This window comes from Arachis hypogaea, chromosome 5, assembly GCF_003086295.3.
Source record: "Arachis hypogaea cultivar Tifrunner chromosome 5, arahy.Tifrunner.gnm2.J5K5, whole genome shotgun sequence".
In the NCBI taxonomy this organism is placed as follows: Eukaryota; Viridiplantae; Streptophyta; class Magnoliopsida; order Fabales; family Fabaceae; genus Arachis; species Arachis hypogaea.
Window position 1 is genome coordinate 953,066 of NC_092040.1, and position 72,089 is coordinate 1,025,154.

General features: G+C 35.0%; 5 protein-coding genes across 5 annotated transcripts in view; 2 read left to right on the plus strand and 3 right to left on the minus strand.

Moving 5' to 3' along the window:
- Positions 1 to 3,788, plus strand: part of LOC112800014 (uncharacterized) — a 4,244-nt gene extending 456 nt beyond the window's left edge. Inside the window, exons 1-8 of the mRNA XM_025842046.3 lie at positions 1 to 400; positions 494 to 614; positions 872 to 982; positions 1,198 to 1,364; positions 1,488 to 1,817; positions 1,928 to 2,050; positions 2,518 to 3,073; positions 3,184 to 3,788. The exon at positions 1 to 400 is cut by the window's left edge and continues 456 nt beyond it. Coding sequence (XP_025697831.2) covers positions 1 to 400; positions 494 to 614; positions 872 to 982; positions 1,198 to 1,364; positions 1,488 to 1,817; positions 1,928 to 2,050; positions 2,518 to 3,073; positions 3,184 to 3,476 — 2,101 coding nt within the window. The 3' untranslated portion in view covers positions 3,477 to 3,788. The remainder of the gene's footprint in view (positions 401 to 493; positions 615 to 871; positions 983 to 1,197; positions 1,365 to 1,487; positions 1,818 to 1,927; positions 2,051 to 2,517; positions 3,074 to 3,183) is intronic.
- A 2,738-nt stretch (positions 3,789 to 6,526) lies between these two features.
- Positions 6,527 to 7,740, minus strand: LOC112800015 (uncharacterized). Its single transcript, XM_025842047.3, has one exon. It carries the CDS (start codon positions 7,686 to 7,688, stop codon positions 6,699 to 6,701), a length of 990 nt encoding a protein of 329 aa, XP_025697832.1. The 5' UTR covers positions 7,689 to 7,740; the 3' UTR covers positions 6,527 to 6,698.
- A 26,543-nt stretch (positions 7,741 to 34,283) lies between these two features.
- On the plus strand, positions 34,284 to 35,464 carry LOC112800018 (uncharacterized). Its single transcript, XM_025842050.3, has 3 exons — positions 34,284 to 34,584; positions 34,966 to 35,121; positions 35,203 to 35,464. Exons 1-3 carry the CDS (start codon positions 34,550 to 34,552, stop codon positions 35,396 to 35,398), a joined length of 387 nt encoding a protein of 128 aa, XP_025697835.1. The 5' UTR covers positions 34,284 to 34,549; the 3' UTR covers positions 35,399 to 35,464.
- Positions 35,465 to 35,492: 28 nt separating this feature from the next.
- Positions 35,493 to 36,005, minus strand: LOC112800017 (putative gamma-glutamylcyclotransferase At3g02910). Its single transcript, XM_025842049.2, has one exon. It carries the CDS (start codon positions 36,003 to 36,005, stop codon positions 35,493 to 35,495), a length of 513 nt encoding a protein of 170 aa, XP_025697834.1.
- A 20,441-nt stretch (positions 36,006 to 56,446) lies between these two features.
- LOC112800019 (uncharacterized) lies at positions 56,447 to 57,709 on the minus strand. The gene has a single exon (XM_025842051.3). It carries the CDS (start codon positions 57,173 to 57,175, stop codon positions 56,510 to 56,512), a length of 666 nt encoding a protein of 221 aa, XP_025697836.1. The 5' UTR covers positions 57,176 to 57,709; the 3' UTR covers positions 56,447 to 56,509.
- Between the last annotated feature and the right edge of the window lie 14,380 nt (positions 57,710 to 72,089).

Here is a 72,089-nt window from a genome sequence, read left to right on the forward strand (position 1 = left end):
GCCCCGGCGGGACGAGATGGACGCTCTTTTGGAACCACCGAGTACTCTTTCCAGAACCCTAGATTCCGCACAATTGGTTCCTCCGTTCCCTAATCCGAACGACTCCTTCTCCGTAGAAACCCTAGCCTCCGACAACGCTCGTCCGTCGGCCGAGGCGGCGACACCTGCCACCGGCGATGATATCTATTCCGCCATTATAGGTAAGGAGGATCCGCTCGAGGATCTGGACCCGTCTTCCTCGTTTCGCATCTTTGACGACGATTTGTCTTCGTCGTTCACGGCGGCGCCGGCGCCGTTGTCGTCTTCGAAAGATTCCGATTCTTGGCTGTTCTCTGGAGACGCTGGTGATGAGCCTTCGATGAACGAGGACTCTGGTTCCGCAGTTGTACCTTCTAGAGTGGTACGTTCAAATTTTATTTTATTTCTTAAAATCCGTTAGATAATGTTTTTGTCACTTTTTCTTTACGTTTTTGTTGATTTGTTCGTTGAACAGGGAGCGGGGCTTTGGAATCTTGGTAACACATGCTTTCTAAATGCGATTGTGCAGTGCTTTACGCACACAGTGCCGCTAGTCCAGGGTCTTCGATCATGCATTCATTCTGCACCTTGCGACGGTTAGTTAATAATTGCCCTTATTTGGATTTGATAATGCTATTTATTCTTTGTACTTGTTTGGTGTCTTAGCCTATTCAGCAAAACAGGGTGTGGCAGTAGGAATTTTGGATATGGTTAGATGCAAATATGGTTTATTTATTACTTTATTTTGCTGTTAAATATTTTATAATTAGGCAGCAGTTTTAATGTGGTCTGATGTTTCTATCTTTTTCATATGCTAATTGAAGCTTTTGTTTATTGAAATTGGAAAATTCAGGTGATGGTGATAGGTTTTGCGTTATTTGTGCCCTCCGTGAGCAGATTGAAAGCTCCTTAGGAGCTTCAGGAGGAGTTCTTTCACCTTCAAAGCTTGTTGATAATTTGAACCGTATCCTTCTGTCTTATTACACTTGTTGGGACATAGTATACTAACTTGCATATCTACTGTGGGCCAGTCAGTTGTAGCAAGTTTTGAATGGAAAAGTTGAGAGCTGTTAGTAGTGGGTGTTATGTAATTGGTTCATTAGATTGAGCCTTAGATTATTGTAATTTTTATTGCCTTTTCCCTTTTCTTTTGGTATGTTATCCATAACCATGTTACAGATTTTTCATCCATGTTTAGAAGATACCAGCAGGAGGATGCCCATGAATTTATGCAGTGTGTCTTAGATAAGCTTGAAATGTGTTTTAAAGATTTGAAAAAGAATAGTACGAGTTTTGAAGATGATAATCTAGTAGAGAAAGTATTTGGAGGTCGATCCCTTAGTAAGGTATGTTGGAATATGCTCACATTGCATAACTGGTTTTTGGCTCCTTTAATGGTTTAGTCTTCTAGACTGGTGTAGATTGTTATGTTGCTCATTCTTATGATTTCTTGGTATTTTGTGTTTCAGCTGCGTTGCTGTAACTGTGGCCATTCTTCTGACACTTATGAACCACTGATTGACCTGAGTTTGGAGATAGATAATGTAGATACACTTTCAAGTGCTCTGGAGTCATTCACTAAGGTGGAGAACATTGATGCTAAGTTTAAATGTGATAGCTGCAAGGAAGAAGTGTCAATGGAGAAGCAAATTATGCTGGATCAGACTCCTTCAATTGCAACTTTTCATTTAAAGAGATTTAAGACAGATGGGACCTATGTTGAAAAGATTGATAAGCATGTAAATTTCCCACTGGAGTTGGACTTACAGCCTTACACCATTTCTCATCAAAACAATAATGTAAGTTTTGCTGTTTCCCCACTTACATTCTATTATATATTTTTCTGTGGTATTTTAGTATATTGTTTCCACTGTTGATTCCTTGTTCTGACTCCTTTTCATGGTAATAGGTGCCATTGAAATATGAACTGTATGCAGTTGTTGTGCATATTGGGTTTTCGTCTACTTCAGGACATTACTTTTCCTTTGTTCGCTCTGCACCAGATACATGGCATAAGTTGGATGATTCAAAGGTAGCAGCATTTTAAGAACTTATTCCCTCTAGATGAACTTTTTTATATTATAAATATATGATTGATGACAATTACTAGCAATCTCTTCCCAAAGTTTATTGTGATTTGAAATGATTAATTGGTTGCTATTAATGTTGTCCGAGTGGGTTAACAGTTAGTCTACACGATTATGGAGTCTTAAATATTGTGCATGACAGTGTATTATGTTCTCTGAAGCAAAGTCTATTACATAGTGCATATACAACAATTATTTTATAGCATTTCTTTTTCTGTGGTATTGGTTATATAGATATTTGGGCAAGTTATGATTGATTTTATTTCTTTGATGATATGTATGGTTCATATTGCATGAGAATATTCAATATACTTAATACTGATAATAATCCCGGTATCTTCCTCCACCCCCCCCCCCCCTTCTCCAAATTTCACCAATTGATTTTGCTAATTTAATAGAAATACTCCTTCAGGTCACTATGGTCTCAGAAGAATCTGTCTTGTCTGAAGAGGCATACATACTGTTTTATGCGAGACAGGGTACACCATGGCTTTCAAGTATTATGGAACTAATGCCGTGCACAGGTCCAAATACTTTGAATACATCTCCAAAGTCTGTTCTAGATATCATTGACAACAAATATACAGCAAATCCTGTTATAACTGCAAATACTGAAGGGAGCAAGGTTAGTGAACCTGGCAAATTTTTGGAGCAGCAATTTCATTATTCTTGTCAAAAAAGACACGAGTTGCACGAGATCAATGATGTTGGGGATACTTCTCATGACTGCAAGCAATCTCCTCCTAGGCCAAATTGTGTTGGTTTTAGTGGCTCTAATGTTTCCCTTAATACCCAAATGCCACTTCCAAATAATGCCATCCCGAATATTGGTGGTTCATCTTTCAATGGAAATTCACCTACTGATGGTAGTCCTGATAAAAACAAGCACAGCGGGGAAGCTGTTGACATTGCTGTGAATGACAGTTTTCATCCCTTAACACCACCCAGCTCACCTCTATATACTCCAGGTAATTTGTTTTATTTCTAATGATTCTTTTAGCATTATTATACATATACAATTCAGTGAATTTGATATTTTGGTTTGTTTGTATTAACATTATTTAGTTGAGCATTTCAGATCAGAGTTACTATATTCCACGTGATCATTTGAAGTCAGAGAATCGCATCAGATGTAAAAGATCATTAAATACACTAGTGTTGGATTCTGAGAGACAAGAAGCTCTGAAATGTGTTAAGAAGATGTCTGGTTCAAGGAAAGAAGCATTGCTGCAGTTTGTTAGTCCAATCAGTGAACCCTCCAACAAAAGGAAAAGGAAGATTGATTCTTCACTGTGTAAGAAACGCAGCCCTCATAGTGCTTCCTCAAAATCAAACCATTTGCGCCCCGTGGCTGCAGGAATTTCTCGGTGAATACTCTGGCTTTTGGCATTTTGAGGATGTACTTAATTTTTTTTCCTTCCTTTTTTTTGGTGTAAAACCCTGAGGGTTCTTGTTATGCTGAAACTAAGCCAATACATTCGATGGAAAATGTATAGATAAACATCCGGATGTAAGAAACATCGTTCATTCGTTTGTATTGGTTTTCTCTGTTTTGCAATTCAGCTCAGTGATCCAGTGCTAATTCAATAATGGGTGAATGAAACCACATTAAGGGAAGAGCACAACTAGTGAATGTTGGCATCTGTAATTTAAACGTGCTTATAAATCTTTGTATATTTTGAAGTCGACTCCAATTTTCAAGGAGGATTGTTTTTGGAAGAATATCTCTGGTTCTTTCCAAAAATAATGACCCTGTCTTGTTTGTTTCTCAATTCATAGTGGGTTGCTTGTTTGTTTTTATTTTTTAAATAAACTTGCATTTCTAGTGAATTATGTCATGCTTGTCTTCTAATTTAAAATTGAACAAGAACTGTTGATTGCATGGTTTAAAATGGTGCATAATTTCTTCCAAAATTCTTCTGTTGGTGATAATAAACCAAATCTTTAATATTTATTAAGCTACAATTACAAATTGTTATGATGATTATCAACTTGCTGACTGTATCCTTAAAACTAAGTTAAACTAATTCCCCATACTAAATACTGATACAAATTCTTAGAATTTTTTTTAAGGGATATTATTTATTGTTGATATATTAAAGATGAAATCATTTATTGTTTACTAGTTTGCTAACGCTATGATTTGGACTTTGATTATGTATTGAACTCCAGAATTCTGGTGATCTTGTTGCTGTGGCAGAAATTGCAACTTTGGACATCGGTTATCTTCGCTGGCTTTGGGACTCCCCCTTCTTGGACATCCAACTCCTCATGTTCTCTTCACTCGTTATTATTTAATATTAGGCAAATTCTCAAGTGACTTTGATTTTAACGCGGAAATGATTATATTTTAAGGTAAATATCAAATATTATATTTTTTTTAAATTAAATATTAACTTTTAATTTTTTTTAACAAATTAGACAGCAATTACCTTAGAATTATATTATCGTTTTTGGCATTTAACTAAAATTTGAATAGAGGCTGATACAAGGATTTAGCTGCATGTGTCTAAGTTCTAACATGCGTTTTCATTTTCTTTTTAAAAAAGAAATTGTCAAATTAGTATGTATTTTTGTTAATATTAGATGCGAGAATAAAACCAATAAGGTAAATTTTACTATACCTTTTCAATTTTAAAGAGTAGCTTACCCTTTCTTACATGTCATAATATTAGTGGTTGAATTAGATTAATTTATCATGTTTAAATTTAACCTTTTATTTAATTTAAATTTTGATAATTCAACTAATTAACTATGGTATTTTTTTATAATTTATAAAAATTATTAAAAAAATTTATTTTTTCTCAAACTACATATTTATTAATCATTTTTAACAAAAATCTCAAAAGATAAAAAAATATAAAAAAGTTCTAGAGACATTAAAAATTTTTAAAATATTATATCTTACAAAATAACCTCTTCATATATAATATTTTGTACTTACTAAAAAATCTTCGATTACAATAAAACGAAGATATTTGGGTGAAACACGAAAATATTTGGGTGTATTTAAAAAAATTTTAGATGTATTTTTATGCTAATAAATTCTGCATAATTCAGAACTCATCTTCTTTCTTCTCTTCATCTTCTGTTGCTTTTTCTTCATATTCTTATTTCATATTTTCATAATTCTTTTCGGAAAGAAAAAATCAAAGAAGAAAAAAATACATAATATTGCAAAATCAAAAGAAAAATGAGGAGAAACACGACGATGAAGATAAAATACGCGAAGAAAGATGAGGAGAAACACAAAGAAAGAGAAGAAGGAAGAAGAGGAGGAGGAGGAGAAACGCGAAGAAAAAATGACAGTTATGATTTTCATCGAGGAAGAAGAAGAGTCGTTCATAATGATAAATGAGTGCTAGGGATGTGCATGGCCCGGCCCGACCCGGTCCCGAACACTTTAGGGGCTAATTTGGTGTGATTTCACCGGGTTTAGGGTCGGGTAAGGGTCTCAAAAATAGACCCGGTCATTATTTCGGGTCGGGTCCGGACCATAACTCGGGTTGCCCGAAATCGGCCCGGTAGCCTAGTCATCATATATAATTAATATTTTGTGTTTTTAGTGATGGATGATGGCTATTCTTATGTGGAATTTAAGTATTGTAAACCTTAATATTTTGTGTTATTAGTTATTATAAGACTATAAGTTAACGTTTTATGTTTAAAATGTATAAGATTTTAGACTAATTAATGCATAATATTGTGTTATTTGTATTGATTTAAATATTTGGTGTTATTAGACAATATTAGTATTGATTATGGTTATGCTTTAATTTTAGAGAAGAGTTGGTTCTTGTTACATTTTTCTAAGTGAATTTTACCATGTCAAATAATGGTTGGAGTATTAAAAATTTGGATATTTTCACATGTTAGCTTCTTATCAAGGTAATATAATGTTAATGGCCTGATTTTCACCCGGTTTTTATCCGATATAATCGTGGTCCAAAAGTATATTGGTTTCATCGGGTTTAGGGTCGGGTTCGGGTCTAATAAATAGATTCGGTATATATTTTGGGTCGGGTCTGGGTCACATTAAACCCGATTTTACCCGACCCATGTACACCTCTAATGAGCGTTTTGAAAATGCGATGCGCATGTTAACACATTTTTGTAAATGAGCGTAATTTTTGTTGGGTTTGGCCCAACTTATAAAATTTGTAAATAAAAAAACTTGTTGGGTTTGGCCCAACTTATAAAACTTGTAAATAAAAAAATTTGTACGTACGTAACCGAAAAAATTATACCATAGTTAGTTATAGACTTATAGTTAATTTATCAAAATTTAAATTAAATAAAAAATTAAATTTAACTATGACAAATCAATCTAATTCAACCATTAATATTGTAACATGTAATAAAAAGTATGTTATCATTTAAAATTAGAAGAGTATGGTAGAATTTACCAATAAATAAATATATAAAAGGAACAAATATTTTTGCTTCATATAATTCAATAATTGATAATCTGGCAGTTATAATGGTTTAATATAATTATGATTGTGATTATTATGATACTCTTACTAATATTAAATACATCATGCTTAATGTATGTGGATAGATCAAAGGAGATACTTTCATCTTTAGAATTTCTTAGGGAATATAATAACCACCATGACCACCCCCACTTCCACCGCCTCCTCCATAACCACTACCATGTGCACCGCCTGCCCCATAACTACCACCTCCAGCTCCGCCACCATAAGCACCACCACCATATGCTCCACCGCCTCCACCAGCTCCGCCACCACTTCCATAGCCACCTCCATGTGCTCCTCCAGCACCACCGTACCCTACACCACCCCCACCACCACTTCCGCCACCTCCTCCATAGACAATGCCATGTTCTCCACCAGCACCACCATATCCTCCACCGGATCCACCACCTGAACCGCCTCCATAACCAATGCCATGCTCTCCACCAGCACCACCACCATAGCCTCCCCCTGATCCTCCTCCTTCACCACCCCCATAACCACCTGCACCATGGTCTCCACCAGCACCATAACCTCCTCCAGACCCTCCGCCGCCCCCGCTCCCATAACCACTATCGTGTTCCTCACCTGCACCACCATATCCTCCACCAGCTCCTCCTCCAGAACCATATCCTCCCCCATGAGCTCCACCTGCACCATACCCAGCTCCACCACCACCACCACTACCACCACCTCCTCCATATCCATGTTCTGCACCGCCACCATAACCACCACCGGCCCCACCTCCTTCTCCTCCTCCGTATCCACCACCTGGCTGTCCCTCATATTCACCACCACTGCCATATACAATACCATGATCACCCCCAGCACCATACCCAGCTCCGCCTCCTCCACCACCACCATGTCCACCACCAGCACCACCATATCCTACTCCTCCACCTTCTCCACCACCACTCCCACCTCCATAACCAACAACACCAGCATGATCCCCACCAAGTCCATAACCACCACCACCACCGGAGCCGCCACCACTCCCACCTCCAATGCCATCAAAAGTGAGCAAAACCCTACTTGTGGCAGAGCATATCCCAAGAGCCAAGAGTAGTAAGAAAACAAGAGTGTGAAGTGTTTTGTTTACAGTAGCCATAATGTAATAATATTCCGAAAAGCGTTGGTTGAATTGAAAATGGAGAAGGTGAAAAGGGTATTTATAGTGATTGGAAGAAGCTAAGGCGCGTTGAGAGCAAATCACTCTGCACATGCCTTCACAACATAGTGGATCCTTGTCCCCACTTTGTGCCAACATTCTCAACCCACATCCTATTCAATACATATTCATAATTTTCTCTTTATTAATTACTCACAATTAATGCCATGCCATTGTGTGCTTCTGCTGTACTCCACATTCAAGTCTCAAGTAGCTCTAAAAGCCAAAGCTTTCGCTAAAAATAAGACCTAAAAACCTAACGCAATATATATTCTTGTCCCTTAGCTTCTATGGCAAATTGCCAATACTATGATATATATGTTTCATCATTCACACCGCCAACTACGACTTTCCGCGCTACCCATTTGCTTCTTTCTTATATTTTATATTCTTTTTTTTTTTTGGACATAAATTTCCAGCCAAGCCATCATCATACATTTGGCAAAGTCTTCAAATTTGTTTCATTTCTGATGAGTAACCTGGCCTTTAGAGAAATGGTAATCCTTTTTACCCATTTAGACAATATTTCGAAGATATTATGATTTGCAACATTATCATTACTACATCTGTGTTCTTTGTTAGTATTTCTATGTCATTTTTATTAGACGCAAAATACACTAATTCATTCATTGTCTTTAGACAGAATGTCTCGCATCCTTACTGATCCTGAGATCCAATCCTTTCCTGATTTATCTATTTCTTTAAGTGCCTCTCATTTAGTTGTTTCACTTCATATTCCATTAATAATTCACTAATTTTTGAACAAAGACTTGTATATATTATGACTCATCTCTACTGTAAGAGATGCTACAAATATAGAATAGAAGAATGGTTCTATTTTTTTTTATAATTTATTTGATTTCATCATTTCATAATATAAAAATAAATTATTATTATTATTATTATTATTATTATTATTATTATTATTATTATTATTATAGGTTCATAACCTTTTTTTAACAAAAGAGTCGAATTAAACCCACTTTCCACGATATCATTGATAAGATGATGAATATAATATCCAAAATGTTATAAGGCACTTACTTAAATGAAGATGTTAAAAACATTTGTTTAGGAAGATTTTTGTGTTAAAAGTATATTTTATTTATTTAGTTACATTTTAAAAAAATAATAATACTTTTATAACACATCAAAATCAAATCATGCAATTCATAATTTAATGATTAAAAAAATTATCCTCATATAAAAACAATTATAAAATCTTTATAGTAGTATCTACCATGCTATATACAACATGTTATTGTTACGTTAAGATCAGAGTTGCACTGAAATTTGTTCATGCGTGTAAATTTATACGGATCAATTATACGACACATTGAAAATTTCAAGGAGAATCACATATTTGGGAATAAATATCTAATTTAGTATTATCTTGAAAAAAAAATATATTTACAAAAAGAAAACGACAAAAGCCATTTTTAATTGTCCGTGTTGTGATGTATGTATCTTGCCATTTTAATTTTTATTGAGAGAGATCGCATCATCATATAACAGAACAATAAGGATAAAAAATCATTTTATTTTTGGATTAGGAGTGTGCTTGGAAACATTGAAAAATTAGAATTATTTCAAAAATTCTTATTTGTATAATTGCTTTTTAAAATAATTGATTATGCGATAGTTGATCTATGTTTGAATATTTTAATAAATAAAAGGTGATTTTAATTAGAATAATATGTTTGAAATGCAATAAAATCTACTTTTAAGTAACATAATTATAAAAATATGTACGGAATGATTATTTATTTTATTTAATATTTGATATTTGAGGTGAAATTAGTAAGATTATTACAATCCAAAAATATTAAACTTTTGCTTATAATCATATGCTTCAAAAATATTATTTTTGCAGCATAAACGTATTAGTTTTGGTAAAAAATATATATATTTTTTATAGTTGCCAAACATGCTCAAAATAATAATGCAAAGTGCATGTAATGAATATTAAATGGAAGTAGTGAGTTTGTGAGTCGGACACCAATAAAAGAAATTGAGATAGATAAGATGTATTGGATAGGAGAAGATTGATTAATAATAAGATGGGATGAAGGAAGCACAAGATAATGAGAAAATGAAGAAGCTAAGGTGAATGTAATGGGTGACAGCAAAAGCACATTAGAAATAGTTGGTGTAATAGTTTGTTCCAGTTTGTACTTATTGATTTCAAACATTCTGCATGTGCCTTTGCATGGGCCACTACATTCCCCACAATCCCAAACGCGCTTTAGATGCTTCATAAATTTCTATATATTGCCATCTTCAATCCCTTAAACTCTCATTGTGGGATTTCAAACGGTTTCCAATATGAAAACTACTTCTTCTAAGGTTCTGAATACCGTTTTCTTAGTGTTAGTAGGTTTGGGAGTGTGTTGTGCTGCTAGAACACTCCTCACTCTGGATGCCGATGTAAGCATTGGTGGTGTTATCCATGCTGGGGGTGGTGGAGGAGGTGTAGCTGATGGTGGTTATGGAGGAGGGGCAGGCAAAGGAGGTGGTGAAGGTGGGGTAGATGGGGGTGGCTATGCTGGTGGTGGAGGAGGTGGAAGTGGAGGAGGAGGAGGTGGTGGTGCAGGAGGTGCAGCTGGTGGTTATGGAGAAGGTGCCGGTAAAGGTGGAGGTGAGGGCTATGGTGAAGGTGGAGCACATGGGGGTGGTGGTGGTGGTGGTAGTGGAGGAGGAGGTGGTGGTGGTGCAGGAGGTGCAGCTGGTGGATATGGAGGTGGTGCTGGTAAAGGAGGAGGTGAGGGATATGGTGAAGGTGGAGCACATGGGGGTGGTGGTGGTGGTGGTAATGGAGGAGGAGGTGGTGGCGGTGCAGGTGGAGCTGGAGGTGGTTATGGTGGTGGGGAAGGAGGAGGAGCTGGTGGTGGATATGGTGGAGCCGGTGGTGGGGGGCAAGTCGGAGGAGGTGGAGGTGGGGGTGGTGGAGGAGGTGGTGGTGGCGGAGCACACGGAGGTGGATATGGTGGTGGAGAGGGTGGTGGAGCTGGAGGAGGATATGGTGGTGGAGCAGCTGGTGGTGGTGGTGGAGGCGGCTCTGGTAGTGGCGGTGGTGGTGGCGGTGCTGGAAGTGCTCACGGGGGTGGATATGGAGGCGGTAGTGGCAGCGGCGAAGGTGGTGGACATGGTGGATACTACCCCTAAAAAGGATGAAATACATGTTCCTTGTAACCCCTAATGATATCAACAATAAGAATTCATGCACGACGAGCATGTTAAAAAACTATGTAATTTTAAGTTTGATTTGAATTCTCATCAATACATTTATCATTGAAGACTTCTATTGATCTTTTATGCTTTAAGTATTAGCGAGTTTAATATCATACTAACTAGATAATGATGCATACAATCCGGTTGATAATCTCAAATTGTCTCCTTCATTCTTAGAAAAGAAACATCTAAAACATATATATAGTGTGAATACATCTAAAATCTATTAGAAGGAACATTCATGATGTTTATAGTAATTTTTTTTATTTAAATAATAATTGATTGTTTTGATTCAAGAAATGCTCTAATTTCAATGGATCTGTGCAATGATACATAAAAATGTAGTGTGTATTGGTTTACAAAGAGTAAGTGGTATATATACATGCACGACGATTTTAAATTTAAAAAACAAATAGAACAAAACGGGAATTTTAAAATTAGTGTACATAAAAAAATATTGAGAATTTTAGTATAAAAAATATTAAAAATTTTAAATTTATAAAAAAAAAAGACAATAAACTGATAAAGAGATTAATTTGGTGTACGTTCTTTAATTTCAAGGATTAAAATGAATTATTTGATGCAAAATAAGGGGATTAACTTACTACATATGCAATGATAACATAGTGGATGACACATAGACAAATAACATTGTGACACGTGCCATAATTCGATACGTGACAAAATAGCATTGTGACATGTGGCATAACCATTCACATCAGTATGACATTTGTCACTGACCGACACATTATCAAGCCATGTCAATGTGTCGATAAGGAATAACAGATCAGAGACAAATATAGTGCAATTTTTCCAATCTCAGAAATGATTGCAATTTTCTCACTTTATTAACCACTCAATCCTTCTTGATCAATTTGGTCTCCATTAAATTCTCCAAATAACTTATGATGTTCGGACCCAATATTTATCCCAATCTATGCCCGTCCAAACTGCAGGTAAGTTGTCTCTTGAAAAATACTTTATCCGTGGAGCCTAACAATAGAAAACAACCTATTTGCTATCATCATCAAACAACCTATTCGGCCCACGCACATTTCGGCCTAATACAGACTCGAGCAGAACAGATTCCATCCGATTTCTCAATTGTGATTTGGTTTAAATCAGACTCCTAATACGTTTTTGTTGCTAAATGAGACTCTTACAATATTCTTTTTATAACTAAATCGAGACAGACTGACACATTATACAAAAGAAACAATAAATATATCAAAACAAATATAAATTTCTAACAGTAAATTTGTACAATAGAACGATCCTTAGTAATTTCAGTTCTAGGTTAGCAAGGCAACATTTGTATATATATATATATATATATATATATATATATATATATATATATTATGAATATTGTTTTTCTTTAGAAAAAAGCCTATGATCAGCAAGGTGGTTATCATCTTCAGACCCATCAAAAGCCTTTAATTTCATCTCAACTAACATATTATTTGAATAATAATTTTTGAAAAATAATAAAAAATTAGTCTAAATAATTTAAAATTATTTTATTTAATATTTATAAATTATTACTAAAATATGTGTAATTTTAAATATAGTAAATATATAATTACAGATTTTATATTTATAATATTATTAAATAGAGAAAATGCCACTCCCCTCTCCTGCGAGATGCTAAAATGTCACTCTCCTCCCCTCTATTTTATAAATGTACATTTTCCTCCCTTCTAACTTTTAAAAAACCTCCTCTTTAATCCATTTTAAATTTTTTGTGTTAATAATGTTAACTTTATCCATTTTTTATGAAAAAAATAAATTATTTTTTGAAAAAATATCCATTAACAAAAATTTTATTTTTTATCATTAAATTTTGCTTACCAAAATATCCTTTAATAAATTATTCTTTTATTAATTAAATTGTATTTTTAACGAAATATTTTCAAAAAAATTAATAATTAAATTATTTTTTTCTAAGATACCTATTGTTATGGCCCAGCCCAAGTGACTCGCGGGTCAACCCGACCCGAACGGTCGGGTGCAAACGGTTCACTTCGCGACCCGGACACGCGTCCCTGGCAGCTCCCCACCACAGCTGTGAGGAAGCTTCGAGGAAGGTGGGCCTGTCCTCGTAGGGCCCACCTCTGACACGATATAAATGGGGAAGGACATGCCCTTCTCCAGAGGTACGTCACCTTTTCACCTATCATTTCTCCGCCTGCGCACTAACTGACTAGATCGTCGGAGTGTCTTTGCAGGTGGCATCCCCTCTTTCCTCTTACAACAAGTGCTCGACTTCCCGGCAAGCCTGAACCCGACACAACCGCGATTGAGGAATTCTCGCTCCCATCAATTATCACCCGACCTGTCCGGAAACCGACTACCGAACATTGGCGCCGTCTGTGGGGAGAGCCTTAATGGACGTTGTGCCGGGTCCCGAGGACCAGGGCCGAGGAGCCGGAGCGGAAGGGGCAGCCTCTGTCGCCTCGTTGAGAGGTCGGCGAAGGTCTCCCCGACAACACACTGAACAACACACGAGGACGCGACCCTTCGGGGGAACGGGCGGCGACAGCGCCATAATAATGCAGGAGCTACGTCACAGGGTCCAAAATTTGGAGCGACAGTTAGCCGACCAAGAGCGCGACGGACGAAGCACCGACCCCAGCTACACCCTGTCCCCTGAGAGCCAGGAGAGAGACTCCCGCCGAAGCCGCCTGCGGCGCACCTCCGCATCCCAAACGGAAGCGAAGAGCACCCGTGAAGAGTCCCCGATCCCGAGAAGACGAAATGACACAATCATCTACTCCCGTGGCAGAGAGATGCGCCGCATGGCACGAGATCGTGAAGACGAGGAAGGGAGGTCCGCGAGGACACGACAACCTGTGATAATGGGCGTCACCCCGTTCTACCGATCCATCCTCGAAGTCCGGTTGCCGAAACACTTCGACAAACCAACGGACATGAGGTACGATGGAACTCAAGACCCTCTAGAACATCTCATGGCTTTCGAGGCGAGGATGAACCTAGAGGGAGTAGGGGACGAGGTAAGGTGCCGAGCTTTTCCGGTAACCCTAGCGGGACCCGCGATCAGGTGGTTTAACGGCCTCCCGCAGGGATCCATCTACAGTTTCTCGGACATCAGTCGTGCGTTCCTGGCCCAGTTTAAAACGCGAATAGCAAAGGCAAAGCACCCGATCAACCTCCTGGGGATAACCCAAAGACAAGGAGAGCCGACCAGGAAGTACCTAGATCGGTTCAACGACGAATGCTTGGAAATCGACGGCTTAACCGATTCGGTGGCCAGCCTTTGCCTGACGAACGACCTCCTCAACGAAAACTTTCGAAAACACCTTACCACAAAGCCAGTTTGGACGATGCACGAGATCCAGACGGTAGCCAAGGAGTACATAAACGACGAGGAAGTCAGCCGAGTCGTGGCTGCCAATAAGCGGCAGCCCGGCTACAGCCAAGCTCGGCAACAGGGTAACGGAGAAAGAGTAAAGGAACAAACCAGGGAGGAGGCACCAAGCAAGACACCCAGGTCGTTCCCCCGGGTCGGGAAATTCGCCAACTACACCCCGCTCACTCTCCCCATCATGGAAGTCTATCAATAAATAGCCGAGAAGGGAATCCTGCCGAAGCCCCGACCACTCAAGGATCGTACGAGAGGAAACAAGAACTTCTATTGTGACTACCACAAGGGTTACGGCCACCAAACGCAGGACTGTTTTGACCTGAAGGATGCACTCAAACAAGCGATAAGGGAAGGCAAACTAGCAGCATTCTCTCATCTTATCAGAGAACCGAGGAGGCGCTACCGCGACCAAGACGAAGAAGGCAAAACCCGCTCGGCGAAGCGGCGACAATAGCCAGAAGATAGAGACCACGGCCTCACTGTGATAAACGTGGTGATAGCCAAAAATGCCGCGCCAAAATCCAGATCGGCACACAAGAAAGATGCTAAGGTCTTGGCGGTCTCCTGCCCGTTGGTGCGAAACTCTAAGAAGCCTCCCTCCATTTCTTTCGGCCCGGAAGACCAATGGTTCGACGACACCCCGGAAAACCCCCCCATGGTCATTATGGCCAGAGTGGGAACCGGCCTCGTCAAACGCATCCTTGTCGACACAGGGGCTGATTCAAACATCATGTTCCGCAACGTATTTGACGCACTAGGGCTAAAAGACGCCAACCTGACGACTCACCAGCACGGGGTCATTGGATTGGGCGACCACTTCATCAAACCTGACGGAGTAATATCCCTACCGATCTCGGTAGGACAAGCCCAAGGTCGAAGGTCGGCGATGGCCGAGTTCGTAATCCTCCGAGATTCCACCGCCTATAATATCATCTTGGGAAGGAAGACGATAAATGATGTTGAAGCGATAATCAACACAAAGCTGCTAGTCATGAAGTTCGTTACCGACGACGGATCCATAGGGTCCATAAGAGGGGATCTCGAGATGGCAGTCGCCTGCGACAACGCCAGCCTATCCCTAAGAAAGAAATCCAAGGAGGCATCCGACGTGTTCCTAGCCGACCTGGACGCCAGAGTAGACGACAAACCTAGACCGGAACCAGAAGGGGATCTTGAAAAATTCACGATCGGCGACACGGAGGAGAAGTTCACGTTCATCAACAAGAACCTGCCACGTGAGTTAAAGGAGTCCTTGGTCGAAATGATAAGGGCCAATAAGGATTTGTTCGCCTGGACACCTGCCGACATGCCAGGCATAGACCCAAAAATCATGTCACACCATCTGGCTGTCAGGTCGGAAGCACGCCCGGTAGCGCAACGGAGGAGAAAGATGTCGACAGAGAGGGCGGAGGAGGTGGCCAGGCAGACGGCCAGCCTCCTGGAAGCAGGTTTCATACGAGAAGTGGACTACTCGACGTGGCTCTCGAATGTAGTCCTAGTGAAAAAATACAATGGCAAGTGGAGAATGTGTGTAGATTACTCTGACCTTAACAAGGCATGCCCTAAGGATTGTTTCCCCCTCCCTAACATAGACGCGCTCGTCGACGCTGCGGCGGGCTACCGTTACCTAAGCTTCATGGACGCTTACTCCGGTTATAACCAGATACCGATGCACCGTCCAGACGAAGACAAAACGGCGTTCATAACGCCAGGAGGAACCTTCTGCTACAAGGTGATGCCATTTGGCCTGAAAAACGTAGGGGCGACATACCAAAGGCTGATGAGCAAGATATTCCACGATCTAATAGGCAAGACAGTGGAAGTCTATGTCGACGACATCCTCGCGAAAACAACGCGACCTGACGACCTCATAAAGGATCTAGGAAATGTATTCACGTCTCTCCGGTAACACGGCATGAGGCTGAATCCCCTCAAATGTGCCTTCGCCATGGAAGCCGGCAAGTTCCTGGGATTCATGATAACTCAGAGAGGGGTAGAAGCCAACCCGGAGAAATGCCAGGCGATACTCCAGATGAAGAGCCCGGGTTGTATCAAGGACGTCCAAAGGTTGGCGGGGCGGCTAACTTCATTATCCCGGTTTCTCGGAGCATCGGCAACAAAGGCCCTGCCATTCTTTAACCTCATGAAGAAAGGGATGGCGTTCGAGTGGACACCCGCATGTGAGGAGGCCTTTCGGCACTTCAAAGAAATCCTCGCGGCGCCACCCGTTCTCGGGAAGCCAAAGGACGGAGAGCCACTATACCTGTACCTCGCCATAACAGGAGAAGCCCTGGCTGCAATACTGGTGCGGGAAGAAGGGAAGGCTCAACAACCAGTCTATTTCATAAGCAGAGCCTTGCAAGGGGCAGAATTAAGGTACAGCAAACTGGAAAAACTAGCCCTAGCACTCTTGACCTCCTCACGAAGGTTAAAGCAATACTTCCAAAGTCACCAGGTTGTCGTAAGAACGGACCAGGGGATCTGGCAAGTACTTCAAAAACCCGACTTGGCGGGAAGAATGATGACTTGGTCCATCGAACTCTCCCAGTACGACATACGATACGAACCCCGGCAAGCCATCAAGGCGCAGGCGATGGCAGATTTTCTAGTAGAAGTAACGGGGGATCCAACCGAAGAAGCGAATACACGGTGGAAGCTCCACGTGGACGGAGCCTCCAACCAGACGTCTGGAGGTGCCGGGATCATCTTGGAAAGCCCGGTTGGAGTTGTATACGAGCAGTCGGTCAGATTCGAATTTCTCATCTCGAACAACCAGGCAGAATACGAAGCCCTTATAGGGGGTTTAACCCTAGCAGCGGAAGTCGGAGCAACAAGACTGGAAATATGCAACGATTCTCAAGTCGTCACCTCCCAGGTAAACGGGAGCTACCAAGCCAAAGACTCGTTATTACAAAAGTACTTGGAAAAAGTTAAAAACTTAAGCCAAAAATTTGAAGAGGTCACGGTCCACCACGTACCTAGAGAAAGGAACACACGGGCAGACCTCCTATCAAAGTTGGCCAGCACGAAACCGGGAGAAGGCAACCGGTCTCTCATCCAAGGTATGACAAGAGAACCAGCGGTCACACTGCACGTGTCAAGGCTAGGTTCTTCATAGCTAGACCCCATCACCAGCTTCCTAGAACATGGCAAACTCCCTGACGACGAAAAGGACGCGGCAAAATTGAGAAGGGAAGCAGCCAAATACGCCGTCATCCAAGGACAACTATTCAGGAAAGGGCTCAACCAGCCCCTACTGAAGTGCCTACACCCCGACCAAACGGACTACGTCCTCAGGGAAGTCCATGAAGGCTGCTGCGGACACCACATAGGAGGCAAGGCCCTAGCAAGAAAATTAATCCGAGCCGGATACTATTGGCCGTCAATGATGGCGGACTCCAAGGAGTTTGTCAAAAAATGTGTGAAGTGTCAACAGAACGCCAATTTCGCCAGGGCGCCGGCCTCCGAGTTAAGCCTGCTAACGTCCTCCCGGCCATTCTCTCAATGGGGAGTCGACCTCTTGGGACCCTTCCCAGTCGGTCCTGGGCAAGTCAAGTACCTCATAGTCGCCATTGACTACTACACCAAATGGATAGAGGCCGAACCACTAGCTAGCATATCCTCATCCAATTGCAAGAAATTCATGTGGAGGCAGGTGATAACACGATTCGGGATCCCAGAAGTCGTCATCTCGGACAACGGCACATAGTTTACTGACAAAAAGTTCACGGAATTCCTTAACGGCCTGGGTATAAGACAAAGGTTCTCTTCGGTAGAACACCCCCAGACAAACGGACAGGTGGAGTCTGCCAACAAGATTATCCTTTCAGGGCTGAAGAAGAGATTGGATAATAAAAAAGGCGCTTGGGCCGACGAACTAGCCTCGGTTCTCTGGTCTTACCGAACAACCGAACAATCCTCCACTAAGGAGACTCCCTTCCGGCTAACGTATGGGTTGGACGCGGTAATACCCGTAGAGATCGGGGAACCGAGTCCCCGACTACTTTTGAAAGGAGTAGGGGAAGCCGTGGAAAAGGACCTGATAGATGAAGCCAGAGAAATGGCTCATTTGACAGAGACAGCGCTAAAACAAAGAATGGCTTTGCGCTACAACACCAAAGTGCTCAAAAGGGAATTCGAACCGAACGATCTCGTCCTAAGGCGAAACGACATCGGCCCACCGACCCCTGGAGCGGGCAAGCTGGCGGCGAACTGGGAAGGCCCCTATAGAATCAAAAAAGTGATGGGTAAAGGTGCTTTCAAGTTAGAAAGGCTTGATGGTAAGGAAGTCCCGAGAACATGGAACGCGAACAACTTGAGAAGGTTCTACTCCTAACAGGCGGGCCGACACGCCGACCAATCGAGCTAAGTGGTTAATTTGCGGATTTGAACTTTCCATAGTGACCTACGAGTCCTTTATGCAATTACCGAATAAGATATACTTGTACAAATTTTCTCTCTTCTCTTATTTCCCTTTTTCCAGACAACCCGTTCCATCACGACCGACAACGACGCGCAGCCCCGGGACTGATCACCCCGGGAGCCCGTCAATTACCGCGATAACAAATGACTACGCGAAAGGCCGTGATTCGTTAATATAAACGACAGTTATAAACCAATTCTTGGGGACGTCAACAATTTTGCCGTCTTTGATGACCTTGAAAACGCCGATCGCCGACGTGTCAAACTCAGGAGCAACGATTTTGACCTGAGCTTTAAGAGCCTCCTCGGTCGCCAAAATCGCACCCTTCCCTTGTTTGACGACGTCCTTATACTTTGCTTTCCATGTTGCCAGTTCGGCCTCTGCGGTCTGCTTCTCCTTCTCTATGTCGGCCACCCGTTTCTGTGCCGCGCCGACCTGACTTTCTAAAGCCATTTCACGATCGACAAGACGAGAAACCGTGGCGTCTGATTCTTCTAACTTCTTCTCAGCAGTGGCGGCTTTCTTCTCGGCAGCAGTAGCTTTCTTCTCGGCGGCGTCAAGCTTCTCATTTGATTGGGTCAACTGCTCCCGGAGAGTCTCAACTTCACTTTTTAGCTCATTGTTAGCCTTCCCAGCAGATTCCAACCTTCTACGAAGGGACTCCATCCCGGATAGCTCGAACTCGGCCTTCCGAGCTATCACGGCGCCTCGTAAAAGGGTACGGTACATCCACCTCGCCTGCCCGGCAAGGGAAGACTCATGGAAATACTCCTCGGTACCAGGAATCAGCTGGGAATCTATAAAGTTCCCGGCATCAAAATTCCTCTCCATAACAGTAAGAACCCCCTCAGGACTGGACGACGTTTTCCTCTTTCTCTTGAGGCTAGGGACCTCTTCCACCTCGTCATCGGCATCCGGGTTAGACGTCGAACCCCCGGTGCCGATCACCTCGCGGAAGGGGGAAACGTGAGCCGCTTTGTCAACTTCGATCTGGGCAGCTTGGGCCGAGGTGCCGGTCTCGTCGACCATGGCCCCTTGCTCGGTAGCAGCCTTGTCCTCCGGAGGAGCAGCAGACTTCTCAGCGGCAGATTTCTCATTATCCCCCTCGTCGTCACTAGCGCACAGGAAGGTTTGGAACAAGTTAGGAAGACCCGTCACCTCGGCAGACATCCCCACTGCGAAAAAGCAAGCGAGGTCGGTTAATCACAACAAGTTGTTAACCAAAGCAGAAAGATAAAAGATAAGTAGAGGCTTCTCACAAATATAATTACGACCGGCCTCCCGATCACCCATAAGGAGGTGAGGATTCACATGATTCCTCCCGAAGACTGCCATCAACACGTCGGCAATCTTCCTATCCACCGCAGACATGCCCCTATAAGTTACCTTAACAAAGGCATTGGACCCCGCCCCGAAACTCCAATAGGTCGGAATAAGGCGTACCCCCTCTAACGACAGCCAAAAGGGATGACGACCTTTGACAGGGCGGACCTTGAAATATTTGTCCTTAAATCCATGATAGGAGTCCTCAAACAAACCAAAAATCCTCCGACCTTGGGCAGACCGGAAGGACATGAACCCCTTTTTATGTTTCCCCTCCTTCGAAGGGTTAGTAAGGTTGAAGAAGAAAAGGAAAACATCTACAGACACCGGAAGCTCAAGGTACTCACAAACCATCTCGAAACAGCGGATTGAGGCCCAGCTGTTCGGATGCAACTGCGACGGCGCCACGGACACTCGGCTTAAAAGCGCCATCTGGAAGGCGGAAAACGGAATACGGACCCCAACTTGAGTAAACATGGATTTGTAGAACTAAATCCAATCGGCAACTCGGGGGTGGTGGAGATTGATCTCGTACAACCGCTCGTGAGGAGCCGGGACGAAGACGTCATAATTGGCTTCCTCATCAGTCCCTCCGCACAAGTACTCGGCTTGTCGGAACTCGGTGAGCTCCTCCTCACCCATTTAATTAGGCGAATCCTTCACGTCGGAAACGACCCAAGCGTAGGGATCATACGCCGCGGGAGAAGGGGAAGCCCGGGAGACCGTGCGAGCCATACCTACATGGAGGGACCATCCAGTCAGTCTAAGAGATCGGTTGCCCAGGCCGAGCACAGACAATACCCCCACTACTCCCCAACTAAGGATGAAACACTATAAATGGACGTAGAAGTTCAGGGGAAAACCTACCCTGGAATGATACCCCCCTAACATATATAACCACCATCGAAAGGCTACATAGCAACAACAAAAACCAGGCAACAAGCATGCAAGAACGAGGCACAAAAGAAAAGAATTCAAAGAGTTACCTGAATTGATGGAAAGAGGATGAAATTGCAAGTATGGAAGGATACAAGGGGGATGTACGAGAGCACCACAACGACGTTCTGAAATCTTGTAGCAAGAAAAAGGAAAGAGAGAGATGGGAAGTATAAAGAAATGCAGAAGCATAAAACTGACTGTTTAAAAACTGCCTCCCAAGAAGCGCGAAAAACCTGGGGGCAGAATAGTCTTTGCAAACGGGGTTTTTCCACCCCATTATGAGCATTTAATGCTCCGCGCAAGGAACGATGCGACGAAACGGTTGCTTATGCAAACCAGGGGACACGCGCGTTGGGGGCGTATTCTTCCCACGTGCGGCCGACTTGACGAGAACAAACGAAACGGGAGACGACACGCCACTGATAGTCCCCACGACCACCACTGGCGCGTGGGGGCACTGTTACGGCCCAGCCCAAGTGACTCGCGGGTCAACCCGACCCAAAGATGACCCGACCCGAACGGTCGGGTGCAAACGATTTACTTCGCGACCCGGACACGCGTCCCTGGCAGCTCCCCACCACAGCTGTGAGGAAGCTTCGAGGAAGGTGGGCCTATCCTCGTAGGGCCCACCTCTGACACGATATAAATGGGGAAGGACCTGCCCTTCCCCAGAGGTACGTCACCTTTTCACCTATCATTTCTCCGCCTGCGCACTAACTGACTAGATCGTCGGAGTGTCTTTGCAGGTGGCACCCCCTCTTTCCCCTTACAACAAGTGCTCGACTTCCCGGCAAGCCTGAACCCGACACAACCGCGATTGAGGAATTCTCGCTCCCATCAATTATCACCCGACCTGTCCGGAAACTGACTACCGAACACCTATTTTTCAATAATTTTTTAATTATTAAATTGTGATTTTACTAACATGTTTGTTAACAATTATTTTTATATTTACTATTAATTTTTTTTATATTAATATATATTATTTTAATATTAAATAAAAAAATCTTACCACTGGTAATATGTATAACAATTAATATTTATTGATATTGAAAAATAATCTTACTAAAATTTTTTATTTAATGTTAAAATAATATATAGATATCGAAAAATTAATAGTAAAATATAAACAAATTGTTAACAAAAATTTTGGTAAAATTATAATTTAATAATTAAAAAATTATTAAAGAGTATTTTAAAAAATAACATAATTATTAAATTTTTTAAAAATACTATTTAATCAATAAAAAATAATTTATTAAAGAATATTTTATTAAGCAAAATTTAATAATAAAAAATAAAATTTTTGCTAATGAATATTTTTTAAAAAAATAATTTTTTTTCTTAAAAAATGGATAAAGTTAACATTAGTTAACACAAAAAGTTTAAAATGGATTAAAAATGAGGTTTTTTAAAAGTTAGAAGGGAGAAAAATGTACATTTATAAAATAGAGGGGAGGGGAGTGTCATTTTAACATCTCACAGGGGAGGGGAGTGGAATTTTCTCTATTAAATATTATGTTATATAAAGTATGTTTAGATATTGTCTTTTCTCGTTGTTTTAGTTTGAAATAATTGTGTATTTAATTTTCATTTTCAGTGTTGTCAAAATTGAATCGGACTGATCGGTTCGATTAAAAAACTGGTAAATTGGATTTTAAATCACAACCATCAGACTATCACAATTTTAAATAATATATTTACAAATTATTATATATATAGATATCTTTTATTAAATATATTTACTTATATTTAATTTATTTTAATTTTAGTTATAAATTCACTTATTTTTTCTTTTCATAATTATATAATATCTATTAATATTATTTGTTAATAAATATTTGTAGTATATAATAGTATAATAGATATAAATTTATTAATAAATTATTAAAATTTAAAAATAATTATTATTTAATATAAAAATAAAATAAAATATTTATGATAGAGTAAAATTAACAAAATATTTATTATTTTTATTTCATATTATTTTAGAATATCTAGATATTCTTAAAATTTTAGTAAAAATATGTATTTTAAATTTTTGACTATTTTTTATTTTTTATTTATATAAGACCGGATTTTGATCGATTCAATCCTGACAACTATGTTCATTCTACTTTCTTTATTCTCTTCGGTGAATCAAAATAAAACTAGGAGAAAATTAGAAACAAGGAAATCTGAGAGACATTGTGTGCATCTTGCAACAGTCATAAAATCCTACCTGCTTTCGGATTCCTTCCAATACAATACTAGTCAACTTGTAAAATGTGAAACGTGAAATGTTAAATGAGAAAAAAAAAATTATTCATCCAATCATGCATGCATGCATTACCCATTAATTTAACTTGAGGTGTACGTTACCCAAACAAGCTCATTAATGATCTCTATCTATATCTGGTTTAGCAAAAAATATGATAAAGATCTTCTTGATAGAACAGGGCATGACCAATTCTAATCCAATTTCAACTCGCATGTTATACTATTTTGAGGAATGAGGATCCTACCTTATAAGTCACTTCAAGTCATCTTAAAATTGCTTTTTGTCATCAATCATGGTATTCAAGGCATCCAGTTTTTAGTTGTTGTTGTATCAGTTTCTCATAGAAACTAAGTTTGCTAATTCTGTTACTTGAGAATAAGGCTTAAGTGTCTTGAAGCACTACTTGCATAACCGATAATATAATCATACATACATATGGCGTATAAAACAAGAAATATCATGCGTGCATTAAACATTAATTGAACTTCCCCAGGAGTGGTTTATTAGCATCATTATACATGCATGAATTCTTGTTGGGGATTATTTATTGTAACATATATATATAGGGAGCTGATTAGTGTTCTTTTTAAACTAAGAGAGTTGTTAAGGTTGACTCATTAAGGGAGGTATCCACCATGCCCACTGCCTTCGCCACTCCCACCACCGGATCCATATCCACCGCCATTAGCACCTCCGCCACCACCACCGCCACCACCGCCACCACCGCCACCGCCACCAGCTGCTCCACCACCATATCCTTCCCCACCTCCTCCACCTGATCCTTCACCAGATCCACCTCCATGTGCTCCACCGGAACCACCTCCACCACCCCCACCACTCCCACCTCCTCCACCGTACCCTCCTACACTAGCTCCACCATATCCACCACCGTGTCCGCTCCCTTGCCCCCCACCGTAACCACCACCAGATCCATTTGCACCACCTCCGCCACCGCCACCACCTCCTTCGCCTCCTCCCCCACCACTGCCATGTGCTCCACCTTGTCCATATCCTTCACCACCTCCGTGTCCAGAACCTTCTCCATACCCCCCACCGGCTGCACCACCATGACCACCCCCTCCTCCTCCCCCACTTCCACCACCACCACCATAACCACCCCCAGGTCCCCCACCATGTCCATATCCTTCACCACCTCCTTTACCATATCCTCCTCCATAACCACCACCTTGAGCACCCCCTCCACCGCCACCACTGCCTCCACCACCACCACCACCACTCCCTCCCCCGGCAGCACCCCCTTCTCCATATCCTCCACCTTTGCCATATCCTCCTCCTACTCCTCCATAGCCACCTCCACCACCTTCACCACCCCCATAGCCTCGTCCTACAGCAGCATAAGCGACACCACCAACGCCATTGTCGTCTAAAGTGTCAACGCTAACCTCTTTCTCGAGGAGAGTTCTGGCAGCACAGGAATACACTGCCACACCCAATAACCCAAACAAAACAATATTCACAATCTTTGAAGTTTTCATATTGGAAAGTGTTTACTCACACTCCGAAGTGATTTTTCAAAGAATCAAATGGGCCATATATATAGGAATCATGTAACTACGTAAGACTCCAAAACCGCGTATTCATTCTCTGCAGAGTTGACTATCAATATCAAAGCACACTACTAACCATTTGCTTCATCCAACTTCTCTGCGTGCCAAACCAAATCCATCCATGTTAATTGTTTTGGACTCACACCCCTAAATTACTCAACACTTACTCTTATTCTATTCAAAATATTGCTCCGGTCAACCATATCAAATTATTCATGCTCAGCTATAGCTACAAAAATGAGTTATTATATATTTATGTATAAATATAAATTATTTAATTTATTTTTAATATATACGTAATATAAAAAGTATTTGTTTTATTGACCTATTAAGTAATAGAAGTATATAAGTAAATATTTATACGAGAATAAAGTATTTAAGACAAGACATATATATGGCCTGATTCAAAGAAAGAAACAGCTAAGGATGAGAATGATGGTAGTAAAAGGTGACATCAGCTTGCACCCGAAATTCAATTCTAGTGAACTGCATTATTCACTTCAAATTCAAAGTTCAAACATACACTAAGAAAGCCCACCTTTCCTGGAAAACCGCACTGCACATATCAGCTGGAAATAGTTGTCTATAACTTAGACAAAATAACTTTTTCTTCCAGATATCTAAACCATATTCTTTTCTTCTCTATTCATATAATTTTATATGGTATTATGTATTTTTAAGAAAAGAATGAAGTTTAACTATATATACATTAGAGATTGTAAAATTTTATTTCTTAAGATTAAAAGATATATTATAACCTCAAATTATCGTGATTTGATGGATTATTGTTCTTCATTTCGTTTTCCCCTATCTATGTTGAGGAATGCTAGGGGCAGCAACTTTTGGGATTTATAGCCATCAAATAGTCATTAATGAGGCTTTTAATGGTGTGAGATTAATGCGAGATTTCATCCAATGGCTCACTCTTCTTTGATGGTTACATGCTGGCCAGAATTTGATAAAATTGCTGGCCCCTAGACTTTTCCATCTATATTCATGTGCAGAATTTATTTTTTTTTTCAAAGATAATAGGTTATATTTCATTAATTATTAAAAAATAAAATAGAAAGGTGTCCAAAAGCAGGACAGCATAATAAAAGGTGGGGATTTCTCAAAAACACTACACTGAAGGTATTCATCCAACGGTGCGTGGTCGAAAAACGAAGAAAAATCTTAAAGAAGAAATAATGATAAATCAAATTGAATGCACCTAAGAGCTTGTCTCATGGAGATGACGACCTAAACTGGGAGTTCTTTGGATTTCACGGAGCAACTTGACAGAGCTTGCTAGAATGGCAGACGGCATAGAAGTAGAACCTTCAAAAATCAACTGGTTGCGAGCTTTCCAGCAGTTCCAGCAAATGATGGCAAGCAATTGAGGATTACGGTCAGCATTTTTCAACGGGTTAAGTATCTCTGTTGATGCAGTCCACCATGTCCAAAAGTCGTTAGAACTCTGAGGGGGAAGACAGTCACGAAGATAACTCTGAGACCATACGTCTTTAATTCTAGAGCAATCGATCAAATAATGAGTGACTGTTTCCGTTGCTTCATGACAGCAAGGGCATATTGGTGATATAGATGGGATGCGGTGATGAATCTGAGCAAGCACCGGAAGTCGGCCATGGAGAGATTTCCAAATAAATAGCTTAATTTTGTGAGGCAAGTTCAACTTTCATAGATCAATCCACGGCTTTTTCTGTTGCATATAATTAGGGCAAAGCTCCAGAGGCGGATGATAAAATAAATAGCCAATTCTGTAACCTGAAGTTGTATTATATTGTTTGGATTTGTTCAAATCCCATTGCAATTTGTCCCTACTCTGCTGAATTTGAACTGACAAAATCTTATTTGCAACGTCTTGGGGAAATAGTTCTTGAATGAGATTCTGATTCCAATTTCTAACTTCAGTAATTAGATCTTTAACTCTTGGAAACAACTCAGAAATAGCCTGTCTATTTGGCATGTCAGAAATCATTAAAGGATACGGAGGAGGCAGCCAAGGATCCTCAAAGGTTCGGATATCCTCACCAGTACCCACAGCCCAATTAAGACCTTTTTCAACAATCTTTCGGCCTTCCAGTATGCTCCTCCATCCCCAAGAAGGTAAGACTCCAATTTCTGCCGTTATAGCATTACCATTGCTAAAGTATTTACCTCTTAAGATTTTGGATAATAAGGAAGTAGGCTGTGTTACAAGTCGCCAAAACTGTTTGCCTAAAAGCGCCAGATTTTGGATTCTGAGATCTTTAAATCCAAGGCCTCCTTCTTTTCGTGGGCGAGTCAAAGTGTCCCAGCTAATTCAAGCCATCCTCCTTTCAGAACCTTTTTGTCCCCACCAGAACTGAGAAAGTAGAGAGTGAATTTCTGAAATTAAACCATCAGGCAACTTGAAGCAAGACAATGTATAAATAGGAATAGCTTCTCCCACTGCCTTAAGCAATATGTGTCTACCACCTGACGAAAGAAGATTGCGCTTCCACCCTTGGATTCTTTTCCGAACCTTTTCTTTGATCATACTAAAAGAAGCCTTTTTCGATTTAGAGACTGTAGAAGGCAAACCAAGGTATTTATCCTGAGCCCCAATATGATTAATATTCATAGAGTTAGCCAGTAGTGTACGAGTAGTGGACGGAGTGTTGTGGCTAAAGAATACAACAGATTTATTAAGATTTACCCTCTGGCCACTGATGCTTTCATAAGAATTCAATAAATGCAGGATATTTGAACATGCTTCAGGATTAGTCTTACAGAATAAAATGGAATCATCAGCAAGCAGGAGGTGGTTGACCTTGGGACATCGCATATGTATCTGAAGACCCTGAATTAGTCTATTTTGTTTTGCCTTGTGTAGCAAGAAGGAGAGACCTTCTGCACAAAAAAGAAAAAGATAGGGGGATAGAGGATCTCCTTGTCGAATACCTCTATTTGGTTTGAAGAAACCATAAGGTTGTCCTTCCACAATAACAGAATAAGAAACAGTTGTCACTAATTCTCGAATCCACATGATCCATCGAGAGTCAAAACCAAACTTCTCCAATATAAACCAAAGAAAGTGTCATTCCACCCTATCATATGCCTTACTCATATCTAATTTTAGCGCCATTTCATTTTCGAGACCCCTTTTTTTGTTCTTCAAGTAATGCATACACTCGTGAGCAGTTAGGATATTATCAGAGATTAATCTGCCTTTAATAAAAGCACTCTGCGTAGGGCTAATTAGTCTATTCATCATACTCTGAAGCCTATGTACAAATACTTTGGAGATAATCTTGTAAAAGACTGAAGATAGGCTTATTGGTCTTACCTGAGTCATATCTTTAGCATCAGAAATCTTGGGAATAAGACAGATCTGAGTGTGGTTAAAACCCTTCAAGATTCTGCCCCCAGAAAAGAAGTCTTAACTGCTCGAAACACATCACCACTAAGTATGTTCCAGAAGCTTTGAAAAAATTTTGCTGTCATACCATCATCTCCTGGAGCACTTTGAGGATGAATGCTAAATGTTGCGCGTTTCACTTCCTCCATAGTCACTGGTCTTTGAAGCCTACGGTTCATGTGAGCTGTAACCTTAGGTTCAAAATCAGTAAACAGAGGTTCAGGGTTCTCATGACAAGTGGAGGAAAAGATGTTCTTGAAATAAGATTCAGCCACAGAAGCAATACCAGCATTTGAAGTAGCCACTTCACCATCATTGCCAGTTAGTTGCCAAATTCTATTCCTTCGGGTTCGATTTCTAAATTTCTGATGGAAGAAAGCTGTATTCTGATCACCAGATTTGAGCCATTTGACTCTAGACTTATCTTTCCAATAAGATTCCTCATTTTGCAATGCTTTTTCAAGTTTGTCCTCTATTTCTGAAATGATGTCGCCTCCATGAATTCCTGCTAAACGAAGTTCCTCTAATTCCGACTGTAGTAAATCAATCTCCACCTTCGAATTAGATCTGTGTTCTTGCTGCCATTTGACAATCTTATGCCGACAACGCTTTATTTTTTGAGCTAGGATATACATGGCTGAACCATCAATCTGTTCATGCCAAACCTCTCTAACAATCTGGCGTATTTCATCATTGGAACACCATCTTTCTTGGAATTTGAATTGGCGTTTAGATCTCTCAGTTCTCGGATTAGAGTCTAGGAGAAGAGGGGCATGATCCGAGCCTGATTCTGACAGTCTAAGAACCGTTGCATTGGGATAGAGTTGCTGCCAATCAACTCCTACCAGGAATCGGTCCAGTCTTTCCTGTATCAACTCATCACCCCTCCGTCTATTTGACCAAGTGAATGGTCTTCCGACCATACCAATATCAATAAGGAAATTATCATCAATAAAACTATTAGAGGTTTCAATAGAAGAAGGAGATTTAGCACCCCCACCTTCTTTCTCCAATTGATTAGAAATGGCATTAAAATCCCCCCATTAACACAACCTTACCATTGTTGGGTGACTGAAGTTAATTCAGCAAATTGAGTCATTCTATGTTGATCATTTGAACTGAGATAAACACCTAGAATACCATATGGATCATTAGAACCAGCTGTCAGAACTGATGCCACAATGAAAAATCGACCATGCTGTAAAATCTGAACAGTGCAACCATCCCTCCATGCCATTGCCAAACCCCCTGATAATCCATCCGGATCTACAATAAACCATTCCTTGAAATCACAAGATCTTAGTTTTCCTTCAACTTGTCGAGATTGATTTTTTGTTTCACAGATAAAACCAACCTCGGGGGAGTAGGATTTGCAAATCCCTTTAAGATTGTGGATTGTCAGGGGTCTCCCCAAACCCCGACAATTCCACGAGAGCAGTTTCATATTTCTTTGGGTGCCAGTTGAAGACTGGCACCCTCCACCGTCATAGCAATTATATGAGGGTTTTGAGTCTCTGATTTGTTGCTCATGGTGTAGAGAAAATCAGAATTGGTATTCAATGATTCCAAAGAGACATAAGATATTGATGAGTTTGGAAAACTCCAAATTAATTTTTGTGATGAACAAACATTATTAAAATATCTAATTACAAAATTATTAATACAATGTTATTTGATTATATGCTAATTAATAATTTTGTAATGCAGGAATTGAATTGGGCCGAAAACAAAATAAAATTTATTGGTACCAAGCCCAATGTTGGTGAATGCTTCCATGCCTTATCCGAATCCATGAAGCATATGAAATGCCTAAATGCTTCCAACGGATTCCAACTCACTTTTTGAAGGATTTGAAATTTAATTAAACTAGCATGGGGAACATGAGAGAGAGTGTGATTGACATGATGGTGATCATAATGATACACGCCACTCTAAGCTAGGGAAGTGGGACTTTTAATTTCATTTCATTATTACCCATTAGTTTGAGTTCAAACTTCTCTCTTCTCTCTCATCTCTTTCCTTCTCTCTTCGGTTAATACACAGGAAACAATGGCCTCCATGAAAGCAAAATGGAGCTACCGAAGCAAGGGAAGAACAAGCTACAAGACCATCAAGCTAATGATGGCAAGAAAACATATTAAAATAAAAAAGAGCTGTGGCTGAGATACTCACCAAATATGGTTAGATTTGGTGAGGTTATCTTGAGCTTTTCATGCTCAGAATGGATATTGAAGATTCGGCCAGCAAGAAAGATCTTGGAGGCGTGACTTGTCTTCGTTTCTGATCAACCACAACAGGGAGTAGCTAGAGTGGCGAAGTGATGGTTGAAGGCAGAGATTGAAGCAGATGAAGTCATCATCATCATGAAGCATCAAGGGCCAGAAATCCATCTTGGAGAGGAAGCCAAGGATGGAGTGCTCGGATTGATGAAGAGTGATGACCAAGGAAGGACTAGAGGTAATTGCATGTTGGGTTTTGCATGGTTATCTCTTCTCTCTCTGTGTGGCCGAACCGGATCTGTTTCTTGAAGGAAAAGAAGTTAGGCTTGGGTGTTGGCTTCAAGTGTGGAGGCTTCCCTCTTCTATAAAAAGAGTGAATAACCACTGTTTGAAGCAAGGAGTAAGATTTGAGAGTGCAAGGCACAGAGTTCTCAGAGCTACCTAAGCTAGCAGTTCTTCTTCTCCTTCAATGTTTTCTGTTTTGTATTTTTCTGTTTAATTTTGTCATGTCTTGAGTCTCATGGAAAAAGGCAAACAGTGAGGTTTGTAAGAAAAAGCCATAGAGCGAAAAAAGGCAGAGAGTGCAAAATTAAAAGAAAAAGCCATAGATGTCCTAGAGTTCCTTTGTACATCTGTGTTGTGTTTCATGATTCTGTGGGAATCCCCTTGTAAGTTGGGTTAGCACTTTACAAGTTGTAATCAGATTGATTATAGTGAAATTCCATCATGTTTGTGATGGAGACTGGATGTAGGCTGCACTGCACTTAGCAGCCGAACCAGGATATATCTGGGTGCAATCTTCTTCTCTTTCTACTCCATTTCTATTTTCTACTACACATGAGCAAAAGCCAGAATTATCTCGTGCCAAGTGACGAGACAAAACAAAAAGTCTCGTGGCAAGGGACGAGACAAAACAAAGTTGCTCGTGTCAAGTGACGAGCAAAAACAGAAAAGTCTCTTCTGAAGGTCAGCAAGTGTTAGCACCGAAAAGGGGGCTAAGATTCAACCCCCCTTCTCTTAGCCACTGAAACCATCAGATATATATGGAATGAGTGAATTAGAAAATGGAATGAATTAAAAGAGCAATGAACTGGGAGAGAAAACGAAAATTAGGGAGCTAAGTGGAAAAGAAATTAAGAAAAAAAATAAAAAATAGAAGAAGATGGAAAAGAGTTTGACGAAGAAAAGACAAAGAAAGGTGTAACCATGGAGGCGGCGCAGTGAAACCCTAGCAGAGCGTCGGGCGCTAGATGAAGAGTACGTACTCCCACTTTAATTCTGATCATGTGCAGAATTTGTTGATTATGGAAAAGAGTGCGTTCATATACGATTTTATTAGATAGATAATGACTTTCATAAATTATGTAAATAATAAATTTTAAAATTGATTCAATAAAATAAAAAATATTTCATTTTTAAATTACCTCCTAAATCTTAATATTAGGATAAACTATCTACATACCTAATGAATTAAATATTCAGTCATTATTAACCATAAATAAATAAATCAAATAAAAAAAATAACTATCCAATTAAAAATAATAAACATAATCATCTGTATATTTATTAAATTAAATATTTAATATATCCAATTTAATATTCTCATTCTCTATCTATAATTATATATATATATATATATATATATATATATATATATATATATATATATATATATATATATATATATATATGGACACCGCTATGCCCACTATATTGTTAATACATTATACACCGTAATTTAATTAGTCATATAGAGAAAGAGAAAGAAGAAAACAAAAAAGGTTAGATGATCAATACTTTTTTATTCATTAATATTTTAAATTTGAACAAATACTAATTATTTCTTTTTTTTATCCATAAAAACATGATATACATTAACAAATGAAGAAAAGAGGGAAAATGGTAAGAATTGTAAAGAAAAAAAATTGAAGAGAACAAGAAAAGATACGAAAATGAAAAGAGGAGGAATTAGAGGAATCGACGTATTTGAGAAAAAGTGGACGTAATAGGGTTTTAAATCTTATCCTAATTTTATCTATGAATTTAAATTCCTTTTCATCCGAATTCTATCCCCACTTTAAACCTCAAACCCAATCTTATCCGATTCAACTCACAAAAAACAAATTTATTTTCATTCAAATACAATCTCTAATCATTTCACCTTTTATAATATCAAATATTGGTTATGTAATATTAGCAAATTGAACTATAGCACTAAGTTAGGATATTAAAACGGGCTAAATTGACTAGACTGGTCCTCCAAACCCGTCAAAAAAATGAGCAAATAAATATTAAAGTATTTTTGAATCATAATCGGAGTAAAAATAAATAAATAAAATAAAATAAAATAAAAGAAGTGAAGAAAAAGATTGAACTAACCCTGTATCTTAGCCCACAATATATATTACAATTGGAATAAAGATGTAAAAAATTAAAAAATATTTTTTAATAATTAAAATTCACTAAATATAATCAATTAACTTGTGCTATTTTTATTAAAATTAGATCAGACAAATCAGTTTAGCCGAAAAATCAATAAATTAAATTTTAAACTAGTCTAAATTAATATTTCTGTTATATAAAATGATTATAATATTTCTATTATAAAAAATATCTAAAATGCCTCTATTATATATATATATATAGTCATTTTTTATAAAAAATAATATTAATTTAGAACAATTTAAAATTTGATTCACTATTTTTCGATAAAATTAATTTGTTTGACTTAATTTTGACAAAATTGACACGATTTAATCAATTATATATATTAAATTTTAATTAAAATTCACAGTTATATATCACGTAAGTAGTATTTGGTCTTTAAACATGCAAGTAAAAGCATCCCATCCCAAAACAAGTAAATAAATAGAAGTCCAAATATGCCAAAATTCAAATAAATAATAAAGAGTATATCATTTTGGCTCTTAGACAAAATTCATTTTTTTGATAAAATGACCCTAAAAAAGAATGAATGACATTTTTGGCAGTCCAAAAATAATTTCAATTTGACAAAATGGATCAAAGATATACTCAAGAAAGGATTTTAGAAATCATATTTCAACACGCTTTTTTATAACTCTATTTAGAAACTGATGCGAGTTTCTTCCACAACACTTAGTTCGTTAGCTAGCTTACTAATAATTTCTAGATGCCCATGCATAATTTGTTAATTGTACACATCTGTTAATAGTAATATATATAATTATATTGGCAGTATTATATTTTGGATGAATCGTATATTATAATATTATATGAAAAGAATAAGAAGATCAGACGCATCTAATAGATGAGTTAAGAAGAAAACTTGGTGTTTTTAATAATTTCTATATTATTTGTCACATGTATAGACGAGAAAGTTCCTTCCAAAGAGAATTCAATAATAATGGCTATTAATATGCATACGATGCACTAAGGTAGTGTAACAAGAAAACCATATGTTCTTTTATATATATATATAAGAACATAACAGTTGTTCATGATGAGAATACGAGGAAAACAATTAGAAAGTTCTTCTAATGAAAAAATTGATAAAATGAGAAAGTAAAAAATCAATTATTTTTAAATTAAAGTAGTGAAAATTATACCATATATATAATAAAAGTTACAAATTCAACCCTAAGTAACTTCTCACTATTGGTTTACTCTCTTGATCTCCTTGTTTTAGAGAATTTTTTTTCTGACCACTTCTATGAACCATTGAATCTCATTTAATAAAGAACAAATGATGCAATAAAAAAAGTAGTAATAGAATTTAACAAATTAAATAGAGAATATATAAATATATTTCTATTTTCTAATCTTTGATAGGTTCAGCAGAATTAGTGGCTCAGAATGATTGATTGTATTGTAGCCATAGACGGCAGAGAGGGAAAACATTTTGCCTTTGTTCTTTTTCTACATCTAGTATGGACAGCCAAATATCCCTTTCACGAGCTTCAATTATTGAGCAACGGAGGGTATTTTTGGGTTTACAATGTACTCACCCCCAAATCCCAATTGCAATAGCATATATACTGAAAATTGAAACTAAAGCCCACAAAAACAAATTTCATAACTTAGGGAAAGCAGAGCATGGAGGCCATCAAGGAACAGCAGAGTAGTCTCAGGTTTCCTTGCTCTAGCTGCAAATGATTTTTCTATTTTACCTTCTCTATTTTTTTTAAATAAATTTAATTTATCGACAGTGTATTTTAAATTCTTTTGAAATAATATATTTGGTTTTAGCTCTATACCGTGTGTTTAATAGCGTATGGACTATAGAGAGTTAGAGACCCTTGTTATTGTTGTTGGAGGGAATGGATCTTTTCGGGTGGGAAAAAAACTGGATAGTGTCTAGTTTGATCTCACCATCCATTGTTCTCTCTTTTATTAATTTCTGGTCTCATTTATAGAATTAAAGATGAGAGATCACACTTTAGTCTTAACTCTTAAGTAGAAACCATTTAGGCAAAGTTATAGTTTATAAATAAAAATTGTTCAATGTGCAGGGAAGGAAAAGGGGAAGGTCCAACAGATAAGAAATTGGGGTTAGGGAATGTGTACTGCAAGATGGGAGAGGGATGGACATGCGTGATAACCAAGACTGAGGGCCCTGATGCTGGCAAAGTTTTCCTTAAATGCGGTGAAAATTGCTCATGCACAATGTAAAATCAATTCTCTAACTAAAATCTTATATATTGGTGTTTGCATGTGTGTGAGTGTGACCAATTAAATTTGGCGTGCAGTGATGGTGAAACAGTGTCAAAGGAAGTGAACTTGCCACCTGAAGTTGAGATTGGGAGCGGCAACCAAGCATTTTGCAAGTGCGGCGAAGGGTGGAGCTGTGTCATATACAAGACTCAAGGCCCTGAGGCTGGATCCGGCAAAGGCTTTGCTGAATGCGCTGCAAAATGCTCTTGCTCTACTAATTCATCCATTTAATTACGAAATCAACTTTGTACTAAAAGCAACTATATAATAAAATGTGCACTCAAACTGCTTAATTAATGCATTATTTTTCATTTACACATCATAATTAACAACTAAGAACAAACTCACGAACCTCGTCAACGGCATTGCTACCAGGTTTTCTGTTCTCTTTCCTCACATACTCCTTCGCTTCTTCAACCCCATACTCCTTCAGCCCCACCTCCCCCTTCTTCTTCCACAGCCCTTCCCCAAACACTCTCTGCACGAAATACGCCTCTGCCTCCACCGCGTCTCCGCCGACCTCCGCCACCCGAACCGGCAGCCTCTCGTAGTGTCCCACACTCAACCCTTCGAAATCATCCAGAACAGAGAGCGCGCGATCGGAAACTGAATACACCTCGCCCTTTACCCGCTGACCCGACCCGGGAAGGTTGATCAGGTAGGGGATTCCGTTGGGACCCAAAACGAGTGGGTGCGCCTCTTCGGTTGAGTATGATCCAACTAAAACGGCGTCGTTTCCCGCCATCAGTCCCTCCATCAGGGGGTAGTTTGGTAAACCTCGCTTTAGGGTTCCGTACACGAATATCAAGTGGTCTCTCTTTTCCACGCCCACCACCATGATTGCAGTGAACTAGCCAAGTCAAAGGACATACATTCTTCTTATTTTAATTCAGAATCGATTATTGGTCCGTTTCTTCTTTCTATGGGCTTTTCAAGCCCAAAATAAACTAGGCCTTTTCGGAAAAAGGAGCCCATATAACACTAACGTTCCGGCCCAAGTTTTGCTTGTTAACTAGAGTATTACTAAGAATCTTTTGAAGATAATAAAATTTGGGCCAAAAACGTTATGCCCACCGAGTTTCAAGATTAACAATGCACCCAAATTACAAAAAGCTAATGTAATTGATTTTATAATACACATCATTTCGATCTAACCACTGAAAATTTGTTACGTTATGTAGCACATGCATCATGAGACTATAGTAATTGAATAGCATAGTCTTCAGTAGGGCTGGAAGTGAAAGCTCGGCTCACAAAAATTGAGTTTGACTCACGGCTCGACTGATTAACAATCGAGCCTATTTTTTAAGTTCAGTTCACCGAAAGCTCACGAGTTGGCTCAAATAATAGAAACATAAATACATAATCTATAATTTTATATCAATAAATTATAACTTATATATTTTAAAAATATTTAAAAAGATCAATTTTATATATTGTTATCTATCAATAAATTATAAATTTTTTATTTATGTCCTACATCAAAATTATATGTAAAAAATAAATATAAAATTTTAAATAATTAAGATCATTAATATATATAATTATATAGTACTATTTCATATGTATGTATATAATATTAAAAATATAGACTAAATGTATATAGGATATGTGTATTAATAATTATATATATATATATATATATATATATATATATATATATATATATATATATATATAATCGAGTCAGCTCACGAACTAATGAGCTGAGCTTATCCAAGCTCAAGCTCAGCTCATTTAATTTATGAGCTCAATTTCAAGTTCAAGCTTGGCTCACTAGTTCACGAGCTTAGCTTATCGAGCTATTAATGAGTCGAACTCGAACTAGCTCATGAGTTGCCTTGACTCACTTCCATCCCTAGTCTTCGGTCATCAAAATTAAGCCCCACCGCGATGCCATGTAGCCATATATAAGTGGGAAAAAAAAATAAATCAGCAAGTATAGGGAACTTGATTAATCGACGCATAGTGGTACTGTCAAATAAAATAAGGCAATTAAGGATGGTGACCAGGCATGGGTACAGAGATTTTGCGTGGACGAAGTTGCTTTGGTGAAATAAAATATATGATATGATATGATAGATGGAGAAGGGGTCCCATAAATTAGCGGTACTATATATGAGCACGAGAGATTGGAAATTAAAATCTACTGTTCCAAACTCGTACGTGGTGGTTTAGGCCATCACACGCGTACACAAATGTAGTCAGAGATTAAAAAGGAATGAAAAACCTATCTTGGGGATGATAGATAGATAGATAGATAGATAGATGAAGTGATGCAGATAATAACCCTTCACCAACACCAACTAATTTCTTTCTTTTCTTTTTTTATGCTGATTTGATTTGATTGCATGGCAGAACAATTCAATTATTGAGGGATAGATCTCTGATGTTACCGTTAATTTGCAGGCAATTGCGTTTTGTGGTTTTCGTTTTCGTTGAAAAAAATGGTTAGGGTGAACTAATAATATCGTACACTAAGCTAAGCTACTATATATAGTTTAATTACTGATGAGCGGTCTTTCAATCACGTAACATATACTAACCACTATATTTATGTAAGTAACATAACAGAAAAATAAGAAGGGTTATTCAGGCACAAATAGTCCTCCAAAAAAATAAATGTTATTAGACGTTTTTTATATTGTCAATTTACCAATATATATATTAAGAAACTAAATAGTAATGAGCTAAAGACTCTAACGTGGGAATAAATAAATTTATTAAGTTAATTATATTAGTTAATTATAATAAAGAAATACAAGTCATATATTATTTAAGATAGTGAATTTTGTGTTATGTATTAGTTTTACATCGTCCAAATTATGAAGACTTATTTTTTTCTACTAGTATAAATTAAATATCTAATGTATCTTTTATTTATGAAATAAAGTTGAAGATGATTTGAATATAAAATAGGATAAGTCTAGGGGGTCAGCAATTTTATTGCATTTTTGCCAGCATGTAACCAGTAGAGAAAGGTGAGCCATTGGATGAAATCTCACACCAATCTCACACCATCAAATCATCATTGATGGCTAGTTGATGGTTACTAATCACAAATATTACTGGCCCCCTAACATTGCTCTATAAAATAAGTTGGATGCTTTTTTTTTTTCTAAACTCTTTGAAAGTAAGAGGTACATCCTTAACTTAACCAACTAAAATAGATTTATAACTATTTTTATCATAGTAAAATTCCTGACTTCATCAAGATTAGTGACCCAAGCGACATACTCTTAACATCATTATTAATTACATGATTCACCGTCTAATTTTCCTTCATTATTAATTACATGAGAACTTTCAAAGAATATGATAGTTTGAAATGTCGAAGCTATGGTTTGAGTAATACTGAAAAGATGGGCGTTATTTGTACCATGATACTACCATCACTGACCCATGCACGTTTAATTGAAAGGCTTACTTCTCTTCTAAGTTCTAACTGTCGAACAAAGACGGATATCATTTATCGTTTAATTGACTAAAAACTAATTTTATATAACAATACATGTATGTAATAATGCCTCTATTGACCTACCAAAATATTTATTTATTTTAGACTTTGAATTTAGCTTCTTCCTTTTAATTTTTCAAATTCATTAAAATGGTTTAAAACTTAAAAGTAGAGCGTATTCGTCATTCGTGTGCGCATGTCTGTCGTACCCATTGGCACGCACGGATTTCATTGTCCTATAAACGCGATCCCACTTGAATAATTAGAGGAAGGAATGCAGAATGCTCTTTACGGTTTTAACACAAAAACTTTTAAATTTAAAATGTCATAGTTTTAACATTGAAAGTAGTATTTTGATACTTTATAGTAAAACATGGTTATAAAGTAACAAAAAGAATACCATGATGTGAAGTATTAATTTTTTATTGGTTAAATCATGAAACGATACGAGTGTAATTAGGAAATAAATCCACTCAATTATTAAAAAAAATTAAAAGTATAAAGTGTAAATTTTAATCTATTTTTTTTCATATTTATTTTTATTCATAAAATAATAAAAAATTATATTTTATTTCTTCCATTATTAAAAAAATTAAAAAGATCTATTTCCGTATAATCTATAGGAGAATGAAGCGGGAGGAATTGTTGAGGTGAGTATGGACTAAGTAAAAAGGATTCACGTGGTGAATGGGCCAGTTAGCACATGAGATGTCGTGGTTGAGTTAGCATAGCTTGTGGCCCTAAACCACGCAACTTAACTTGGATTCATCTTTGGCCCCTCACTTTGCCGGATTTCACCCTCGATAGTAACAAATCACAATTCATCAATTTCCACGGGAGGGGTGCTTCTGTAATTTGATTTGCATCTATTCCGTACATTATATCATACATTTCGATAATAAATAATTCTATTCCAAATCAGATATCATATACATTTGTGTATAAATAAAAGAAAAATAAACATTTAAACGAAAAGAAGAATATTGACTTATTATTAGTGAAAAAATTGAATTCTAATTTTTTTCCTTTATTTATCTTTTATGGTAGAAATTTATACAAATTTATTTTTATATAAAATTAATAATTAAAAATTATTAAATAATAATTTAGTTAATTATGTCAAATTATCTATCAAATTTAAATTATTAATTTCACATAAATACAATGGTATGTAAATTTAGTCTTTTTTATTTTATTTTTTTTTATTCAAACTTATGAATAAAAATTACTGCGAGAGTAAAACTCAATTTCAAATGTCTTTCAGTATTATTATAGAGTCATGCTAGAAATAGGCTATTGAGTTAAAAAATGAACATTACCTATACTATCCAAAATAACCATGATTTTGGGGTTCACCAAGGATCGAACTCTATCTTTCGGATCTAGAATTCTGATATCATGTCATAATATCACTCATCTTAAAAGTTTTAGCTGATGAAAAAAGATAACACTAATGGTTATATTTCTAATACTGAATCAGACATCTCTAAACCTCTATTGTACACATTTTACAAATATTTTATTGACTCCCTTTACTTTCTGTTATGTTATTATTCGTTTTCCCATACACTAGATATATTCCTTAGAAGAGAAAGCTGTGGGTACAATCTTTGCTTTTCAACTAAAGGTGAAAGGTAACTTGGACAAGGTCTTTAATTAATTAATATGGTAACCCTTCCCAAAGAAAATGATTGCCAATTGCTTCCTCATGAGTACTTTATTACTTTCCCGATGAATCATGAACCCAATCTGGTCAATGCATATGGATATTGGGATCCACCAATAAGTACCTTAACTAATTTCTTAGCTTGAATATGATGAAAATTCAAATCATTAACTCGCAGTGAGAAATTAAGGGATTTGTTAGATGAGAGAGTCTATATGGCAAGGTACATACACATCTTTTTCAAAATTTAATTCACGATGAAGACTAAATATTAGAATGATAAAGCTTTTAGACATTGGAGTTTTACTATTATCACTTAATTAATGATGATGGGGATGTATGGATATGAATATATGATACAATAATGTAGGTCAATGCCCAAGAAAAACTTCTTTTGTTAAAAAAAAAAAGCAACACTACTAATGATACTTAACAATAATGATTATTAGTGAAGTAGCATAGCTAGCTGCTAATTTCTTTTTATATGATTAGCAATCAATTTATTGGATTTATCATTTCCAACTGAGTCCTATTGTACAAGGTTGAAAGGGAAACATCACTTTGAAGTTCAGCTCATCAAACCAAAGAATGTGTCAATTCAAAGAGCATTCAATAATGAGCCTGATCACTGAAATTAACAATACATGCATGGTGCAAGTGTTTTATGATAAAATAAAAGTTAAAAACTCAGGTGTAGTCTACTTCACGTGAAATTGATAGTTGAGAGTCGTTAGATAAAAATTTTGTCAAATCAATCAAATCATCTAACAGCTCTCAACTATCAACTTCACTTGAAGTCGACTGTATATGAGTTTTTACCAAAATAAAAAATTTCAAGTACCGCAACCGCATTATTATTTAATTTTGAAATTGTTCTTTGTTTATATATCCTTTAGGAAAAATAGGGAGCGAGGACATAATTGTTCTGCTTTTACTCATCCAAAGAACAATTTGGTCAAAGAACCTACTAAAAAAACTCTACTATACTAAAAGAATAATAACCAAACTATATAGTTCAATTATTTGATCAGTAAGTCATCACATACATTATTGTAACTTTAATGATTATTTTTTAATTATGTTATTTTGTTGCTGATGTGGCCTTGATTGTATATCTACCATGCATATATAATTCTCTTCACAAAGTATAATTGACTCAGATTCAATCAATTTCATTGTATACTAATTTTTTTGTTACATTTAAATTTGATTCTTTCCTTTCTTTCATGCTATTTAGAGCAAGGTTTCAATGGCTCCAATCGTTCCCATCACCACAAAAAATAGTAATCTCTCGTGACATTTAAAAAAAAAAACACAATGAGGATAACTGCACAATTTGACAACAACTAACTCTATATCATCAATCATTAAAAAAAAAAAACAAATCACTTCATACCATTGAGTTTTTTTTTTAATATAAATCCAATGATAATAATGATTACTGTTGTTGAAATTTATGGTCAGATTTAATCCAACAGTAAAAATCCTGATGGAAAATATTTCCATAAGATTTTTTTTATCTTTACTGTTGAACTTTTTTCACAATAAAACTGCTCGAAGTTTTAAAAGAATTTGTGACAGTTTTAAATTCTTATAATTTGCTACACGAAATTTAAAAAAAAATTACCCACAAAAAAACTAAGACTACAATCCTATGCCAACACGAATTATGAGATAAAAAAACCACTCATCCACCGCCAATAACCAAAAGTAGAAATTCAGGATATGCGAAATTAATAGCCTGAGAGTCTGCAGATGATAATTTAGTCAAATTTATCAAATCATTTAACGATTCTTAACTATCAACTTCACTTAAAATTAATTACACTTGAATTTTTGCTATAACCAAAACAAACAACCCAAACAAAGCTAAACCTATCCTCTCAATTTGAATTTTTATAGTTGTTTTAAAATTAACCAAATATATACTTGAATCCAGAGCACCCATAATCCCAAAAACCTAGCAGAACCCAAGTACAATTTAAGCACAAAATCATGTTGCGTATTCAAAAGAAATAATCCTTTTTGTGTTCACAAACCTCAAAGAACGAACTCAGGTAGCAAAGGATTTTTTTTTTTAAATAAATAAAACAAATATTTTATTTATAATATGCGTAATTTCTAAACTATTTATCAAAATGTACCCTAAAACACATTCCGAATACGATGGATCCGTGACAAAAAAAGGTTTGATCCTAGGATAAGTAACCACAATATTTTCTTGAATTATGTGCATCTACTCTCCATAATTATTTAGAAGTCGCAAATTCGAGACTTACTCCTAATTAAAACAATTATGCGCATACTTATCCTGAAATTAGAGTTTATTCATTATTATTATAGATAATTTAAAATTGTATTTTATCATATATTTTTTAATTTATATTTTATTATAATTTATATATACTTATTTAATTATAACTACATCAATCGATTCTATCAATGACCTATGAGTTAAACTAGATAATTCGATGACTCATGAATAATTTGACTGATTCGATTATGATATCTATGTCTCCTCCAATGGATGTTCACTCCTTCATGCACGAGCCTTTAGAATTTTAAAACAGGCGCACATGAAGTGTTTGAGTCACGTGTTCATGTATAAACCATCACCATGATCAAGATATGCATCAGAGGCACTAATTAGTTCATGGAAAGCGAAACTTGATATAGTCAAACTGAAATAATGCTCAAAGAAGCTAAGGGTGAAGTGACCTAACCAAATGATGAGCTTTTCGTATACAAAAAAAAAAAAAATTATAAATGGTGCAAAGAGATATACAATTCAAAAAAATTTTCAACTATGTTTCAATAATTTTAACTGTAAATCTCAATTATAAAATATTAATATTTAAATTAACAATTAGAATCACTAGAATACTGATATTCTTAAAATATCTAAAATTTTTGCTATAATTTATATTTTATGTCGTATAAAAGATGAATAATCTGCATGCACTTTCTATCATTAAATCAAATATATATAAAATTCAGAAATTTTCTAATGATAAAATATTATGAGTAGTTCCTGGTATTTGGATATATAGCAATCCCCACACACAGCACATACATGAAGCTGGGGTTTTGGGGGCATTATATGTATATGCATGTAGGTATGTTGGGTGTGGAATATGCATTTTTATTTGGTTGTTTGGTAAAATTGGGGCATAAGCTATCTTATTCAAGACTCCAATATTTTCGCGTCGATATGCATTTGTAAGTATATCATGCCACAAACACTTTGTCAATGATCAAAGATTCGCTTCACTCACAAACTCTTTAGTTTCTCCTCCCTTTAATTTTCATTCAGGTCCCTTTACTCATTGCTATCTCTATACATATTACATAATGCTGCATAATAATTATGTGCAGTTGCAACACCACATATTTGAATTTAGTGTTCCCTTGGGAACATTCCAGGGTACCACACTTTCTTATATATCCGCACACATATTTATTTTAATATTGTGATAGTATATCAAGTTCGCCTTTTAATACGTTCTTTCAATAGCGGTAAAAATAATAATATTCAAAAAAATAATATCTTTTTAAAGTAAAAAAGTTGAACATAATAAAGTGGGGTAAAAAAAAAATTCATAACGCTAAAAATAATAATTCCTAGTCATCTCTAATATTGTCGTCAACAATCATAAGATTTACCACCAATTCACTCATCCTAACTTGTAAAAGATCTATTAATAATGTCCACCACACTTGAATCTTGATTTTTGAAATTTTTATTATTTTTTTTCTAGTCAAATTGTCTAGATGACCGTAAACAAAGCCAATTAACCACTGTTTTCGTTCCATCTTTCTCGTTGATATATCCTTCCAACTTTCATAGTATTGTTTGATCGTACTTGAAATAGTTCATATCCTTCCAAGAACAAACAACCAAGCACATCATACCTGTCAAGTGAGCTCACAACCAATGAACAAGTGAAAAATAGTTTTAACAGACTTATAACATAAAACACACATGTTATCATTCTGGCCAATAACACCTAATTTACACAGTCCTTTTCTTGTATTCACCCTACCAACAAGTGCAAACCAAGTAAACAACTCAATCCTTGGTGAGACGAATCCTTTCCAAATAGTACTAGTGAAGCTATAGCTTGTGATATCCGTCAGAAGTACCTCTGCTTGCAACCCCTGCACAAAAGAGTTAGTGGAATAAACACTTTTTTTATCAAATTTTCAGACCACTCTATCCTCTCTTTCATTTGTCAATTTCACTGATTGCATAACCACATGAAGCTGGTTTACTAGTTCCAGCTTCCATTGAAAAAACTTTCGTCGTCGCTAGAAATTCCAAATCCACTCTAACTCATCCCAAAATCCATAATCCCCTATAACAAATCCTTGAAGATTTGAGATCGAAAAAATTCTTGAAAAAGTAACTTTCAGAACACCACAAGGTAACCAGCTATCCTCCCAAAAGCGGATTATCCTACCATTCCCTAGTTCCATAATCAAGTCTCTCATCATCTTTTCTCTCACTTATGACTCCCTGATTTGTAGTTGACAATATCCTTTCAAAGATCCCCTCTTGTAGGTATAGGCTAATCACAAATCATCTCAGAAGGATTCATTTTATTACAGCATATAATTTTCTTTCAAAGTGGATAATCCTCTTTCGAAAACCTCCACCACCACTTGAACAGGAGTGCTATATTCCGAATTACCACGTCACCAACTCTAAAACTTTCTGCCTTTTTAGGGGCCTTTATAACTTTTCATTTTCACTAGAGGCATCCTGTCCCTCCCATCCTCCTTACTCCACAAAAATCATCTCTGTAAGGATATTATTTTTTCTGCTACTGCCTGTGACATTTTGTACAAGCTGAGATAGTAAATAGACAAGCTATTAAGAATAGATCTAATGAGGACCAGCTTACCCGCTTTATTCAGAGATTTTGTTTTTCAAAGACTTAGCTTTTCTTCTACCATGTCAATCACTGTTTTCATGTCTTGACCAACCTCAAATTTGCCCCTAGAAAATGCCAAGATATATGACAGGTAAATACGCCTCTTTACACCTCAACAGTTGATACATCTGTCATGTCCAACTCTTCTCACAATTAATTGGAATCAAGTTGAACTTGTCAAAATTAATACTAAGCCCTGCTATCATCTCAAAGCAACGCAGCAACCACTTATAGTTTCTGATCGTCTCTTCTTTAGAAGGGCAAAATAGTATAATATCATCTACAAACTGCAAATGTGACAACTAAATGTTATCTCTTCCAACTAACAACGGAGTAATGCATCCATTCCGCACTGCCTCTCTAAGTAGAACATCCACAACAAACACAAATAGAAAGGGAGAAAGATGATCCCCTTGTCGTAGACTCCTTTTCTTTTTTAAGGGTCTAGAGGGAGAGCCATTTATTAGGATCGACATAGATGCAGAACACACACACTTTTTTATCCACTCTCTCCATCTACGGCCAAACCCCATCTTCTTCAAAACAATATCCACAAAATTTTACTTGACTCGATCATAAGCTTTTTGAAAGTCTAGTTTAATAATTGTTGAGCTCTTTCTCCTCAACTTCAGCCACCGACCAGTTTCACATGCAATCAAAACTCTATTATGTATCTTTCTATCATGCACAAAAGTACTCTATATTTCTCCTACCAACCTTGACATTATCTTCCGCATCCTTCGAACTAGAATATTTGATATAACCTTCAGAAATTCAAAAAAATAATATTATATAATTAATAAAATTTAACATTTTTTATTAACATTCATTTAATTTTGTATTTTAAATCTTAAATTTTAATAATATAAAAATAATATGTTAGTCTAAAATATTGATCAAAATTAATAAAAAATATTCACTTCCTAATATTTCTATTATTCTGAACGGCTAAAAAAAGGAATATAGCGGATAAATTAATTAAAGAAAAAGGGAACAAAAAAACTAGTGTGCGTGACATTCTGTCCAATTTTAATTTATGTTTGTTCGTGTGGGAAAAAAAAAATAATAATCATTATTAGGATTAGAAGAAACTTCTGTTATTGCACCGAAAGTGATGAAAACGAGTTTCCTTTTCATGAAGTTGCTTTCTTGCGTATTTATTTTTTCGCAGCCGTATCGCTTTCTTGTCTAATAATAATCTCTTGCTAGCAACTTAAAAGCTGGAGCTTTTAAATAAAATATATTAAAATTATATCATTATTAAATAACTATGACTGCTTTCATCCTTTTTTTTTAATGTAAATAGAATGAAAATTGATCTTTTGATAATTAACTCTTATATATATATATATATATTCCATATAATCCTATACTCTGATCTCCACTCCCACAATCATGTTCCTCTTTGCTAAAATATCTCAAGCTATATACCCCCGGACAATAATGGCCAAAAAAATTTTGGATTATTCAAGTAGTTTTGGTTGCTTAATTATTAGAAAAACACTAGAGATTACGTATAGAGAAAAGAAGCACTTGATCTGTCAAATGTCAATTATCCATTAAAATGTTCTTTTTGTATAATTTACTCACTCAATATTTTATATATATAGTTGCGTGTATTAGTTCTTCTTTTCCCTTTTTAGAGAAAAAAAATATTAGGAACTAACAATTTTAATAAAAAATAAAAATGTTACTATTAATTTAAATATAAAAAATAGTAAACCCGGTTTCAGCAAACTAACCCACCAAAAAAGAAACCGGGTTTATTTATTTGGAGTAGAAAAAGAAAAGTACAAAATGAATCCAATCTAATAATGTAGTAATTAAATGAATGAATTTGTTAGAAAATCTTCAACTCACCCAACTCATAAATTCGAATCTAATGTATCACAACAAATAATTAATAACCCCTTAATTAGAATAACAATGAGCCCTGAGCAAAACTATAATTAACCTAGGATTTAATAGGGATATGGATAGATTTCGTAATACCCCAAATCTGTATAATTTTGAAACAAGGAAATCAATCAACTAATCAATTACATGAAAAAGTCGTATTATATTAGCTCAAGACTAAAAGCATAAGAGCACATAACACAAGAAGAAAAAGAAGTCGTGAAGTATCTTTTGGATCAGATTCCACGTGCTGATCTTCCAACTAATTGTATAAAATACTGTCGCCGTTGTGTTTCAAAAATGGTTGTAAATCAACTTGAGGATTCGCTAGTCTCAAGCCACATCAAAGAAAATTGCAACCACGTGGGTAAGGTTAAAATATATTTTTCAGCTAATATTTTAGTATATACGTAATATTTTTGCTTAATATTATATATATTAAAAATGACTTATATTAATTAATTATTTATATAAAATATATATTAAAATATAAAAATATATAAAATGATATATACAAATATATAATAACTTATTTGATAATTAATATTTTTGTGTAGTTAATATTTTTTTTATTTTTTTCTCTGGTGGTTTTAGTTTAGCCTTCAGATTCAAGAGACTGATTCATAAAGTATATCAAAATGATTCTGCTTTCACACGGAAAGTGAATAGAATGTCGTATTGGTGTGTGATAGAATGTCGTATTGGTATGTGTGGATATGGAAATGTTATGTAACTGCACGCATCTTATGAGGAGAAAGGTTTTTACATTGTTCTATATATTGGGCAAATTATCATTGTTAGGGACCGTACCAAAGAACTTACAAAGTTTTGAATAATGTCATAAGTTGAATGACTAACCAAAAAAGAAAGGAAAATTATATGGAACAAGAGGTTACCAGTAAAAAATAAAATAAAATCACATTAATTTATATTAATAATTAATTAATTTTAAATTTTTTAAATTCAAAATTTTAAAAATTTAAAATTGATTAGGTAAACCTAATTAAAACCTATAAAAAAAATTTTATTATCTCTCACATTAACCTACCTACTTCCAACAATCACACACACAGATCTCTCTCTCTTATCGTTAGGTCCTCCGCCGCATCCACTCCGACGCCCATTACCGACACCCGCCGCAAGATCGGTGTAGCCGTCGACCTCCCCGATGAGAGCGCCCACGCCGTCTGTTGGGCGGTCCACCACTAAATGTGGCATAATAAGAATTTGTCCACACTTTTCTTTGATCTTATGATGCAGGAATCCTGGGTCCATTTCTCATCGTTGGTTCATTGATTGCATTATTTTATCTTCTCAAAAAACCAGCAACAAAGCCAGAAATATTTGACACAGAACAGGCCTATTACAACAGCATTTCGTTCCGAAAACCGAATCAAACTCGCCTGTTCAGCTACAATGATCTAGACAAAGCCACCAAAAGTTTTGAAGAAGGACAGAAGCTTATGAGTGGATCGGAGCAGCTGGGTCAATTTTCTCCAGAGTTCTGGGCGATGGATCCCACATAGCAGTTCAAAAGCTAAAATGTGAGAATGAGAAGGACATAATCCAAGTTGTATCACAAATTGAGATTCTATCAAACATTGTGCATAGGAACATGGCTTGTGTTCTTGGATATTAGGTGACGTTTTGATGATTAAAAAGACTGCAAACTATACATTTGATCTTAGCCATAAGGAGTCTTTGAATAATTACAAAAATATAAAAAAAATATTCATTTAATATGAAAAAAAACATCCTAATACTTAACAAAAAAAATATCCAGTTATATTTTAGCAAAAATAATTAAATATCTATAAAATTTTAAAAAATTATGAAATTCTTAAAGAAATAGAGATATTCACATTTATAATACAAAAAATTCGAAAAATATATAAAAGAACATCCATTTAGTATGAAAAAGAAACATTCTAATATTTAGCAGAAAAAAACATCCATATATATTAACTCGTATAGATTTTGGATTCACCGAGATATTTGGCTGATTTTTTGCTAATACCCTTTTGGTTTCCTAACATTGCTCAAAAAGAAATAATAGATAACGAACTTTATATGGACCAATCAGTTAATTTATTAGCCAATTTAAAAAAATATATAATTTTAAAATTTTAAAAAATTATGATTGCATAAAAAAATATGCGTCTTTTTATTACAATTCTTCACGCCGTATTCTACCCTTTCAACTCCTCTTGGAGCGCTACCGCATTCTCTGTGTCCAACTCCTCTCGTCGCGATGCTGCGCCAACCCCTTCTAACTTCTCTGACACGTTGGTGCGTTTTCTGCATGCAACCTTTTTCGCTGCGACACCGTGCCATTTTTCTTTATTGCGACGCTTTCCAATCTTTCAACGTCTCTTTTTTCTCTTTCAACGACGATGTTCGTATCTCTTCTTCTTCTTCTGTCTATATTTTATTCTTTTTAGATGCCTTTTTTTTTAAGTTTCAGATGTTTTTTTTATGTTTTTTATTTAAGTTTTGGATTTTTTAATTAATTTTTTTAGTTTTAGAGATTTTTTTCTTATATTTTTTATGTTTTTTTATTAGATTTTGGATGTTTTTAAAACAATTTTAAATATCTCTTTTTTCTTAGACTTTGGATATCAATAATTTTAGATTTTTTTTGTTTGACTTTAGAATTTTTTTAATATTTTAGATTTTTTTATTAAATTTTATATTTTTTGTTAAATTTCAAATGTTATTTTCCTAATAATGAGATAAAAAAAAGGAAGAGAGAGTTTTTGCGTACTTTTTTCCATGAAAAAAGTGTCAAAGTAACTTTAGGTAATGAATTTGGATGGTTTTTTGTTTTTAATTGACTCTTTTGCAGTCCAACTAATAATTGACTGCTACCTTAGTTATCTAGCATAATTCAACCCAAAAATATATTGAATGATTTTATTATGTGATTGTGGCCTCATAAAAATAAATATAATAACAAAAATTAAAAATAATATTAATTATATTAAGTATATGCTAAAATTATTTATCAATAAATATAAAATATATATTAAAAATAAGTTAAATTATATATATATATACATAAAAATTTAATAACTTATTTTAATAACTAATTTTAATATGTAAATAGTATTTTTGGAACAATATATACACTATCTCAAAAACAAAAAAAAATACAATTTAAGATATACGAAAAAAAGTGCAAGCATTCTTTTTCACTAACTTGTTTCTAATTGGCTAGAAAAATGTGTCAACCCCATGTAGCAAGAGGCAGGGGGCTAGAAAGGCATTAAGCGGGTCAATGTATTGCTCAAAGAACTTTGACCCTTCAAAATGAGCTAGAGAAAAAAGATTGTCACCATTTAAAAGGGTTTAGGATATTTTAATACTTTAAAAAACATTTGTATTTTGATCATAAATTTGTTGAAAACAACACAGATTGATATTTTAGCAGAGGATACGGATTAGGGAAAAAAGTGACAATCAATTATAAGAACGTGAACGACATTTCATTTGGCATATACTTGAGAAATCAAAGTATATCAATCAATCTTGTACCCACAAACAACAAGATTTAATTTCTTTTGTTACTAAAAACCAAAGTTGTCATTGAAACAAGAGCTAAAGCTAATTAGATATTATCTTGCACCTCGACAAACTTGCTATGGCAAAAGTCTTTACCGACCATTAATCTACGATAGAAGGTGAAATTCTAAATTGGTTCTTAATCATTTTTGTGCAGAATAAATTAGTTTCTAATAAATTTTTTGACTTTTGGTTTTTGCTATGTTAAAACATTAAATAAATTAGATTCTTACAAAAATAGTAAATTTAGTCAACTTTTGTTTTAAATTGTCTATTTTTATTTTAAATTTTAGACATCTTAATCTTTTAATCGTACTATCTTTTAAGTAAAAGTGAAAACTAATATGTAAGTTTAAAAAATATTTAGAATTAATTTATTTAATATTTTAAAATATTAGACTAGACTTCACTTTAATCTTATCTATGAGTTTAAATTTTTTTTAAAATTCATCCATATTTGATTCTATTCGTGAATTGAGAAGCTCTTAACATGACTTTATTCACACCCTAAAATTCGACACTCAACTCTACCTGATTTTACCCACAACAAATTAATTTTTTTCAATCAAACACAATATTTAAACATTCTATATTTTATAAATATACTAATAAAATATAAAATACAAAATTATGTCCATATTTAAATTAAAAAATAACAAAATTCTAATAAAATTCATGTTAAATTATAAAAGAAAGAGAAAATAGGTTCGATCTCTATCAACTTCATAATAATAATTTTTACTACATACTGTAATATATTAAAAATACGAATAGGTAGAATAAGGTTATGTCTAATATCCGCACCCAATTATATTCACAGCTCAACATACTTTGCTCCCAATCCATTCTTCTGCGGGTTGGATTGCCAATTATATCCGAATAAATTAAATCGGATTGGATACCGTGATAGAATTAATATTACCAGTCCTAAATTAAAGATTAATTGGTCGATTATTTTTGTCTAAAAATTTATTCCAAACAAAATTTCTCAAGAATCAATTTGGGATTGTATTAAATTATAAATTACAAAATTACTTCACTAAATGAATTAACAATAACATATAATGTATAAATATGTAATTATTGAAGGTCGTAGAAGACTTAGAGAAGGGGGGTTGAATTTATGATCTTCTTTTATATTACTAAAATAACCCTTTAAAATAAACTTTTAATTCTGATTTTGTTTAAACTCAGCAGCGAAAAATTTATGAGACAATTTATTTTTGTCTCATGAATATCTGAAAATAGAACAAAGTATAGAAGAGAACAGTTGACACCATCATGTATCCTGGTTCAGTTGCCTTATGCAATGCAACCTACATCCAGTCTCCACTACAACAGTGGTGGAATTTCCACTATAGTTAAAGTATTACATATACCAATTTCACAGGAATGACACAATCCTTTCACACTCAAGTTCTAACCTAACTTGACTTTGGCTATGCTAATACTCAACTCTTCACTCTTAGTGCTAACCCAACTAAGAAATGGATACCTCACTGGTACAAGATACAAGACACAGACTTACCTAAAGAAATCTGAAATAACTCTAAGCTTTTTCTCTCAAGTGTATCACTCAACTATTTTTCACTCATTGGCTTTTACATGAGCTCTCTCATTATGTCTTTTCACTCAAGAAATTACAGAAAGATAAACATTAAAAAGGAAATTACAATCTGTAAACACATAAAGGAGATTGACTCATCAACAGCCTCTTTGCTACGTGATAAACCAGATTTGCTAGCCTCTGATTCAGTTCTTCATTCTGGCAGAATGCTCCTTTTTACTAGAAAACATTGTCCAGTTAGATGAACTTCTTCAAAGAGTTTCTTCACATAACAAAACCTCAATACATTGGGTTTTCTCTCCTTGTTTTTGAATGATAAAAAATTTTCTTTTATCTCCTTGCATATTACTCAGTTGCTCTTTCCTAGGTCAACCCTTGAGCAATGTGCTTCACCAACTCAACCGTTCACTTTCTTCCATTTTTACTCAAATTAGAGACTTTGGTTCTGACCTCCTTTGTCAGGACAGCAAACACAAATAGTCTTTCAATAGTAAACTAGATTTTAGCCATTGAAACACAACTTGGTCCCCAAGACATACTTGTAGCCGTAGATGCACAGCAGTGAAGAACAGACATCATCTTTCCCATGTATCCCAATATGGAGTGGCAGAGAGTTGAAGATGAAGAGAAAAAAACAAGATACATGTAGAAGAAAATAAAATCACCTTTAACTTCTAACATCTTCTTGATACAGATTGATGTGGGTGATTAAACTTCAACCTATTGCTTAACCTTTTCTTTCTTGCTTCTTTGGTGAATAGTTTAAGGAAAAAACTCTCTCTCACTTATGTGATTTCTGATCAAGAGGGAAAATGAACGTTGATTTTGGTGTGAGATCAAATTGGATGGATCAGTTTGGAGTGATGGATATGGGCTTGGATCGGATCTTGATTTGCATGGCCCGTCTGACTCCTTGTTTTGATTTTCTTTTGGGCTTCTATTTCTGTAGCCCACCAGCCTTGTTTTAATTTCATCCAATTTGGCTGCTTTTGTATATCAATTTTGGCCTGTAACACTTAATCACAAATAATTAACATTAGTTAGATAATTGCCCAAAAATAATGTTTGTAATCATTAATTAATTTAGTTAATTTTTTAACTCAACAATTATAATTAACACAAACATAATCAATTATAAAATGAGATGTAAATGCAATTCATTACATTTTGTTTAATTTTTTATGGTATTTTTAGGGGTGGCAATGGGATGGGTAAGGGCGGATTTTCGTTTTATCTGACCACCGCCACACTCTAGAATAACCCGCATTGAACTCGTTCCGCTTTTACCCGCATGTAGTAAAAAGTTAAACCTTAATCTACTCCTGTAGATACCTGTCCTGCCTCTATAATTATTAAAATCTAACAAATAAAATAAAATTTTAAAATTTATATAACCATCATTACATATATAATATAAATTAAAATAAAAATTTAAATATGTTACAATATTATATATATATATATATATATATATATATATATATATATATACCGGGACGGGTAGGGGTGAGTTTAACCTAAACCTGACCCGTACCACCCTAAGAACCCGTCTCGTAAAAAACCTGTCCATATGTGGGGTGGCTGATTACCCTTTTCGAGCAGGTAGGGGTGGGATCAATACCTGTGGATTTGGGTAGTGTTGTCACTTTTAGGTATTTTTTAGTTTGACAGATCAAAAACTAATCTAGTATAATCTAAATTTTATTTAAAGATTTACTATTAACTAATAAGTTGTTATATGTATAAGACAAAATTTAAACTCTCACTTATTTAAGTAGATAAATAAATTAACCACTAATTTAAATTGGTTGTTTAATAATGTATAATAACTTAGTTATTAGTCAATGTCTCATGTATGATATTTAATTATTTATACACGCTTTTTAATTAAATAAATTTTAATTATTTATTTATTATATTTTATATTAATAATCTAAATTTAAAATTTAAAATTTAAGGTTTAAAGAATATAATACTCCATTTTATTCGAAATAGACTAAAATTTGTCAATTATGCATACTACTATTTATAAATTTCTCAAAGTAGATGCGTGATTGGATAAAATTAAATGCTTTAACTAATTTATTTAAGACCATTGACTAAGAATTTAATAAAAGAAAAACTCACATTCAAAATCAAAACGTTTAGACTTTTGATAATATATTATATATACACTTAGATTTTGAATACCTTGACTATAGTAAAAGTTTGAAAACCTTTTTTCTTTAATTCTCAGTAGTGACTTTAGCAAAGCTTATCATCGGCATTCGGAAAATCATGAAGTGATTGAATTTAACTTATTTTTTTGTAGATATTGATTTTTTGTATGTTAAATTCTTAAATCGGATATAAATTAATAACTTTACGTTTTTCTTACTAAATCGTGAAAAATATATAGATTTTATATTAAAATATGATATCCATATCATCCTCACCATTTACTCATAAAAAAGGGAGATCAAAATATAGTAAAAATTAATTCAGGACAACTCAATAATATTACACCAATTTATTTATTTAGGTAAGTTTTCTAATAATTAAATTCTTTTCTATTGAAAATTTTAATTGTTTTCAAAATTCATATAAGTTAAATTCTTAATGTATTTTTAGATTTCCTTTTTTAATTTGTATATAATTGAGTTTGAGGTGTATTACACAAAGAAGAGTATTAGGGGACAACGTAATATTTCATCTAATGGTGTAAGATTTTTTTTTGTGGTTATATACTGACCAGAATTTAATAAAATTGTTGGCTTTTTAGACTTTTTCTTACACAAAAATGATGCAATTTTGTTATTTTCTTAGATACGGTGGATGTGAGAATTATGTTGAGAATGGATTCTTCCCTAACAATATATATCTAGTGTTTTCAGATTTTGTGTAAGCATTTTCTGTTTGAAAAAATGAATCCACCCTAGATTCTGTTAATTAAAAAATGTAAAATAAATAAAAGGCGGCTCATTAATTTTTGTATGGAATGTAATTTTAAGTTTTGTTTAATAGTGAATTTTGACACATTATTAATATGAAAAATTCATACCATAGCTTCTTTTGAAATGGTCGCGGGCGATTTTCAGTCAATTTTGGAAAATCTTTTTGGGTTGTTGTCATTATTAGTAATTTCAATACTTTGTTTAAAAAAAAAAATTCTAACGACTTCACCATATTCTCTATGTTTAGATTAAAATTTTTAAAACGCAATGATATAAAATATACATCTATAGTGTGAAAATTCATTTTGCCTGAAAATTGCCTTCAAAACAATTCTTAAAAAAAACCTCATCTCTTCAGAAGTGATGCATTGGTGTTAAGACAGGAATAATTATTAATGGCTGCATTGCAGAGAATAAAGTCATACACCATTGTTCCCTTCTTGTAAACATTCAGAGATAACGCCTAACACAAGCAAAATCTATTGTAGTACTATTGTACTGAATTTGATGAACGCTTGTAGGTCCAAATACCAACAAACAATAAGCTCCTCTTATTCTCATGAAATTCCTAGTTAATGCTCACACATCATTCTTGAAACCCATGGCCAATTCACTCACTACTCTAATATTCAAAAACAAAGAGAAAAGCTCAAAAAAGTAGATAACTATTGTATGATTAATGAGCAGGGAGCCACATGTTACGTGGGACCAAACATATCAAAAAACGATCATTTGCATGAATTGAAAGGCGGTTAACACTCGCAACCACATAATACTACCACTCTACACCCTAATCATTCCCACTAACTTCCACTTGCTGCCTTCATATAATGCGCAAATCATATCACTAATCTTAATATTACACAGTAAAGAGAGAGAAATTATGCACTAGTACTACCACTACTACCCTAATTAAATAAACACTAAACATCAATCAATAAAGTAACCGTAAAAAAAGGTACAACTTCCAAGGAAAAGAAAAAGGTTTACGGTTTACTTTCACGTAGCGAATAAAAGGGCATAATACGCTATTAAGCCCCCATGAAATTTAATGAAATGAAGAAACTTAAAAAAAAAATTAGAAACTAAATTGGATGACACAAAGTAAACAACAATACTCATTCGAATATTCTGTATCTCTAATTTGTATAGGAATTTCAACATTTCCGGCCAAACCTTGAGGCCTGACACTAAGGGTAGGATTGAGATTATATATGATTTTAAAATAAATGCTGAACTAAACAGAAAAGAGAAAAGGAGAATTATTTTTGAGTAAATATAAAGTAAGTATTGTTATTATTTTTTTATTTTTTGAATATACAAAAATTTCAACCTCTGTACAAAGGAGAACGCTCCTGAACCACTTTAGACACCTTGGATTGCCGGAAAGCCTTCATAGGGCTCGGAAAGAACCATCCCTTTCCCTTTGACCGCGGCCTCAATTCTCTGTCTCCGCTGGGAGCCGCCGCCACCGACCTCGACTTCTGCATCATCGTCTTCCTACTTGCATCTATGCCGCCGTCGCAGTCTCCGACGGCCAACGCCGCCGTCGCCTCGCTCTCGTGCTCCCTGTAGTTCTTGTGCGACCTGAACAAAGACCAGAACGACCTCGCCGACCGGCTCCCGTTCATAGCCGGTGAATCTCTCGCGCCGTCGAGATCCGAATCGGCGCCGGAGAACCTCGATCTTGAGCGGAGAAACGGAATCGCCAGGGAGCGCGAGCGGCGGAGCGAGGGCTCACGCTCGATGAGGTTGTAGACGCGACCGACGGTAGAGGCGTCGCCGGTGACGGAGAAACGATGGAAGGACGAAGAGGAGGAGGAAGAAGAAGACGAGCTGGTTGCGCAGCAGGAGCACGGTCGCACGTTAGCGCAGTCAGGGCAGAGAGTGACGAGTCGATCGCGGAGGCAAATTGGACAAATCCCGCTCCTCCGTCGCTTGGAAGGGTGCTTTGGACATTTCCATACCTCTTCTTCATCCAGGTACAACGCCATTTTCTTTCACCTTCCGCTGAAACAGAAGTCTTTCCTTTCCTTTCCTTTCCTTTTCTGTTTTGTTTCCGATGGAATTGATTTCTTTCTCTCTGTTTGTTTGTGAGTTTGTGTGGGGGTGAGGAATTTTAAAGGGGTGATTGAGTGGGGGAGGAGACAAGTTAACCATGGTTAAGGGTGAGGGTGCTCAGTTAACCCTGGTTAAAGGGGGAACAGAACGCCGCGTTTTGGGTAACGGTTTTGGGCCAATACCTTAGTGGAGTAGTGGGTTTCTTTTATTTACGGGGATTGCCATTCGCTCACTTTTTACGGAATTTTGAGTTGAAAAAAAAGCTCAATCTCATTGTTGGGAGTTGTTGTGTGTTGACGCTGATTAATGCTTTGCATTACACCGTCCTATTTAGTTTACTAGTAGTATTCATTTTTATTTTTTAAATTTTTATCACTAGTAAAAACTGGATAATCTTAATTCTAAACAAACAAAAAAGAAAAGCCAATGCAGGCAAATAAATTTGGGGTTTGCATGCACATGCATTTTCACAACTGTGGATGCGACTTCAAAGCAACCCAACAACTATAGATAAGGTCCCACTCCCAACAACATTATTTACCCATTAATGGACACTAAAATTGAGACAAATAATATTCGTATCATTTTATTTATATATTTTTTATAATACAAAAACATTTTTCTAATTTTTAATCATTTTTAATACCAAAAATAGAAAATGTACAACACATGTGTATACCAAAGTGTTACATAAAATATTACATTTATCTAGAATTAATTATACTACAATTTTCTTGAACCTTTGTGTAAAAGTAATACATTATTTATTTTATTTTATTTTAAAAATTGATACATTTTTAGATTTGTATTTGAGTATGATTTGTATAATTTTAATATTAACTACTTATAACATTTCAATTATTCAGACGTATATATTAGTTTTATATAAATCGGTTTAAAAGTTTATAAGTTTGAATCACTGTAATTTTGATTCTTTAGTTTTTCGGTCTAATGTTTAAGGGGCAAAAAAGTAAGTTGAAGAAAAAATATTATGGTTAAGGGTGCTTTTAAAATCAGATTTGAGTCATAAAGCATTTTTTTTAATTACTCTCTTTGTCTTTAAAATTTTACTAAATTTATAATTACTTTTATAATTTTTTTAATTAAGTCTCTACAATACATTTAATCTTGTAATTAGGTCTTGTCTAATATAAAAAATATTAGAATTAGTTAAATATTTTTTTAAATTAAAAATATTTATAATTAAAAAATTAATTAAATTTTTAATCACATATTTTTTAAAATAAATATTCTATTAATTTTAATATTTTTTATAAATAAAAAAATCTATTTATAAAATTAAAAATAATATAAAAATTCAATTCAATAAAAAATATAAAAATTTAATCATAAATTTAATAAAATTATAAAGTACAAAAGAGTAACTCATTTTATTTTAACAAAAAAGTCGATGTGGAAAAATCATCTTGTTTAGTAGTGCAAGTGTAAAACCATTCCCACGTAGACTTTAAGAAATAAATTAAAAGGTGTAGCATGTTCAAAAGTCAAAGAGATTGAATCATTTGATTGGTCGAGGATGCCACGTGCAAAGACAACAGAAAATACAGGCTTTGAGCCTTTGAGTTGTTAGCACCTTTTGACAAAATCTTGGTAGCTCTCATCTTTTGATAAATCATTCTATACTTCATTTTGCCTTCTATATAATATTTTTAATTTGCCGTAACGATTGTCAAACGCGGGACTAGAAAAGTAATTAGTCACGTATGTGCTAATGAATTTGTAAAATAATACAGAATAATAAATAATAAAGTAATAATAAGTATGTAACAGCCATGTACTAAAAACGTAATTTGGGAAGCAACATGTATGAAGAGACAAGAGATAGGAATTAATTGTCAAGAAGAAAGCAATTTGTTTTGTCTATTTTTATATGACAAGGTTTTCCTTCAAGTTTTGTTGGAAGGTCTTTTCGGAGGGACACCAGTAATGGCATTACGAATTAATGCTTTTAAATTGGGAAGCTTTAATTAATAGATGTTGTTAGCTGCAGGTTGAGAGTACAATAAGTGGCGTCTAGATCCTGTAGCTAGGTTCTTGTAGAGGAGGAATTTAATTTCTGTTGGGTACGCCCTACTATCTAGGCTAGCTATATAAAAAAGTGAACCAATTTTTAAGGCATAACATGTTTGAAGGTCAGTAGTCTACTATGTGTCTAGGCTAAAAAATTAACACATGTGATGATATTGTGGACTTGTGGTGATAGAGTTCATGGGTGATTTAAATTACATGGCAACTCAAAATAACCATATTGCCCTTGATATTGGCTCATACTGAGTCAAGTATTTGACCTGACTAGAATTGATTTTGTCAAATACAATTATATAAAGCCCCCATCGTGTTAGATGTAAACATTAAACAATGCTCTGAACAAAGTTGACGAATGCAAAATCATATGTTAGAATCTTGACACACTAATATTAAAAAAAAAAAGAAAAGACTCGTACAAAGTCATGAAATGGACCATGTTAACAAGAAGAGATGAAATTATTAAGAAACATTATTTGGTCAAACATAAAATTAGACTAAAAATAAATACTTTCACTTGGTTTGTAAATACATATATATGTAAATCATTCTTTTATTATAATGAGTCCAAGGTGTGACCTCCAAAACGAGTTGATATCAAATGCATATCAAAATGTTGGAATTAAAATGGTTATAAGATAGTGTTTGTTTTGAGGTATTGAGATAGAGATCGAGAGATTGAATCATATTTGTTGGTTTAGAGACTGATATTAAAATTTTTATTTTTGTCTCCAAAATTTCAGTATTTTAGTACCTCCAAAAAGTGAGGATACAGGAGACTAAAATTTTTAGAGATAGAGACAGAAACTTTAATAACATTTTATATTTAAAATACCCTCATTTTAATTAATTAATTAATTCCAATTTTACCCATTATACAAATTAAATTAAAATTTTATTCTTGTTTCAATTTCTATTTCTCATTTTATACCAAATTTATTTTAATTTATGTCTCTCATTTTCAGTCTTTCCGTCTCTATCTTTCAAGCAAACGCAACCTAATATTAGGCAAACTGTGAACCTAAGGATTTCAATGTATAACAATCAAAAGTCAAAACAACGTTTTCATCAAATACTATACGGTAACCTATTTCTCAACATCACCGAGACTATTTTTCCGTAAATAACTATTTTTTTTCACAGCAAAGATTTCTTGAAAAGACATGAATAGTGAGAATTGATTCGACGATAGGTTGAGTTAGTACTTTTAATTACTACAGTGATGTAATCTCTACTTCACACAACTCATGCATGCTTAAAGTGAATCCCAATTTCAAACTGAGATATAAAATTCATATGATTTGTCAATGGGTATCTACTTTTGACATTCGAAATAGCTGCGTAGTCAATTATTTATCATTCAATCTATAATAAGTTAATAACATACATAATTACATATAGATATAATTCTTTCAAAGGTCAAGATAGGATAGCAAGGTATATAAATAATAATTTGGGTGCATGAATCAAATAGTCATTTAAAGATGCATCAATCACCCAACCGAAACAGAAAAACTAAAAAGTCTGAAACATCAAATTACTCTTTTGAAAATTGTGCATACCCATTTCTTCCGTTTTGTATTCTAAGCTATATTGACAAACACCAATTTAATAATTAATTAAATTGAAGGTGAATATATATTTGAATACTAGATTAATATTCATTTAAAATAGTAAGGAACCAAATCAAAGTTTAGAATCAACAAAACATCAATCGTTAAGGTCGATTTTATTTAAATGTAACGTTATTGCATTTTTAATATGTTAATTGTTCATGTCAAATTTCTGAAATGTTTGATAACAAAGAAAATTAGTCAAAAATAGCTATAACTTGTCTTATTTAACATTCATTAATAGTGAGACGTTTTAGCTGTTTTTTTTTTTTCTCTTTAGCATTACTGTCAAATTTAATAGTGAGATACTATTAAAGCGTTTAAAATTTTTTGGGACTAAAATAAAAAGTTTAAAACATTAAAAATCAAATTAAAATTTAGAGACTAAAATAATAATTTATTCATAATAATATCTCTACCCAATAGATCAATAGAAAATAAGTATCGACCAAAGTCACAAAGTGCATAAATCAATAAATTTAACATTACCTATACTTGTAATAGGAGTGTTTGTCTTGTTTGTGTAATGACATAGCTTTTGACAAAAAGATTAGTAGTTGATGATATTCAACACTAATATGTGCTCTCTTTCGCTCTCTCTCCTGCTTAACTTTGCAACTTCGTCTAATACGCCCTTTTTCTTTCATGTAATAAAATTGTTTGTCTTCACATCATTAAATTAAAATAAGAAAACAGAGAAAAACATCATGTCTTAGAGGGAGAAGGAAAAATTAGTTGACTAATATAGGTCAAAATTTATTATTATTAATGAATAAAATGCCATGTACTGGAAGCAGAAAAAATCAAATTAACTTAAGATAGTCGAATAATCTTTTCACTAACCTGTTTAAACAAATATTTATAAGTTTAAATGTTGCATGTAATAATTTATTGGCCAATAATAAATTCTTAAATGGAGCATAAATTTATAACAAATTACTTTTTAATCTATTGAATTGAAAAATACTATTAAAAAAATAAAAGAAAGAAAAAAGGAGAACAACCCACAACCTCAATGTTTAATGTTGCTTAACCATAATACTTTGTTTCAAAAAGTAGAAAGGTGCAAAATACAATTTGAGGGGTTCTTATTCTCTCCATTTTATGTAAATACAAAAAATCAATAATAATGTCTTTTTTTTACATGAATAATAACGGCTTATAGCCATTATATAATTTTCACTATTGAAGAGTATATAAACAAAATGACATTGGACTCTCATTCATATGTGAGGTCCACTCGTACACATTTGTTATAATTAACCAAAAGGTCCAACATATGAGGTTTTGGTGGTGTAGTGTTGTTATAAACGGGTCTAGCAGAAAAAAAAAAATGGTTCCAGGTCAATCCGGGTAAAGATTTGCTTGCCAAAACACAGGAAGAGAATCATTTTGTTTTTGGTCAGAAAAAGAGAATCATTTTTGAGACAAGAAACAGAAAAGTCCTCTCTTAGAAATGGGCCTTTAAAAGAAACAAAAAGGGATGACTTTGGACTATGGACTTTCAGTTAAAAACTATCACCAGGCTTTGTTAAAAGTCCTTTATTTTTTTTTTCTTGGTAGTTCAACCGAAAAGAGAAAAAGAACTTCTAAAACAAGGACACTTGAAACATTAAATAACCATGTCCAAAAAAAGATTAAATAACAAAAATCTTGTGCATTTACCAAAAACATATTTTATGTTGGGTTTTTTTCTCTCCTTTGTGAGGTCCAAGCCCAACATTTTGGGGGTGTATTCTTGCACCCTAGTGTCACAACCCTAATTCAGTTTTTGAGGGTTATTGAGAGTGATAGAGAGTAGCCACAAAAGAGAGAAAGAAAGGGAAAAACAGAATTTCCATTTTTGTCCAAAGCAGCAAATTTCAAATGACAGTTTCTCAATTGTTCACCATTGGATCGGCTTGAAATTTAAACTGCATATTCCTATCATCTTGTTCTTAATTCTGATCGGTGGAGATGTTGATTGGAGGTTTGCAGTAGGAGAAATTGGTTTCGCAAGAGAGAAATTAGGTTTCCCGTTTTTACACAGAGCAGAAATTTTGGAACGGCAGTTTCTCATTCTTTCACCGTTGGATCAATGTGAAATTTGGACTGTAGATTCTTCACATCTTGTTCTTCATTCTGAACGGTGGAGATTTTAATTGGAGGTCTGTAGAGGGAGAAATTGGCTTCGACATTAGCTCTGTTTTTTGGGTATATTTGATCTTCTTGCTTCTTATTTGTGAGCTTTGGTGCTTTGATGTTTTGGCTGGTTATATGCACATTTTTGTGCTTTGTTTGAGACTCTCTTGTACCTCATTTGATTATAGTGGAGCTATTTTATTGGTCTGGACGACCCGTGGTTTTTACCTCTCACATTGAGGGGGTTTTCCACGTTAAAATCTTGGTGTGTTCTTGTTATTACTTTACTTGCTATATTTGCTTGTTATAGTTGCTGCCATATTGTGTTGTGAGTGCTTCCATATTGTTCTTGTGTTGGGCATTTGTGTCGTTTCCGCTGCTAGGCTCTTTCATACTGGCATCAGAGCTTGTTGGTATTTTTCTGGGCTTGTGATTCTGTGAACAATGGAAGCTAATACTAATACTAGTAGGATGATCACTCTTACTGGTCCTAATTATGATTTGTGGAAGTCAAAGATGGAAGATTTGCTTTATGTCAAAAATTTTCATCAACCAATTTTTGGTACAGAGAAGCCTAATGATAAGTCTGATGATGATTGGACTTTGTTGCATAGACAAGTCTGTGGATATATTAGGCAGTGGGTTGACGATAATGTGTTGAACCATATTATTGGAGAGACACATGCTCGGACCCTTTGGATTAAGCCTGAACAGTTGTATGCTCGGAAAACTGGGAATAACAAGATGTTTTTGATCAAGCAGTTGTTGGCTTTGAAGTATACAGATGGGACATCGATGACAGATCACTTGAATAATTTCCAAGGAATTATGAATCAGTTATCTTCCATGGGCATCAAGTTTGATGAAGAGGTTCAAGGATTGTTACTTCTTGGCTCCTTACCAGACTCGTGGGAAATTCTCAGAATGTCATTGTCCAATTCTGCTCCTGATGGTGTAATCTCTATGGATCTTGCCAAGAGTAGTGTTTTGAATGAAGAGATGAGAAGAAAGTCACAAGGTACATCGACTACACATTCAGATGTTCTTGTTTCTGAGTCTAGGGGGAGAAGCAAAAGTCGAGGTCCTAAAGGTAGAGATCAAAGCAGAAGCAAGTCTCGAGGAAAGTATAAGAATATTGAGTGTCATCATTGTGGTCAAAAGGGACATGTGAAGAGATTTTGTTGGCAGCTAAAGAAGGAGAAAGCCAAGGCAAGTAAAGACAAGAGCACAAATAAAGATGATGGTAACAAGGAAGACAAGGTTAATGTAACTCATGATGATTTTCTTGTTGTTGAGGAGTTTGAATCTGTTAACCTTGTTGATAATAGCACTAGTTGGGTGATTGATAGCGGTGCTTCTATTCATGTTACATCTAGGAGGGATTTGTTTACGTCCTATACTCCTGGTGATTTTGGTGACGTGAAAATGGCTCATCAAGGTGTTGCAAAATGTGCTGGTGTTGGACAGGTTTGCTTAGAAACCTCCAACGGTACCAAGTTGACTTTGAAGCGTGTGAAGCATGTTCCGAATATTCGGTTGAACTTACTTTCTGTTGGTAAGTTGTGTGATGAATACTTGGATAGCTCATTTTCTCGTGATAGCTGGAAGCTCACCAAGGGTTCCATGGTTGTTGCTAGAGGTACAAGACACTCTACTCTTTATTTAACTCAAGCAAAGATTGTGAAAGATGTTGTTAATGCTGCTGAGTTTGTTGATGAAACTTATTTATGGCATAAGAGATTATGTCATATGAGTGAGAAGGGTATGAATATGTTATCCAAGAGGAATCTTTTATCTGGTTGTAAGGTTGCTTTGCAAAAGTGCAATCATTGTTTTGCTGGGAAACAAAACAGGGTTTCTTTCAAGAGCTATCCACCTTCAAGGAAGTCGGAGATACTTGATTTGGTGCATTCTGATGTATGTGGGCCGATGAAGACAAGAACACTTGGAGGGTCTATCTATTTTGTAACCTTTATTGATGATCATTCTAGGAAATTATGGGTTTACACTTTGAAGACCAAAGATCAAGTTTTGAATGTGTTCAAGCAATTTCAAGCTTCTGTTGAAAGAGAAACTGGGAAGAAGTTGAAATGCATTCGTACTGACAATGGTGGTGAGTACTCAGGTCCATTTGATGCTTATTGTAAAGAGCATGGTATAAGACATCAGAAGACTCCTCCAAAGACTCCTCAGTTGAATGGCTTGGCTGAAAGGATGAACAGAACACTGGTTGAAAGAGTTAGGTGCTTGTTGTCACAATCTGGATTGGCAAAATCCTTTTGGGGTGAAGCTTTGAGCACTGTTGTTCATGTCTTGAACCGGACACCATGTGTTCCCTTGCAATTTGAAGTGCCAGAGAAGGTATGGTCAGGTAACGATGTTTCTTATGATCATTTAAGAGTCTTTGGATGTAAAGCTTTTGTTCATATTCCTAAAGATGAGAGATCTAAACTTGATGTAAAGACTAGACAGTGTATTTTTATTGGCTATGGCATGGATGAGTTTGGTTACAGGTTTTATGATCCTGTTAACAAGAAGGTGATTCGGAGTAGAGATGTTGTCTTTGTTGAAGACCAAACATTGAAGGATGTTGATCATGCGGAGAAGCCAATGGTTCAGCCTAGTGATGATTTTTCTGACTTGGATATTACTCCCTCTATGCCTTTAGCAGAAGATGGTAGAGTTGAAGCTCAAAATAATGAGCATGATACAGGTGCAGGTGAAGACGGAACAGTTGATCCGATACTTGATGAAGTTGGTGATGATGATCAAGATGAAGAACCAACTTTGGAAATTCCTGCAAATGCTCTCAGAAGGTCTATAAGAGAGAGGAAGCCTTCGTCAAGGTATTCTCCACATGAGTTTGTTTTGTTGACTGATGGGGGAGAACCTGAATGCTTTGGAGAGGCTGTTGAAGATGAAAGCAGAGCTCAATGGCTTGAAGCTATGCAAGAAGAAATGAAGTCCTTGCTTGAGAATGATACCTATGAGTTGGTGAAGCTACCGAAGGGTATGCGAGTTTTGAAGAACAAATGGGTATTCAGAATCAAGAATGAAGAACACAATTCTAAGCCTCGGTATAAGGCTAGATTGGTTGTTAGAGGTTTTAGCCAGAGAAAAGGTGTTGATTATGAGGAGATCTTTTCTCCTGTTGTGAGGATGTCATCCATTCGTGCTGTGCTTGGATTAGCAGCGTCTCTTGATTTAGAGATTGAGCAAATGGATGTGAAGACAGCTTTTCTTCATGGTGATTTAGATAAGGAGATCTACATGGAGCAACCGGAGGGCTTTGTTGTTAAAGGAAAGGAAGATTTTGTGTGCAAGCTTAAGAAGAGTCTTTATGGGTTGAAGCAAGTTCCAAGACAGTGGTACAAGAAGTTTGAATCTGTTATGGGGAAGCATGGTTACCGTAAGACAACTTCAGATCATTGTGTATTTGTGCAAAAATTTTCTGATGATGATTTTATCATTCTTTTGCTTTATGTGGATGATATTTTGATTGTGGGCAAGAATGCTTTGAGGATTAATGAGTTGAAGAAACAGTTGAGCAGGTTCTTTGCTATGAAGGACTTGGGTCCTGCCAAACGGATTTTGGGCATGACTATTACTCGTTATAGAGATTCCAAGAAGCTTTATTTGTCACAGGAGAAGTACATAAAGAAGGTACTTCAAAGGTTTGGCATGAATGATGCCAAATGTGTTGCTAGTTCTTTTGCTCCTCATTTTAAGTTGAGTACCAAGCAGTGTCCAACCACTGATGAGGAGAAACAAGCAATGAATGAAATTCCTTATGCCTCAGCTGTTGGAAGCTTGATGTATGCTATGGTGTGTACTAGACCAGACATTGCTCATGCGGTTGGTACTGTGAGTCGTTTTCTCTCTAATCCAGGTAAAGAACATTGGAATGCTGTTAAATGGATTATGAGATATCTCAAAGGTACAACTAACTTGAGTTTGAGTTTTGGTGGTGAGAAACCTTTGCTAGTTGGCTTTACTGATGCAGACATGGCAGGAGATATTGATTCTCGAAAGTCTACTTCAGGTTATTTGGTCAAGTTTGCAGGGGGAGCTATTTCATGGCAGTCAAGGCTACAAAAGTGTGTTGCACTTTCTACCACAGAGGCAGAGTTTATTGCAGCAACTGAAGCATGTAAAGAGTTGTTGTGGATGAAGAAGTTTCTTGCAGCACTTGGTTTTAAGCAAGACCGTTATGTCTTGTTGTGTGATAGCCAAAGTGCTATTCATCTTGCCAAGAATTCTACTTTTCATCCAAGATCTAAACATATTGATGTTAGGTATCACTGGATACGGGATGTGTTAGATTCCAAGTTGTTGGAACTTGAGAAAGTTCACACTGATGACAATGGTGCTGATATGATGACAAAAGCATTGTCAAGAGAAAAGTTTGAAACATGTTGTTTGATCGCCGGAATGGCGAGGGCCTCCACCTAGTCGAGAAGGGGGAGATTTGTTGGGTTTTTTTCTCTCCTTTGTGAGGTCCAAGCCCAACATTTTGGGGGTGTATTCTTGCACCCTAGTGTCACAACCCTAATTCAGTTTTTGAGGGTTATTGAGAGTGATAGAGAGTAGCCACAAAAGAGAGAAAGAAAGGGAAAAACAGAATTCCCGTTTTTGTCCAAAGCAGCAAATTTCAAATGGCAGTTTCTCAATTGTTCACCGTTGGATCGGCTTGAAATTTAAACTGCATATTCCTATCATCTTGTTCTTCATTCTGATCGGTGGAGATGTTGATTGGAGGTTTGCAGTAGGAGAAATTGGTTTCTCAAGAGAGAAATTAGGTTTCCCGTTTTTACACAGAGCAGAAATTTTGGAACGGCAGTTTCTCATTCTTTCACCGTTGGATCAATGTGAAATTTGGACTGTAGATTCTTCACATCTTGTTCTTCATTCTGAACGGTGGAGATTTTAATTGGAGGTCTGCAGAGGGAGAAATTGGCTTCGACATCAGCTCTGTTTTTTGGGTATATTTGATCTTCTTGCTTCTTATTTGTGAGCTTTGGTGCTTTGATGTTTTGGCTGGTTATATGCACATTTTTGTGCTTTGTTTGAGACTCTCTTGTACCTCATTTGATTATAGTGGAGCTATTTCATTGGTCTGGACGACCCGTGGTTTTTACCTCTCACATTGAGGGGGTTTTCCACGTTAAAATCTTGGTGTGTTCTTGTTATTACTTTACTTGCTATATTTGCTTGTTATAGTTGCTGCCATATTGTGTTGTGAGTGCTTCCATATTGTTCTTGTGTTGGACATTTGTGTCGTTTCCGCTGCTAGACTCTTTCATTTTATGCATTAACTTTTGCTAATGTTAATGTCCTTGAAAAAAAAGTACTTAAATGTGTTTGAAGAAATCAAAGATAAGAAAAGAGAATATTATTTTAGGAAAAAAGTTGTGTAATTATACTCAATTAAACAATTTTAAAATATAAATACAAAAATAGAAATATAACATGTGTATGCTATTTCTATCTTTTATTTTCATTCTTAAACACTTCATAGTTTATATAAAACACCAAAATTGCTATGTGTAGTTATCCTAAAAAAAATGACTAAATCATTTATAATATATATAATAATTAATTTAATAGTTAATTTCTTATATACTTATATAAAATATCTTATCAAAAAATCCCAGCTCAGTCCTCTATGGCTCTACAGCATTGTTGTTTTTTTTTTAATTGGTTTCATTTCTCTCTCAGTCACTCACTCCCTTTCTAATACACGAGACTAAAATAATAATAATAATAATGAAATGCACTTACTAATGTCTAATGTGTAAATTGGGCATGGCTATAAAAGTGTTGAGTTTTAATTTCATCTTTGAATTTTAAAGTTACTCAATTTTTGTCTTTAAAATTGTTCGAAATTCAATTTAATTCTTGGATTACTTTTCGTCAATGAAAAATAGTCGAAAAATTATTAATATACTAATATCATAAGGGCCAATATTTTTATTAAAATTTGATCAGCACTTAATTAACAAAAGAAAAATTAATAATCTCACATCATTAGATATAAATTTATACTATTAAAAATATTAATAATAACTAATTAATAGATACAAAACACAAAATCTACTAGCCCCAACACTTTTCATATAACTTTTGTTGTCAATTTAGTTCTTAAATTCTTTTTAAAAATCCTTATCTTATATGTAACATTGTTATATCTATTGGATTAGAAAAAAAGATTTACAACTAACACAGGCAGTAGACCTAGAGAAGAAAAAGGGTGAAAATAGTACAACTAATTTTAAGATTAGAGCTTTTAAGAGAAATCCAAAAACTAAATTGACAAAAGATATATATATTTGCCACATCAATTAAGTATTATAGTACCAGTGTAATATATTATAGCAATGCATTCAGAATTTCAGATTAACTTTTTGTTCGCCTCTCATTAACAGAAAGTAATCCAAAAATCAAATTAAGTCTTAGAATACAACATAAAAAACTAAATTGAGTAACTTTAAAATTAAAAAAAATTTAAAGACTAAATTAAAATTCAGTCGTACTAAAAAATATAGAGGAAGTAAAGTTGATGGTCTATAAGTTATGCACTTGTCACCCTTGATGCCCTCAAATCTGCATTAATCAGTTCCTGACAACGATTACAAAAGTTCAACCCTCTCATTATTACCATGTCTACTCTCTGCACGTGATCCAAAGTAAAACCATGCACCCACTAAAACATCAGCATATAGAAGTAGCTAGATTTAATTGCATAAAATTTTAAAGAAGAATCAATAATTAAAATTATTATATAATATTTTTAATATTATGAACCAATTTATATTTTTTATTTTATTTTAGTTAAAGATTAATTTATTCAAAATACAAAATTATTAATTAGAAACCAACTTAAAGTATTTTGAGTAGTGTCCCTCATTATTAATAGTGGCTCTTATTTCCATTTGCACTTGATGGATGGTCCTCGTTTCACATGAAGGCACACAATAATTACCCTACGCCTAATAATAATAATAATAAGTATACTAGGTTTGAGTCATACTTTATTTACTCATGATTTTGTGGCTCAGCAGTGACTTCAATCAAAATCCTCCTGTTTCTATTGCAAAGAAAGAGTGGTCATCTACAAATCCATAAAAGTTAGTCTACCTATTATATTAGAGAAGGAAACAGAAAAAATAAAATAAAAAGTGGCTTTACTCTTTTTTTTTTTTTTTTTTTTAAATTACCAGTTATTTTTTCTTAAAACAACCGTTAATTTGATGCTACCAAAAATGTAGTTGTTAATCGGAATCAAGTAGTACATTAAAATGTTAATAAATCTAAAGACTTATGTTGGATAATAATATACAAATATATTAATTTGACCAAAATTATAATTATTTTAAGATAGATATAGTAAACTGGAAATTTTAATAAATAATCCTAATTATGTATGTTACTATTTTATCAAATATACACATTGTAAAATTATTGCAAAATTAGTTATTATTAATTATTTTCAGAAAAAATAAAGTTAGTTAATAATTATTTCAACAAGAATTGAGAATTATTTGGGTAGAATCTATTTAATAAAGAGTATAAAGATATATTCCAATCTTAGTAGAATGACTAATATTAAATGTATGTAAAACTTTTAACTTCAACTATGATTGAAAAGATTTTTTTTTTTTTTGGTGGGGGAGAGGGGGGTGTTTAATTTGTGGAGGAAGGTTTTGTTTTGAAACGAATGTGTTAAATGAAATTTATAATGCGCGTAGTTCGACCAATCCAAAATACAATTTCGGGTCAAAGTCAAATATAAAAAGCTGAAATTTCTAATCAGTGGATAGGGGTCTTATTACTTTTGATATTATCTACTATTCAAATGATCAAATCGCATAGATTGTCGTTGTACTATATAAATTATAATGATGGCATTATTTATTTTACTCTCTTCTTTCTTGTAAACTATACTAGTACAAGACTCACAATGCCGGCCTACTAATTTATCCACATCATTCCAAATAGAATATAATTTGCTACATATAGAATCCTCCTTGATTGAGAAATTAACCTACTTATTTCGGATGTAGATAAACTATAATATTACTTAATAAATTAATTTGACATAATGAGTGAAAAAGATATGGTATATTGTTTGATTACTATTACTATGGTGAAAGATCAAAACCACTTAGATTTAGATAAAGATGTTTAAAATGTCTTTTTTTAAAGATATTTTTAATTAAAATTTATTATATATAATTAATTAAATTATATTATTTTTATTAAAATTTGATCAAATAAATTAATTTAACTAAAAAATTGATAAATTATATTTTGAATTAGTTTAAATTAATATTTTTTTATAAAAAATAATTATAATATTTTTGTTATAAAAAATAAATAAAATATTCTTATATATATATATTTTTTTTAAATCCTAAATTCTTACTTTTTTTTTCTTTGTGTTGTTATAGGGTTAGAATTTAAGATTTTTAAAATTAAAAAATATATAATAAAAATATTTTAGTCATTTTTTATAAGGTTATTGTAGTTATTTTTTATAAAAAAATATTAATTTAAATTGATTCAAGTTTTAGTTTATCAATTTTTTGACCAAATTAATTTATCTGATTTAATTTTGACAAAAATAATATAATTTAATTAATTATATATATTAAATTTTAGTTAATAATAAATATTTTTAAAAAAAATATTTTAAATATCTTTAACGAAGTATTTTCCAAGTTGTATATAGTATATACACATAGATAAATAGGGGAGGGTCCCTAGGGCAAGAAACCAACCAACAAGTAGTTTGGCAGCAAATCCAATAGTAACGATTATTACGCAGTGTTGTTGACGGGCCCAACAATAAAATGTTTTTATTTTTAATTTTCTATAGGTTTCAAATTTCAATTGGACCATGCTCTCTGAACTAAAAAGGTCTTGCAATGCAACTTGCATGGTCCTACCCATCCCTCTTGAAATCTATGTCCTAACTAAAAACTATCTACATTCGCTGAACGTAGTATTCACATTCAGGTTAATGGGAGCAGAATCTTAATTATTTTCACCACACTATATATATAGA

What these genes read in the sequence shown, in the direction of transcription:
- LOC112800015 (XM_025842047.3), bottom strand. Translation starts at nt 7,688, where the DNA reads ATGGCTACTGTAAACAAAACACTTCACACTCTTGTTTTCTTACTACTC.
- LOC112800018 (XM_025842050.3), top strand. Translation starts at nt 34,550, where the DNA reads ATGGAGGCCATCAAGGAACAGCAGAGTAGTCTCAG. An exon ending in GAACAGCAGAGTAGTCTCAG is followed by an intron (nt 34,585 to 34,965) that starts GTTTCCTTGCTC and finishes TTCAATGTGCAG; the next exon opens with GGAAGGAAAAGGGGAAGGTC. An exon ending in GAAAATTGCTCATGCACAAT is followed by an intron (nt 35,122 to 35,202) that starts GTAAAATCAATT and finishes TTTGGCGTGCAG; the next exon opens with TGATGGTGAAACAGTGTCAA.
- LOC112800017 (XM_025842049.2), bottom strand. Translation starts at nt 36,005, where the DNA reads ATGGTGGTGGGCGTGGAAAAGAGAGACCACTTGATATTCGTGTACGGA.
- LOC112800019 (XM_025842051.3), bottom strand. Translation starts at nt 57,175, where the DNA reads ATGGCGTTGTACCTGGATGAAGAAGAGGTATGGAAATGTCCAAAGCAC.